Consider the following 72,089-nt stretch of genomic DNA (forward strand, 5'->3'; position numbering starts at 1 on the left):
CTTTTGTAGCAACATGGTATAAGGATCCTATCAGGATGGTTGGTTTGAGGAGGTGTTGAACAGCAGGCTTGTATTTGTTCCTATGTGGGGTCCTAAGGACCGCTTCTTGAACATGTAACCGAGTGAATCTGCACAACCACGGGGCCTATATGGGTATAGCCTGGCCAACTAATTAGCCACCCCTCTAACTCTGTGGGCATCGTTGGATGGTTGAGTGGCACAAGAGGGGGCTTCTGCAGTGATGTAATCGTCTGTTAGCGGTGAAACCTTAGTGGGTGCTTGCAAGTTGACGGGAGCTTTGTAAAGGCCTTGTAGTGTGACCTTGAATCCACACCCCAGAAGTGTGAAGCAACAAGGGAATTACCGCTCGTGGGAAAAGCTGTGCAAACTTTGCAGAGTATCAAACTGATCGGTCAGCCGTGCTCACGGACAAGAGGGGACTTGGACTTCTTTTGGATTAGACGGGATCAGGGTTTGGTATGGTTTGTTGGGTAGCCGGGTAATGGAATTATCTGGTGACTCTTGGTAGTTGAATGAAATCCGATGAGTCAATCTTTTTTGTTATGGTGGTTTCCTCACACCTAGTAAAAAGAATACCTGTTGTTGGAGTCATTAGGTTAAAGTTTGCTTAGTGTAGTTAACCATGTATAACATTTCCTTACCTTAAGCCCCATAGCATGTTTTCCCCTGACTTGCATAGTACATTTTTGTACTCACACCCATTGCCCCTTCTCTTGCATTCTATCGCTGTTCAGAAGTCGTCAATGAAGCTGCAACCTTTGATGAAGATGACTTCTACCCGGATTTGCTGTTCTAGGCTAGGGTGCCCCCGGTTGACACCTGTGGAAGATGGAAGCCCTGCTAGCGCTGAAGGTCTCTTGTTCCACTGTGCTTTCTTTTAGACCCTTGGGTCCTTTTGTAATAAGTTAATAACATTATTGTAATTTTAACACTGTGATGTTACACTGATGATGTAAACGCATGTATGAAACTTGATCCTGGCATGCATGTATTGTGCCCGGTTTTGTTCCTTTAAAACTGAGTGTTACATATGGTTAGGTGTCTTTCATGGGTAGAGTTGGTTAGCCTTGCTGTCGGGATGTTGGGAAGTGTCTTATATTTGACTAATGAATATATGCAGTAATGATGGTTAGTGTGTTTAGTATAGAAACATGGAACCTTAGACCTTGAGGAAAGAGGTGTTTGTGAGGATGATCATACTTATGTTTTTGGTTTAGTCTTTGCTCAAGTAGCCTATGTAAGGACCGATTCATGGAGCGACAACTCAAGAAGTATCGTACCAACCACGAGCCCTTATGGGAGGGCCTGGCTTATTAATTTGTGGATTCCAGATTGTGTGTACCAAATAGTGGGAGTGGATGTGTGGGGATAGCTTTGAGCCAGAACCATTTGGTTAGTGGTAGTGGACGTTTGGGGAAGGGATCAAGGATCCCCAAAACCATCTGCTGCAAGAGGGGACGTCATGAGAGACTTGGATCATCACTTGATTACTTTGTTGTGGATATGATTGTGGTTGTGGTATGGTGGTACCATTGGTATGAGATGGTTATAGTTTGCAAGGTGGTTAACCTTAGGTGTTACTTAATGGTTGGGTTAATTGAGTTACACTCACTTAATAATTGCTCAAAGTTTTTAAGTTACATTGTATTCTCTACTTGCATTTATACAAATAAACGCTTGAGTTAGCCTGTCATTGTTATAAGGCTGCATATATCATTATTCTCCTGCACGCTTGTTGAGTACGGTATGTGCTCACCCTTACTATTTTCCCTATGCCATGCGACATGCATGGTACTTCTTGGTGAGTGAAGGTGTTGAAGATTATCAAGACAAGGTTCTGACGTCCTAGGTATGTGTTTCCCAGTTGGTTGCTTGCGGTGTTGTTAGGCACCAATGCTGCTATTCTGGTATAGATTAATGCATAGAAGACAATATATATCATTCGATGTAAGAGTTAAATGTTTATTTTATAAAATTATTGCTATTGCTGCTTCACTTATGATGTCCTTCGTGTTAATCATCCTGAGCACACATAAGCCGCATTTGGTTTTGTCCGTTAAAACCGGGTGTGACAGGAACTCCCCAGTGCATTGAAAGCAATTTGTTGTTATAATGGCACCAATGTCAAGAACTATCTCATTGATGCTTTTTGCCTTGAACATGGCATTGAGCATCAATTTTTTTGTCCCACACATTCCTCGGTAGAATGGTTTGGTTGATAGGAAGAATTGGACTTTGGTGAAGATGGCTAAGATGATGCTCAATAAGCATAGGACACCTAGAAAGTTTTGGGCTGAGGCCATTAGCACTGCTTGCTATATCTTAAATTGGATTTTCTTGCGCTCGATCTTGAATTTTACTTCTTATGAGCTGCGCGTTGGGAGGAAGCCAAATGTTTCTCACTTGAGAGTTTTTAGCTACCGGTGCTTCATCATAAAGCGTGGCAATATTAACAAGTTTGAGTTATACTCTTCCGATGGAATTTTCTTGGGGTACTCTCTTCATGGTCATTCTTAGAGGGTTTATAATCTTGACTTTTGACAAATAAACCTAGTGTGCTATTTTTGCCTTCGAGTGTGTAGGTGACAAAGAGATTGGCAAAATCATCTTTGTAGATGATGAGGATGATCCACTACTTCCTTCCATCACACCTGCTCCTGAGCTGGATTTTGCTTCTTCTACACTAGTAGAGGGTCCTGCAGCCTCTACTTTCACTTCAGTTGCTTTCGAGCCTGCACCAGCTACATTTAAAGGGGAGGTGGTCTCACAACGTGAGGTCCCTTGGCACATTCAGCGGATACATCCCCCTCAACAGATGATCAACGACCTTAGTGAGAGGGTTACAAGATCCAAATATACTCATCATGCTCATTTCACTGATTCTGCATTCATTGCTTCTTTTGAGCCTCATGATGTTGGACACACTCATTCTGATTCAAATTGGGTCAATGCTATGCATGAAGAACTAGATTACTTTAAGAGAAGCGAAGTTTGGGTCCTTATAGAGCTACCCTAAATGTTCACACCATATGCACCAAATGGGTTTTCAAAAACAAATAGGGGGTAGGATGAGTTTGTAGTGAGAAACAAGGCTAGACTTATGGCTCAAGGTTTCACTCAAATAGAGGGGATAGACTTTGGGGAGATCTTTGCACTGGTAGCTAGACTAGAAGCCATTAGGATCCTTCTTGTATTTTTGGTGTTCCAAGGTTTCAAGCTATACCAAATGGATGTCAAAAATGCATTCCTAAATGGGTTCATAGTGGAAGAAGTCTATGTCAAGTAACCCCCCGGGTTTGAGCACCTCAAACACCCACATAGAGTATACAAGCTTCAAAAAGCTTTGTATGGGCTTAAGCAAGCACCTAGGGCTTGGTATGATATGCTTAAGTCCTTGTTAGATCATGGGTTTGTGATGGGGTCGGTGGATAAAACTTTGTTTACCTTTAGGTATGGCAATGATTTCCTACTTGTTTAAATATACATGAATGATATCATTTTTTGTGGCTCTTCTCATACTCTTGTGGCCAAGTTTGTAGAAACTATAAGCAGGGAATTTGAGATGTAGATGATGGACGAGCTCAACTTCTTCCTTGGACTGTAAATCAAGCAACGCAAGCAAGGTACATTCATCCACCAGATGAAGTACACCAAGGACTTGCTGAAGAAGTTTGACATGAGCGATGCGAAGCCCCTGGTGACACCAATGACTACCTCGATCATGCTTGATCTGTATGAAGATGATGAGGAGGTAGACCAGCATGAGTACATAATCATGATTGGCTCCCTCCTGTACTTAACGGTGATAAGACCCGACATCCACTTGTACTTTCAAGCTTCACCAAGGACATCTTACCACCAAGCAGTGAAGCGCAAACTCAGGTACCTCAAGCACACCCTTGAGTATAGTGTTTTTTTTGCATCTTCTTCTTCTTCTCTCTCTCTCTCTCTCTCTCTCTCTCTCTCTCTCTCTCTCTCTTCATGGTTTTTCGGATTTGGTTACTAGTTGTAGGATTGACAGGAAGAGTACCTCATGTACCTATCATTTAGTGGGTACTTCTCTTGTGTATTGGTCTTCTCACAAATAGTCTAGTGTTACCCAGTCAGTAGCTGAAGTTCAATATGTTGATACCGCTAGCTATTGTTCTCAGATTTTATGTATGGTTGCTACCTTGAGGGATTTTGGGTTAGACTTCAAGAATGTGCCACTTTTGTGTGACAACACCAGTACTATCAGCTTAGACAATAACCCAGTCCAACACTCTAGAACGAAACACATAGATATGAGATTCCACTTATTGCGAGATCATAATGAGAAGGGAGATATTGACTTGAGATACATAGATACCTAACACCAGCTTGCTGACATCTTTACCAAGCCTTTAGATGCAACAAGATTTGCTTATTTGTGGGGAGAGCTTGGAGTTTGTCATCCCTATGGCATTGTGTGAGGGGGAGCTGCAGCTGTAGATACTCTATCTTACTTTTGTTGCATTTGCATTGTATCTCATCTTGTAATATAAACATAGTAGTTGAGCTTTGACTTGTATGTCTTTTATTATTTTCAGTTGCTAGACTTGAATTTGGACTGAGTTGAATAGTTGTGCGGAGCAATCCTTTAAACTTAGGCTCCTCTTGATGCTTTGACGACAAAAATCATTTCAAGCAAGCTAGCTTTCCTAAAGACGAAACTTGGCAATTTTATGAATCATTTAGACTATAAAATGCTACATTCTTGATGACCATGTTCGTAATTGCTTTGGCTTAGTCAATGCTTGTGTTAAGGCTAGTTTGATAGATATCTTATTCTAGGCTTCTTGGTTCAAGATAGTGGATTGGGGAACATTGCACTATATTTTATGTCTTTGTCAAATGTTTAGCTCATGATAGAACTTTGGGGGAACATGTGTTCCTTGTGTCGTGAAGACACTACTTGACTTGATCTAAGTGAAACTTTGATAACTTGTGTAATTTGAATACTTTTGAGAAATTAAGTCTCTTGTGCTAAAATATGATCCAATATGGTTGTCTGGATGCTTCATGTGGTTTGCCAAAGAAGCAAGCTCATGGTTGCTAAAGTCAACTTGAGGATAACATGAATCACAAAGAAATGTGCCTAAATGATTAATTATGTTTTAATGACTTGATCTAACTAAGTCTTGGATTCATATGTGAGCATTTGCAAAGCCTATTATCGTGAATACTTGCTTGCCTAGTTTAAGATTGAAGTTTGCTACTCTTAATGCTTGTATTGCTTCGGCACAAGTGGATGCTTATGTGGTAGTTACTTTTAATATGGTTCAGCTATGTGAACTTAAATGTGCCAACAATTCTTTAGGATTAGCTTGTAAAGCTTCATGCTCTTATGTCACTGTCTCTTTTTGAGCATTTATGCGATTGTGCGCTTCACATTCTATTCTCCATAGCCCTTTGATATTTCTAGCTTGTGCAAATGCTTTATAGTATATTTGAGAAAGCTTATTAGGTTTGCATATCCATGCTCTTCATGGTGTTTTGTCCTTGATATTTGCATTGCCAAAGGGGGAGAAACATATGCACTAAGCCACAAAGAAGATTCTTGCATGATGAAAGGAGAAAATATGAAAAATATGCATTCATCAAGGGGGAGTTTTTGCATATTTGGCTTGTCAATCCTTATTATGCCAAGTGACATTTTTTGCTTGAGTTTTTGGTCACTTGGATAAGCCTCTCTTGTTGGAAGTTTTCAAACCAAAATATTTGTGCTTTAAGGGTTGTCAATGCACTTATCAAGGGGGGAGATTGAGAAACCAAGTTGAAATGTGCCTTGATTTATATGTGATGAGTGATTGACAAGTGTGTTGATTTGGTTTGATGATTTTTGTATTGCATGAGCATGTATATGTACTACAGTTATGATCATGACAAATCAAAGTTGCAGAGGAAATGGAGTTGGCATGTTGGTTTCTCAGTCTAGGAAAATTGTACATGTCGGATGATCCGGCACTGAGGAAAATGAATACGTTGGTTGGCTAGGCATTTAGATGGTGTACACGCCAAAGCATTTCAACCCAGAAGAAAAAGTTGAAGTACATGCCGGATAGTCCGGCGATGGGCACTGTGAATGCCAGAGCAATTTCTTGCAGAGAGGTTGCAAATCAGCTCTGGTGGACTTACATGCACTGGATGGTCCGACGATGGAAGATGTGAACGCCGAAGAATACATTGGACCATTTCTTGTAGAGAGAATGCAAAATGGTTTTCTTGCGCAAATGAACACGTCGTATGGTCCACCGATGAGAAATTGTATACACCAGACTATTTCCTCCAGAGACGATTCCATACGGTCGGTCTAGCGAGTTGAGCATGCCGGATGGTTTGATGCTCAGGAGGTGTGGACACCGGATCATCCGGCGTTCATGATTTTTCTTTGATGTGTTTTAAGCTGAGGATTTCGATTTGGAACTAACTAGCGATGGTTTTGGAGATATGTGTTTGCTTGTCTTGTCTTGTGCAGGTGATGGATATAACTTGGCGGCCGATAGTAGGATGATCAGGGCCAAGCGGGTTCTTGGTGCCAGATGATCGAGGAGGCCATGCGGATCTAGGGTGATTCTAGCCATGCACATGGAGGTCAAGCAAAGCATGGAAGGAAGGATGAAGATGGTGTGTTGACAAAGTCAAGCGAAAGGGATGCCAGTGCAAGTGACAAGGCAGCCTGGAGGGATCAGGAGTGGGAGAGACTTACTGACGGTCAAGATCGCAAGACAGAGTACACATGTCAACATCAGGATGCTTGCTTAGGGTCAGAGCAAGCGACAGCGAGTCACGCTTTGAGAAGCGTGCAAGGCGGTTTTGCAGTTTGGCCTTAAAACTATGGAAGGATGGAGTGCACGTGGTATCATCATGAAAGCTAGCTTGGAGGGGAAGCTAAGGTATGAAGGCACCACGGCCATCCGATGGATGGAGAAAAATATAGACAAAACTGCCCTCGATGGTAGGAAGGTATGCATTGTTAGGGAAGGACAGTTTAGGGACATAATTGTTAAGAGTTAAGCAAGCTCCCTTGGCCTATAAATAGAAGGGTATGGCTGGGGGTTGGGAGCAAGCCCTAGAGAGTTTTTGGAGAGTTTTGAGAGACTTCCACTTGTGTTATGTGGAGAGAGAGAGGAGTGCTTAGCCTATGTTTAGGTGAGAGCTTTTGTGAGAAAAATACTTTTTAATCAGTCAAAAGAGGGCATTCCTCTAAACTTAATGAAGAGAGTGTTTTTTCATATGCTTGAGTTCATCTTCTTCTAGTCTCCTGCTTTTGGCTCCTATGTTTTGGTGCAAGTTTTTGGTGTTTTCTTGTTGATTTTTGTTTTCCTTGAGACTTGCTCCTTTTCGATCATGTAAGAGGTGTTCTCCCTATTGTTAGAGGGTTAATGTTCTCATATGAATTGGTCTTGAACCATCCCAACCCTCTAGATCTATCAACTTGAAGAATCTCTTTTCCTGGTGGCTAGTTCTCTTGTGTTTAGAAGCTTTTCTTCTAGTTGATTGCTTTCTTGCACTATGAATCTTGATATGGCTTTAAATGGAACCTAGAGTTCTCATCCATCGAAGAGGAGCGTTAGTTTTGGAAGTCTTGCAATATGTTTTTGTCTCTCCTGCTTCCGCATGTGTTTTTGAGATGCATTGGGTTAAATAATAGGAGAAGGTCATTAATTTCGTAAGAAATTTGTTTAGGGACCTATTCACCCCCTCTATTCGTTGTTGTCAGTCCTACATCGCGCATACCTCATAGACCACTGACTTGTACTCCCTGTTTGAGGAGTACGTCATGGCTCCCCCAAAGATATGGTGAACCATGTGCTCGGCCTACTGGAACCCTAGAGCCGATTGGTCGGGGTTGGTATGGTGGATAATGCCTTGGTCGATAATGCCTTGCACGACCCTGCATTCGGTCAAGTCATGGGTGTCTGTATGGTGGATCAGGCAGTAGCCTCTGCCCTTCCTTATGTCATTGCGGTTGGCTAGTTTGGTCGACAGCCATGATATCAGGCGGTCCGGCCTTACGCTTATTTTTCTTTTTCTCCTTCTGGATGACTCCTTTGGAAGAAGCGTGCTGGTAAGATGTTGGCTTGCTCTCACCACTCGCCGGGCACACTCTTCATGTATCCGGGTGGCCCTCTAAGCCTAGATTACATAGCGGACGCCGCGGTAGCGTAGCAAGTCACGCAAGTCAATAGGCGTACTGCCCTGGCATGGTGGGGGTCACCGTGTACTCCCAGCTACTGAGGGAGCATGTGTTTCGTCCTGCTGCGGAGCCCATCGTGAACCCAATCAACCACCATCTCGATGGTTTCTTGCAGACTACAGGGCGGCCGCTACCACGGTATGGCGCTGGGTGGTCTCTACCAAGAGGGAGAGATCGCACACCCACGGTGCCACCGGCAAATGCTCCAATACTTCCACCGGTGGGTGGCTACGAAGTACCCATGTAGTCTCCTAGTTCTGCGTGGGGATCATGGCCTCGTAGTCGAGCTACTGGCCATAGATTGGTGAGACATCATGATGGGGAGCCCTCGGCACTAGCATTCCACGTGCCACACAATGACCTTGAAGAGGATTCCTCCATGGTCTCCTCTTCTCGCGGGCACCCCTTCGGGCGACGATGCTGCTGTTGGAACAAAGTAGGACCTCCCTCTTGGCCTACGGCCTGGGGCTCACCTCTGGTTCCTGCAACACGAGCATCGATGTTGCCCCTTGCTGCATGGGCCATCATGCAAACATCCCACTCAAGCTTGGACTCCATGGACTCCGGATCCCATGCTTGAAGTACGCCAAGCTCATTTAGGTCGTATCCCAGATGAAGACCATGCGACAGCCAAGGTCCTCGAAATAGGACTACATAGTAGTCAGGGATCCAGTCACGGGTAGCTTAACCATAGTATGAATACTTGCAGAAACATGAAAAAACATGCCCCTACCTGGCGCACTAATTGTCAGGGGATGATCCTTGACAACAATCCTAGGTTTACTGGACGACGGGCATGTTGATCCGCGTTTCCTATATGTGTGTATCAACCTAGACTCAAGAACACCAAGATTTATCCAGGTTCAAGCCTGTCGTGGGATAATAGCCCTACGTCCTATGTATTGTCCTATGAATTGGATGACCTTGCTACAGAATGTCCTCTACAAGCAAAGTCTTGACCCCTTTATATACCAGGGGGAAAGATGCACAAAAAAATAGACCGTGCCAAACCCTGTGGCAAACCTACCCCTGACGGTGCCAACTACCCCTAGCCCATCATGACGTCGGTTAGGCATGCCTGCTCTACTCTAGTCATCCTGCGCATCCTATACCATCACCGAACGGTGTCACGCTCACCTGTTAGACAATCACGTGGCATTAAATGCTACGGAACAGGTCACTACAACTCCACACCGCCCCACGACCATGCCTCGTTGAAAGCAAGTGCCTGGGGAAGGGAAAAACACTCGAGTAGGTAGCATTAAATTAGACTTGACTAGGCAGGTGAGTACCTACTCTGTGACTAGAGCCTCGCTCATGACCAAGGGCTAGTTGTGCGAGCTTTGCCTTGGTCGCATGATGCGGTTGTGGTCTTAATAATACCTGTTGCTAGCTAACACTTGGTGGTGCGGGACCCGCCATGTGGGGCACCTCCTTACCTATTACACCGACACTCATTGCCTTGGTCTTCCACAAAAACTTTGGGTTAGAGCGGATGTTTCAATTCCTGTGAAATCGGTCGGTCGGTTTAGGAAACTTTTCTCAGTGTTAATTGTTCATATTTGTTATGTTCCAAACAACAACACCGGGAAACTTTCGAACGGAACCGATTCCTTTGGAATTCCTTTGATCCAAACATAATCTAATAGAGGAACTAGGAGTAATAATTAGTTTAGATCGGGAATAGAAAGTTTGTGCAAGGATTTAGGAATTGGATTGGATTAGGGGCTATGTATATAAAGATTAGTGCTGCCATAATGGTTTCGAGGAGGTCAAATTTGATGAGGCTAGAAATCTCTGGTCTAGTAGGGTTTTTCTCCAGTGAGGAAAGATGAAGGCATGGAAGAAGATAGGGGTAAAACCGTCCAAAGTGGAAAAGGATAAAAAGGCTCCTGTTTTGAGCTTTGAGCTACTCCGTATATTTTATGTGTCCAATGTTCAAAGTGGCTTCTTTTGAGTGTCAAAATAGCAATTTTCTCAAAAAAAATGATGTATAGTGCTTTGCGGCTACCGAGCCGTCCAGCCCTATCTCCATGGTAGTCCACCACCACCACTACCTCCATGCTCTTCTGCCTCTCGGACCTAGTCACCCAGTCTCTGTCTCCTTCCTCGTTACAATGGCTGCCTACCACGGGCCCCCACCCTTTGCCTCCCGCCGCCTCCTCCTCCACCTCTCCCGAAGAAATGTGCCGACTGCGAGGCCGTGACGGGTATCAGGGAGGAGGACGACACTATGGTAGGAGATGGGACCAAGCCTGAGGAGCAGCAGGTGGACGGGGACAGGGAATACGTGTCGAGTGTGGGCGGATGGGGACCCAATGCTCTTCACCCTGACTGTCGTTGCCGTCATGGTGGGGCAACGTCTATCTCCATGGCAATTGTTTGTTTCCGTTTGATTCCATTGGGGTTAATGCTTGGCCTGCAATCTTGAGCTAATGGAATGCTCTGCCTTATGTTGTACGGTGCAGACGTCAATAGCATTCACGGGTAGGGATGAAAGTGGTTCGAAAATGATCGGAAAAGGCCTAAACCACTTTCAGTTTCATATTTTCACTCACAAATGAAGTCGATAACGATAATGCCGCAAATGAATATGACATCGATAATATGAGAAAATCAGAAACAGTTTTACCGGGACATAAACATGCTAGTATTGATTAGAAATCGATAATTCAAACCCGAAAGAACAATCTGATGCATTGTTGCAGCAAATACTTGAGCTTCATTACACGAAATGAAGAAAAAAAATGGATAGGCTCAATTGTTGGTACTAACTTTAGAGGTAACCTAGATGTGTAATTCATGACATATGGATTCTATACCATTTAACGGATAGAATGTACTTTTTTTCTTCAAACTATTGTGCAATCATATTTCAGAAATTCAAGCACCATCTTGCTGTCAGAAAACTTTTGAAAGGTGGAAGAGTTATTCAGTATGGTTGTTTCCTATACCATTTAACGGATATAATGTACTTTTTTTCTTCAAACTATTGTGTAATCATATTTCAGAAATTCAAGCACCATCTTGCTGTCAGAAAACTTTTGAAACGTGGAACAATTATTCAGTATGGTTGTTTCCAGGTAAGATGGTATTTTCAAAATACCTGGCGATTTGTAGCAAATATACATATGTATCAGCTTTATCTGTAATCCATATTGAGCATTCTGTTAGCTTATTGTACGTGTACATCACTACTGTTTTACCCGTGTACATGCGAGAAAAGATAGATACAAATATGAGTAACGAATGATGGTGCAAACTGCAAACATATAGATACCGCCATACAGGAAGGTTGGAAAGTAATTGAAAGCTTTTGAAGACCAGACACATCACTCCTTATCTTTAGTAAAATTGGGAAGGAAGCATTACACACAGAGAGCAGAACATGCACGTAGCAATGGAGCTGGCTAACACATCCAGTTCATGCCGTGAATAATGATCTTATAAAACAGAAACTGGAGTTAAAGCATCAAGAATCTTAATAGCACACAGCCACACACCATAAGTCCAGGAACATATCATTAGATCCGTGTCATACAAACGATTAAGTCCAAACATCTAACTTAATAGCACACACCAGAAGTCCATATTCTTAGCGTAATAGCACACAACCATTAAGTCCAAACAAGGATAAGTTCATCACTTGGCAAGTCTACAACTGCCTACAGCTGAACCTTGAGCTCATGATCATCACTTGCAAGTCTTCCATCTATAATACAAGATGTTATCACTCATCAGTACATGAAAAATAAGCTGAGCCTATGATTTATCTTAGATTGCAGATGTCACCTTTGTGCAAAAAGTCGAGTAATCGGCCAAAGAATGTTTACACAAAAGAGATAAATCCTTTTGTTAACAGTGATGACGAGTGCACTGAACCTGATGGTGACCTACTCGCTCATTTGATTAAAGATGTTTCTGAGGTTGATTGGGAAGAGGCAGAGCTAGCCATAAAATTTTGTGACCTTTTGGCTACTTCTAAAAAATCTAAACAATCCTCTAAGAAAAAAGGGCGAAAGACCCAGAAAAATGACAAAAAATTCAACAAAATTGTTTCCCAATGAAAGGCATCTTCTGGAATAGCAGAGGTCTCTCAGACTTGGCTAAAATTCGGTATGTTGCAGAAGCTATTGGGGAATATAATTTGGACTTTGTGGCCTTATTAGAAACTGGGAAGCATGATATGTCAAAAAAGAATCAGGCCCGCCTTTCAGGCGGTGCAAATTTTATTTGGCATTGTCTCCCTCCTCGCGGCAGGTCCAGAGAAATTCTTCTCGGGATTAATTCCTCCTCGTTAGATTTGTCAATGATTGCGGAAGGGGAATTTTTTGTTAAATTCCATCTAAGCAACAAGGTAGACAAATTCAAATGGATTCTCATGGTAGTCTATAATGACCGTTGGCCTTTTCTATTCAACGTTGTTATTGATAGCTTTAATCTCAAAGAAATTGAGTTAACAGGTCGTCATTTCACCTGGGCAAACTCCCTACCTAATCCGACTTTTGAAAGGTTAGATAGAGTTCTTATGACTACGTAATGGGAGTCTAAGTATCCGTTGGTCTATGCGCACGCTCTGGATAGAGCTGTTTCGGACCATACACCTCTGTTACTTGGCACTGGAACAACGGCCTTCCCATCGAACCGGAGGTAGTTCAAATTAGAACTTGGCTGGTTTACTAGGGATGATTTCCATGACTGTGTGGTCGAGATCTGGAATAAGCCGGTAAAAGGTCGGAACCACACCCAACGATGGAATAACAAGATGAGTGCCTTGTGCAGACACCTTCGGGGTTGGGCGGCCCATTCTAATGGGACTTACAAGCAAGAAAAGTCCAACCTTCAATCCATCGTTAATGATTTGGACATTGCTGCCGAGGTATGTGGTCTTTCAGACTTTGAGAGAGAGTAGTTAGCTCAATCTAGAGATCGGCTAGCCAGACTTCTTCGTGAAGAAGAAATCAGATGGTACCAACGTGCAAAAGTGTCGGACGTCCTGCTAGGTGATAATAATACTAAGTACTTCAAAATAGTTGCCAATGGCAAACATAGGAAGAAACGAATCTTCTGCCTAGAGCAAGATGAAGGCAAAATTGAAGGACAGACGGCCCTAATGGGCTATATTACCAATTATTATAAAAACTTGTTTGGGCCGTCTGAAGTCAACTCTTTCTCGCTAGATGAGTCCAGGAATGAGGACATTCCTCAGGTCTCTCAGGCTGAGAATGATTTCCTTACGACTCCTTTTTCGGAGAAGGAAGTCCGGTGATGAGGACATCACTACCTCGGATACATACAATGATCCTCCATTGAACTTTCAAGGTCCAATCTCAAGAGCTCGCGCACGACAATTAAATTTAGAGGTGAGCTCGTTCCTAAGCAACTCTTTATATAATTTTGAGAATAGATTACTACCTAATGATTATGTGTTGGTTAGGAATCATGGAGAGGACAAGGAGACACATAGAGGAAGGCTTGGAGGCGTGGAGGAGCAGCTAGGACGTCCAACAACAGCAGGAGGTCCAGTCCAACTCGAGTCCGAATCAGCCTCGGCCTCCAGGACCAGCGAGCAATAAAACGGACGCCCAGGACGCATCCGGACTCCGTTTTCGACGATTCACATATGGTTGGAAAGATAATTTCATAAGGAAACCAATGGCGTTGGTTTGAGGTCCAAATTCCTTCTGAGTCAACGGGAAACGTCGAAACAAGTCAGCGTCCAGAATCTGTCCCGGTCCTGCGTCACCGTTTTTGGTCCGTTGGGCCATGTATCGTGTTGGAGTCCATTAGGGACGCGTCTAGGGGTCCTTGGCCGACCCTAATCCTTTATATACAGTAGCCGCTGACCTAATTAGGGTTGGGTTTTGCTTAGATTATTCTGTCAAGAACAGTTTCGCCGTTTCGTCGGTTTGTGAGACCCCAACTCGTGAGATTAATCATTCATCTGCAATTTGGTTGCATTCTTCCTTGTTCTTGCTTGTGTTCTTCGATTCGCAGGCAAGGATTTTAGCCTTCTTGGCGAGGTCAACCGTGCAACGCCGGTTGATAACCAGAGAGACGTGGTGCTGCGATTGCGGGGTTTCGGATCGTGTTGTTCGGAAGCCGGATCGACTTGTGTCTCGTTTCCACCAAATCGAGAGTTACCAGAACCTTTCGGAAGATCGGGAACCCTTGTTCATATTAAGTGGTATCAGAGCCAGGTTCACTTAATATGAACAAGGGTTCCCGATCTTCCGTTGCAATGTATGCCCGCTGACTTGGGCAATCCTTCTGCACATGACCGAATCCATGGCAGCGACGGCATTGAATGCCAGAGGTGCGTCCCGTTGATGCAACAGAGGAAGCACTCTTGGAAGGTCCCTGCAAAATAGAATTTTTACCTGAGCCCGAAGGTCGTGTAGTGACAGGATTTGGTGCCGTAGCTGCTTGTTGCTTGCTCGCTGGTGAGGGAGCCCTGTAAGTGGATGGTTTGGACAGCCCAAATGATGGTCCTGTGCGCGGCGTGTATGTGGTGCTGGCCTTGTACTTGCCCTGCTGCTCACGCCCCTGCAACTCCTTCTCTGCAAGTATAGCAAACTGAAACAACTGGTTGACATTGTTAAATTCTTTATAATCAATAATATCCTGGATTTCACGTCTCAAACCCGAATAAAATCGACAAATAGAATCTTCGTTTCCCTCTACTATGCCACAACGCATCAAGCCCTTTTGAAGCTCACCATAATAATCCTGCACAGATTTATCTCCCTGTTCTAAGCGCATCAATTTCTTACGCAAATCTCTATGATAAGATGGGGGAACAAATCTATCACGCATAGCAACCTTAAGCTCTTCCCATGTACGAGGTGTGGCACCATCTGCAGCTAAACCAGTCCACCAAATAATAGCAAAATCTTTAAACTCACTAGTGGCTTGTCTAACTCTATGTTGTTCAGGTACTTGATGGGCACTAAATTTTTGCTCTACTGTCATCTCCCAATCAAGATATCCCTCAGCATCATAATGTCCCGAAAAAGAAGGTATAGTAAATTTAACCTTAGCATAAGGATCTTCAGGAGCTCGATTATACATACCTCGATGGTGGTGGTGATGTGGAACGCCACCCATACCTGTGGTGTTAGTGCGAAGACGACGCCGTAATCTGTTTTGCAATGTCGCCGCTGGATCAACATTAACATCGTCATCATACAACTCATCACCGGTGTTGCTTCCATTCACATCTTCGTTGTGCACAGGACGGTTTTCCAAAGCATTTACCCTGTCGGTGAGCTCGGATAACCGTTTGTCCACCCGCTCAACCGCGTTTGCGAGTTTCATCTCAATTATCGCTTCAGTGACAGCCTTGATGACTGTCTCCCTCATCTCCTTCTGAGCATTGTCTACAACCGCTTGTAGCTGCTCTTGGCTGACACACTCCTTGAAGTCCTTTGGCGTTTTATCTCCTTCAACTGACATTGTGGAAACAAACACAACAACAAACAGTGAAGGTTATCCCTAATAATCGTACTACAAAGATGGAGTGGTGCCTCTCAATCAAGATCAGCAAAGGTAGACACCTTACCAAGCTCTTACCAGGGTTCTTACCAGCAAAGCAAAGGATACCTGGAAGGCGTGCGAGCGATTGCAGGGATGCAAACCAGTGCTGTTCAGAAGAATCTGTGGGGCTTGGAAGGCACACAAAGAGAACAAATATGTATATGTGGAACACAAATCAGAAACAGATAGTAATGCTGAATTATAGTCCCAAGTACTTGTTCTCGTTGCTGGCCTAAAGTGTTGCAAGTACCAAGTATGTGTGTTAAACAAGGTGGAGAAACAAGTATGATGGATAGCAAGAGCAACAGAAACAAAGAACTAAACAGCACACGCTAACACAGCTCACTTTGCCCTTCTCTATGTGCTCCTCTAGATATTGTTCCTCTTTTGCCCCTCTCTTTTTTCTATTTTTTTGGGCTGTCGTTGTTTTTTTGGGAAAATTCGACTTTTTCTTTTTATTTTTTTGATATTTTTTTTTTTCACTTAGGAGCACACAAGAGGGAACCACAGAAAATTTGAGCTTAAACAAGTGAAAGACGTGACCTGTAGAATTTTCTGAAGTTCAGCCGTAAAATGAGAAAAATATTTGGAAATTGAAAACTCAAACTTCGGAGGCGAATTTGGAAATTCTGATTTCGCCGAACCCGGCAAAGCCGGGGACGAACGGATCCGAAACGCTGTTTCGATGCGAAAAACTCTATGACTTTTCTGAAAACGGAGTTCGTATGCGAAAGTTATGCCCGATTTGAGAAACGACTCCGAATTAGAGGACAAAACGGGAAGAAAGTGGGGAAAATATGCGACGGAGGCTAGGGTTTGATGGAAACGGTGGGGGAAAACACACGAACTGGACTCTAACACGACCTAACCAGCAACAAGACCTTGACCAGGACACAAACTCAACACGACGAACTCTGAAACTGAAATATGCAAAAGCTAAAGGCGCGGAAGGGTTGTAGGACAGGAAAAAAAAACGATATGGCAGTGGACTATGGAACGAAGGCGAAAACACTCGAAACTAAGGGTAGATATGAACCTGACGGTATACTTGAAGCTCTGAATACCACTTAATATGAACAAGGGTTCCCGATCTTCCGAAAGGTTCTGGTAACTCTCGATTTGGTGGAAACGAGACACAAGTCGATCCGGCTTCCGAACAACACGATCCGAAACCCCGCAATCGCAGCACCACGTCTCCTCTGGTTATCAACCGGCGTTGCACGGTTGACCTCGCCAAGAAGGCTAAAATCCTTGCCTGCGAATCGAAGAACACAAGCAAGAACAAGGAAGAATGCAACCAAATTGCAGATGAATGATTAATCTCACGAGTTGGGGTCTCACAAACCGACGAAACGGCGAAACTGTTCTTGACAGAATAATCTAAGCAAAACCCAACCCTAATTAGGTCGGCGGCTACTGTATATAAAGGATTAGGGTCGGCCAAGGACCCCTAGACGCGTCCCTAATGGACTCCAACACGATACATGGCCCAACGGACCAAAAACGGTGACGCAGCACCGGGACAGATTCTGGATGCTGACTTGTTTCGACGTTTCCCGTTGACTCAGAAGGAATTTGGACCTCAAACCAACGCCATTGGTTTCCTTATGAAATTATCTTTCCAACCATATGTGAATCGTCGAAAACGGAGTCCGGATGCGTCCTGGGCGTCCGTTTTATTGCTCGCTGGTCCTGGAGGCCGAGGCTGATTCGGACTCGAGTTGGACTGGACCTCCTGCTGTTGTTGGACGTCCTAGCTGCTCCTCCACGCCTCCAAGCCTTCCTCTATGTGTCTCCTTGTCCTCTCCATGATTCCTAACCAACACATAATCATTAGGTAGTAATCTATTCTCAAAATTATATAAAGAGTTGCTTAGGAACGAGCTCACCTCTAAATTTAATTGTCGTGCGCGAGCTCTTGTGATTGGACCTTGAAAGTTCAATGGAGGATCATTGTATGTATCCGAGGGAGTGATGTCCTCATCATCCGGGATGCTGTGCTCAGCATGGAACACAATAAAGCTCCCGGCCCAGATGGGTTTCCGGTAGAATTTTACCAGAGATTCTGGGATGTCATCAGGTTTGACTTGATGAATTTATTCCACGAATTATATGTGGGTGAACTGCCTTTGTTTAGCCTCAACTTCGGGGTTATAACGCTATTACCAAAAATCAATGAAGCAAATCAGATCCAACAGTACATACCTATTTGTTTGCTGAATGTCAGCTTCAAGATTTTCATAGTACAGACCTATTTATTTGCTGAATGTCAGCTTCAAGATTTTCACAAAGGTAGCCACAATCCGGATTAATTCTGTTGCAAATCGAGTAGTCAGCTCAACTCAAAATGCGTTAATGCAAGGACGAAATATCCTAGAGGGTGTCACCGTTTTACATGAAACAATACATGACTTCACAGAAAGAATTTGAGTGGAGTAGTTTTTAAGGTATATTTCGAGAAGGCTTATGACAAGGTCAAATGGCCCTTCCTGCTTCAAACTTTACGAATGAAAGGATTCTCATCCAAATGGATCACTTGGATTGAGACTTTCATTTCGGAAGGAAGTGTAGCAATTAAAGGGAATGATGACATCGGGCCTTTTTTCCAAACGAAAAAAGGTCTCCGACAGGGTGATCCCCTTTCCCCTATTTTATTCAATATTGTAGCTAATATGCTTGCTATCCTTATCAAAAGGGCCAAAGCAGATGGCCAAATTAATGGAGTGGTGCCTCACTTCATAGATGATGGTATATCTATCCTTCAATATGCCGATGATACAATTCTTTTTATGGATCATGATCTTGAAAAAGCTCGCAATATGAAGCTTCTGCTTTGTGCGTTTGAGCTTTTATCGGGTCTTAAGATCAATTTCCATAAGAGTGAGTTGTTTTGTTTTGGTGAGGCCCGCTTCATGTCCGAACAGTACACCGAACTTTTTGGTTGTGGGACTGGTAACCTCCCTATGTGATATTTAAGCATTCCTATTCACTATAGAAAATTGAGGAATGCGGATTGGAAAGGGGTCGAGGAAAGATTCAAAAAGAGACTTAGTAGTTGGAAAGGAAAGCATCTTTCAACTGGTGGGAGACTGACATTGATAAATTCAGTGCTCAGTAGTCTTCCCATGTATATGATGTCTTTCTTTTCATTACCGAGAGGGGTGCTAAAAAAACTTGACTACTTTCGATCTAGGTTCTATTGGCAAAGTGATGGTCAAAATAAAAAATACCGCCTTGCTAAATGGAACATTTTGTGCCAACCCAGAGACTAAGGAGGCCTAGGGTTCAGGATCTAGATACAAAAAATATTGCTTTACTCAGCAAATGGCTCTTTAAGTTGCTCACATCTGATGGAATGTGGCAACAGCTGATTCGCAATAAATACCTAGGGTCTAAACCCTTATCGCAGGTTTAATGGAAAGTCGGGGATTCTCATTTCTAGGCTAGTCTTATGAAGGTGAAGCGAGATTTTCTACGCTTCGGAACCTTCAACATCAAAGATGGCTCGCAGATCAGATTTTGGGAAGATCTTTGGTTGGGAAACTCACCTCTGCGAGAACAATATCCATGCCTTTACAATATTATAAGGAACAAACAGGATACTGTAGCAGAAGTACTTCAAACTTTCCCACCAAATATTTCTTTTAGAAGAGACCTAATAGGGCAAAAATTAGTAGCGTGGGATGCTGTGCTTTCTCAAATCGCTAATATCGTGCTTACTCATGGGCAAGATGAGTTCCGCTGGAACTTAACCCCGAGTGGGATATTCTCTGTGAAATCTCATTATCTTGCCTTAGTGCATAGTGATGTTCCCAATATTAACAAACAACTGTGGAAACTTAAGGTGCCTCTCAAAGTTAGAATCTTCCTTTGGTACTTACGACAAGGTGTTGTTCTCACAAAAGATAATTTGGCTAAGCGGAATTGGCAAGGTTGTACGAGATGCTGTTTTTGTTACCATGAAGAGACAATTAAACATCTTTTTTTCGACTGCCGTCTCGCCCGTGCCGTTTGGTCTATTATACAATCAGCTTCAGGACTCTTCCAACTTCGTTGCATATCACATATCTTTGGTACCTGGTTATATGGTATTAGGAAGGACTTGAAACCGAAAGTCCTGCTAGGGGCGGCGGCTGTATGCTGGTCGCTTTGGTTATGCAAGAATGACATGGTTTTTGATAAAAGATGTATTTCATCTCCTTTGCAGGTTATCTACCTTTGTACCCACGGGCTCCGTACCTGGGCTATTTTGCAGAAGCCAGACTCTCGGGTTACGGTTACGGTGGCTTGTCAGCAACTAGAGAGGGTGGTCAAGGATTGTTTTATCCAGGTGTATGGGTGGCGGCCTAGATGGTCAATCGGGGAATCATAGCATTTCCTGTCTTCGCTGGTTTTAATGTCTTTTGTCTTTTCTTTTTTGGCTGTGTGCATCTTTTGCAGAGGCCGGAAGGTTTCTCAGATCTATTGTATCACCTAGATGTAATTCTCTGAGATCAATAAAATCTTCCGTTATCAAAAAAAATGATCAACATATCACATATGCACATGTATTAATTAAATAAAATTGATACCCCAATTATTAGATTATTCTGGATAGACTCAAGAACCTCAAAATCATTGACCATTGAAGAAACATTCCTATAATATGAAAATCAAAAGGCATATACTTTAGTTAAAAGGTGATAACTTTTTGAACATTTAAAACTGACAACAATTTTAGCTTTCACCTTCTTGCTGCAGCTATCCAATCTTTGGTGCAGATCAACGCTTGCACCATCTCAGGATCAAGGCAACTTCAAAATGGATCAATAACATGGCCACCAGCACCAAAAGCTGATTCCGAAGCTACAATTGACACTTGCATGGCCAGCACATCACGTGCAAGTTTGTAGGGAATAGAATATTCATCCTTCCGGCCTTTCCACCACGATGAAATATCAAATGTATGCTGATTGGCTTTAGAAACCTTTAATGGTGCAGCTGCTAAGTATTTCTTCAAGTCATTTTCTTCTTCATCAAATAGTCATTTTCTTCTTCATCAGATTCAGGGTCATGTGATTCAAATAGGTAGTTGTCAAGTTCATTATCTACACTATCCATAAACACATCCATAGTTGTGGAAGGCCCATGTTCTTTACTCTTTGAAGATTAAGGAGTAGAAGCAACATAGCATTGATATGTCTTCATTGAAACAACATTAAATTTGTCTAGTTTAGCTTGATAGGAACCTCATAGAGCATCATCAAGTAAAATTCAATAACTTTTCTCTTGTACATAGGATCAGGAAAATTGGCAACAGCTAATGCAACGTTGGATTTCTTCCAATACTCATCAAACTTAGCACTCATTGGTTTTGCCATGTCACAAATAATTGGATCAATATGATTGCACCAGTTCACAAGCAAAAGTTAATCTCACAAAAACCTCTAAAAAATAAGTTTGCTGTTGGATATAAAGTACTAGAAAAATATCTCAGTGAGATCAAATAACCTTTTTAAGAACGAAATCAGTGTTTGTTCCTTGTTCGATTCGGCAGAGGAAGGGAAAATTTTCTCATACCTTCAGCATTCATAAGACTTGAGCCTCTCAAAAGCAGACTTATAATATAGTCCGTCCCTCAACATCATGTAGATTGAATTCCACCTTGTAGAAACATCAAGAGATAGGCCCGATTTTGTGTCTAACTCACATTCAGGAGCACACTTTAGGAATTCCTCCCACCATAATGGAGAGCCCTTTACAACTACTACAAAGGCCCTGACATTATCAGTTGCAGATGCAATCACACACATACCATCTCTAGCAACCAAATTAAGGATGTGGTTAGCACATCTAACATGGAAGAAAATACCATCACAGAATAAAAGACTATGCTTCTGGAGTTCTAAAATGACATCCTTAATGGCAACATCATTTGTAGTTGCATTGTCCAAAGTCATAGAAAAAATTTTCTTCTCTACATACCATTTCAAGAGACACAAATTGAGGTTATCAAACAACTTCTCATTGGTATGCCATCCTTTCATATGGAAGAAATTGGCAATTCTCTTCTGAATTTTCCAATCTTCATCAAAACAATGAAGAGTGACACACATATGCCCCTTGTTCTGGTTAGACGTCCACATATCCATAGTTGCACTAAAGCGACATTGAATGCTCTTAAAATATGCATACATCTTATCCCATTGTTGCAAATAGATGTCCATTATATCTTTCCTAATGGTGACACGGGACTTCAGAGGAAAGTTAGGATGCATGCATTTAACCCACTCAATAAAGTACTCATGCTCGACTATATTAAAAGAATACTCATGCATGATTATTGCATTGTATAATTTCTTCAAGGAAGCCTCTTGATCATACCTATCAGGCTGAACAAAAGAGACTCCTTGTTTCAAGATCAGTTCCTGCTTTCAGTTGTTGTTGGCCTTTAACAATATTGTGATAATTCTTCAGATGAGTCAAAAAACCCGTTGTTCCAAATCTGCTCTCAGCTCTACCTTTGTTAATCTTGTTCTGACACCCTTTGAAGTTGCATTTTGCCCACATCTGCTCTACCTTTTTGCCATTCTACTCCACTATCACTATGTACTTGGTGAAGTATTGCCAAACATCTAAAGTGCACACTACTACAGAACTGGGTTTATATGCCGCCTTTCACTGCCGGTTCCTCATGGGCCGGCAGTGATGGGGCATCACTACCAGTTCATAAGTCGCACGGGAAGAATTAGCCATCGTGGCTTATGAACCGATAGTGATAAGGGTCATCACTACCGGCTGATAGATTGAGCTGGCAGTGATACCTAGCACCCTCATCGCTGTCGGCTTAATCCACTGACCAGCAGTGATATATGTACATCACTGCTGGCAAATTATAGAGTCGGCAGTGATGTCCTCCTCTTCCCCACTTTCTTCTACCTCGAGCTAACGGAGCCATTTCAGAACTCTCTCCCTCACAAAATATCCTATGGCAACAAGCACTTCATCCCTTCTCCCGCATTGATTCCCCCACCACATAAGCTCAATTTTGGTCAAGAAGAAGGTCTAGATGAGCTCTCTCTAGCTATCCAAACAAAATCCCTTCTTTCCAGTCCATTGGCTCATTTTCCTTTTCTTCATTTTTAAGGGCAAGTGAACTCTGGATTTTTCCCCAACAGCAAGCAAGCTTTTAGCATGAGCCTCTTGAGATCAAGTAAGTTAAAATCCCCAAGGTTAAACCTATATTTAGCATTTTAACTCAAAATGTTACCTGAAAAACCAAAGTTGATCTTATCCTTATAGAGACCTAGGCAAATCTTCAAAGTTGATCCTAATGAACCATAGGAATAAATTTAGAAGTCTACAATATAGAAACTATAGGTATGAGCATATTTATTTTTGATTTTTAATGAATTAGAAAAATTAGCCATGATATTTAGGTATGTAGCAAGATCCAGTTGTATTTTTTATATTTTATTTAATTAGCAACCTCCAATATAGAAACTTTAGTTCTGAGCATATTTATTTTTCATTTTTCAGGGCTTGAATAATAAAGAAAACTTCTAGGATGGCACCAACAAATACTCATCGGAAGCGAACGCGAAAAAAGGTGGCTCCTCCAACCCAGGCTAATTGCCGGTAGGAGATGGCGAGGTAATTTATTTGTTGTTGATCGCAAAATCTTGTAGATATTTTGAATTTAGATTTACAATAATGATATAATTATAGATGGACAGAAGATGGATGTACGATGCGAGCCGTGTGAGCGCAGAGTACAAGAATGGTGTGGAGGGCTTCCTGGTAGCAGCCGCGGCGCACAAGTCAAATACACATTCTCAATACATGTGTTGTCCATGCGTTGATTGCGAGAACAAGAAGCAGTTCTCCACCACCTGGCAGATACATTGCCACTTGATGCCAAGGGGCTTTATGCCTGGCTATACCCATTGGACCGAGTACGGTGAAGCTCAGATTGTACAGGAACGGCAATACATTGGAAGAGAAGATGAAGACATGTGCACCGATATGCCGGTTGACAAATACATCGGTATGCCACCTGCCGGAGATACGTTGGCCGATGATGATCTAAAGGAGATGTTGGTAGATGCCAACGTCAATGATCTGGAGTAGATGTTGCATGATGGGGAGGGGAACTTCACCAATGAAAGAGAGTTTCAAAAGTTCTAGCGTATGTATGGTAGAGGACTTTAAAACACCATTGTTCCCCAGCTGCGAGACGGATCAAACAAAGTTGCGTACCGTGCTTTCACTGCTCCAATTGAAGACATGCAATGGGTAGTCTAATACAATCTTCACAGAGTTGTTACTGTTCTTGAAGAAATTGCTTCCAAAAGAAAATGGGCTGCTAGAAAATACGTACCAGGCCAAGGAAGTTGTGTGCCTATTGGGGTTGGAAGTACAGAAAATACATGCATGTCCAAACAATTGCATATTGTATCGCGGACAGCATGCAGACTTGCAAGTGTGTCTCGTCTGTGGTGCAGCACGGTACAAGCGTGACGGTAATGATATCAATGGTGAGCGAAAGAAGAAAAGGCGTCCTGTGAAGGTGATGTGGTATTTTCCTATAGTCTCCCATTTGGAGCGTTTATTCGTGAACAAAAGGAATGCCGAACTGATGCAATGGCACGCCGATGAGCACAAGGATGATGGAATGCTGAGACACCCCGCTGATTCTATGTAGTGGAGAAACATCGATAGGAAATACAAGAAGCCCTTTGCAAAAGATGTGAGGAATATAAGATTTGGGTTGAGTACGGATGGGATGAATCCATTCGGCAACATGAGTAGTAGTCATAGCACTTGGCCTGTGACTCTATGTATCTACAACCTTCCTCCTTGGATGTGTATGAAGCAGAAGTACATTATGATGCCGGTGCTGATACCAGGGCTGAGGCAACCTGGCAACAATATAGATGTCTACCTGAAACCATTAATGGAAGATCTTGTAATACTGTGGAACAAAGGTGTGTAGGTATGGGATGCATACAAACGAGAGAACTTCACCCTATATGCAATGCTATTCATAACAATCCAAGATTGGCCAGCCTTTGGCAACCTATCGGGTCAGACTGTCAAAGGCTATTGTGCATGCCTACATTTCTTGGATGAAATAGAGAGCTTGTGGTTGAAAAATAGACAAAAAATGGTGTACCTAGGTCATCGTATTTTCTTCACAAGGATCACCCATACTGCAGCAACAGTGTGAGGAACCCATTCAAAAAATATTTTAATTAATCACTAGGAGGATCATTATTCATAATCACAACCTCGATGATTAACCAAAATATCATCCGATAGTCCCAGCATATGTTTTGTGCCCAAGATCGGAACACATACCTTTCCAACATGTACATCATAATGAAGCTTAAGAAAGAGCGAGTAATTAACATTATATTACAAGTTCTTAAGCATGCAACAAGTTATCATAATTTACAGCAGAAGATAGCTAGGAGGAGAATAAAACCTGCTCAACTCCTAACCAACAAAAGAACTAAGCAGCGGAAGACTAAAAGCTATACAACAAAAGGATATGGAGCCACATGCCCTTAGGCTCCATATCAAAACACTGAGTTCAGAGTAAAGTGTGCTACTCTTGCTCGCTACCCTGATCGGCAGGCACAAAGTAGCTAAACACCGCCCCCTCCTCGCCAACCTATGAACCTGCATCAACTTAATAGCAGCACCCTGAGTACGAAGGTACTCGCAAGTCTTACACAATATGGGTATATAATATCCCGACTCCAAGGATTATGCATTGAGCTGTTAGCAAGAATAGGCCACAAGGTTAAGTAAAACATATGCGGTAAGCAACCTAGACATATGTGTGAGCAACTAACTTAACCAACATATATGAAATTACCTTGCAACTACCAACTGATCAAATGAAACTGAAACCACATTAGTATCAATGTATAACAAGTACCAACTTGATCACCTCCCACATATCCGAACCACACACCACATATCCAAACCATAAAACCGAACCAACCACGAGAACTCTACGACCGAGTGCAAATGAAACAATGGCATGCTCATGACTGAGAGCGTGGCAGTTCGAACTGTTTATACACCCTGCAGGGGGATACTCCTGGACCCACACGACACGAGGACCATACGGCTTGTGCCACCGGCCAAAGTGCACACAAGGGGGTACTCGTGATAACCTTTCCCAACCAGCCGCAACCGTGTGGGGCATGCATCGCTCGGCGCGGCAATACTAGAACTACTCCCGGAGCAAACTAGTACCGTTTACAAGCCCGCCCGCTCACACCGTCGATGTCCACACCCACAAAGCCACAGCTGCGAAGGTATTTGGCTCGCCTTACCATTATATCGGCATGTGGTGAGTAAAGTAAGTGCTAAAGCCAACTATCCTGACGATCGACCTTAAACGATGCAAGCGGCCTACGGTGTCCAGAGTCCCTTCCTGAACTACCCCTGGACTTTCCTTGAGGGCAGATGACACCCCTAACACCGCCCACATCTCGTCTCAAACTCACCACTCGACCAACCAACACCAACAACCCAACACGGTAACCATTGTGAAAGTAATTTAACCTATAGCTCGCGAACGATGGGACGTTCCACCGCTCGACTTCTACCAATGACCTATGCATTGCTAAGCATCTTGCATCACTTTTAAGTTAGACCTTATCATGAATAAACCCAGGCTACAAGGATATAGATCAACAATAATTCAAGGTAGAGACAATGCGATCAACATAGGTTCTACTTATAAAAGCACGACATCGACTTCCTATACATGCAAACCTATACATAAGCATGATTTATCAGTATTTAGACTTTATTCAATTCAACTGACATGGTTCAATATGATAGATGCTTGCCTTACTGTTCAGGTGGCTGCCCAAAATTTCCTTCGCTCTCCTGGAACACCGACTCAACATTCTCTAAAAAGAATAACGTGTGTAATGCCATGAGTATGGATGAAATGCAACAATGCATTCCATAGGATGCACAAAACATGTTAAAAGTGCAAACATGCGAACTAGAATAAAATTGGGACTCAAACCAATTTGAAAAGTTGCTGAAAGTGTGGAACCTCCGGAGAAATCTCAAGAACCTCCAGACATATGCGGACTATCCGCAAAATTATGCGGAACATCCGGACATTGTGCAACTCAGGCAAACTCAGGACTATCCGAACTTTTCTCCGGATACTCCGGACATGTGCGGACCCTTCGGACTTTTGTCCAGACACTCCGGACCTGGGATAAAAATGTGTTTTTGATGATTCATCGATCGATTCAACTTGAACACTAGACACACTCTACCTAAACATGGTCATACACTATATAAGGGGTTTAGATTCAATTAATTACAAAATGTTAAAGATTGAAACTATTTCAATGACTCATTAAACCTTAGCGCGTATTTCATTAACCAACGGAATTCAAATAGTCATCTCATGGCTCATAGTATTTTTAATGTGTAGAGCATGTTAATACAAGGCTAACAAAAGTGGTTTCATAATTCTAGGACATGGCAACAACTAACCATGACCTAAACAAGCCGAAACACATTTAATTAACTCACTAATTCTCAAAAATATTTTCTGGACTTCCAATATTTTTAACAAGTAGCTCACACTCATATGAAGCTAACGCAACTGCTCTCATGTCATTTGGAGTTCAGATGAATTAATTATGAATTTTACAAGCCTCAATGCGCCTGATAAATAGTAACTGCGGACCCTACGCACTTTTATGCGGAACTTCCGCACTTTTGCAGAAGTTCGATCTCACACCCTAATTTTTAGATTTCTCAAATTTCTAAAATTTTCCAAGATTTGATTATAGGTTGAATAATTAGAATAGGAAAAAAATCCTATTTTCTAAATTCAAATTCAAATTTGAATTAAGGTTATTAATTGTTTGCATGCATTCATGATGATTATTAGGCATTTAGGCTTTAGTGGATCTTATTGGATTTTATTTGAGCTCATTTGGATTTATTTGAATGTGTTTGAGTTAAAACTGATTTCCAAAATGTTTTCTTAAGCTCAAAATATTTTGTTTTGTTTTCAAAATGTCTTCTTAGCCTTGTTGGATTTTCCTAGAATTGTTAGGCTTTATTTGGTGTTTTATTTGAGTTGTATTTGCTTCTTCCTTTTTTCTGAAATTCCTAAAACAGAATCCAAAATCTATTAGACCCAGCCCAACTCCCGAAACCTCTATGGGCCGGCCAGAGCCAGCCCATTCCGTCCCCTCTCTCTGGCCCAACCCGCCAGCTGGCCCATCTTCCCTTCTCCCCTCCCTTTCCCTTCCCACCTGGGCCAACCTCAGTTCCGGCCCGAGCTAGCCGCACCCCACCTCCCAAGCCGCTCGAGCATGCCTCGGCCTAGAGCCGCGCTTGGCCACTCCATTGGCGCCCCGCGCCGAGCGGCCTTCACCCGAGTCACCACCATGTTGGCCCTGTGTTCACATCGTCTTCCTCCCGAACTCTCCTGCTGCCATGCCCGTTTTGGAATCCGTTGCTGCCCTGGAGTCCTGGTCCATCCCGAGCCTCTTCGCCTCCTATATGTGTCACCTGCCTTTCCTCAGGTTTTCCCATCGCCTCATCTGGCCGAAACCCGAGCCAAATCGCCGAGATCTATCTCGCCGTCACAATAGTCGCCGCCGTCTCAGTGAAGCTCGCCGCCGCGCCACTCCGGTGCCCTCTAGCTTTGCTGAGCCCACCATAAGAGCCACCCTGTAACCACCGAAGCTTCTTCCGCCTTCGCTTTGGTTCCCCGGCCGCCGAAGACCCCTTCCTGACGAGCTTCTGTGCGCTGCCGCCTTCCTCACCGCCGCTGGACCTCTCCCGTGCCACGCCACCCGAGGTAAGACCTCAATCGAAATCCCCTTACCCTCCTGAAGCTTATCTGCTGCTCGCCATCGAGGATCGACGCCAGTGACATGGTCTGCGCCGATCTCCAGCAAGATCGTCGTCGTGATCCCCTCGGCTCAGCCGTGTTCATCCTCTCCGATAGCCCCTCCTTGTTTGAGCCATTAGATCCAAAACGCACGGCCCAGATTAGATCATCATTATACCCCTTCAACCACAAATCACATACCACCACCTGTCCACTTAACCCAGTCAGCAATACCTTTCCACCTCATCTTTCCACGTCAACCTACATGCTGATGTGTCATCCCTGTCACCATGCCACGTCAGCCATGCCAGCTCAGTAAACAATTCAAGCTTTTCCAGTACAAAAATAATTCCAGAAATTCCAGAAAATAGCTCTTTTGCAATTAGACCCTTAAACTTTTCTATAATTACCTAGAAGCCCCTATCTTTTTACAGATTAGTCCCTACACTTTCCAAAATTACAAATAGGTCCCTCTATTTTTACAAAAAGGTCCATGAACTTTCTGTTTTATTCAAAATAAGCCCTTTTCTTATTAGATTAAACCTAAAAATTGTTTTAGCCATATCTTCTTTGTTTTAGCTCCAATTTGAGTGATTCTTGCGCTCAAATTTTCCTAAAAAAATGATCTATCCAACCATGCGAGTTTTATGTATCAATTCTCATATCTTTATAGTAGTTTTCCCTTAGTAACAACTAGATCTCTACAACCATATCTTTTCCCAGAAGAACTTCAATCAATCTTTTCTATCTTTTCATGTGAAACCTTAACTCTAGTTCCTATATTTTCATCTTTCCTTGATAGAAGTCCAGTCAATTCCGTTCTCTTGTCCAGCCCAATCAAAGGTCCCAGTTTATCATTCTGTTTCAATTGGAGTTTATTTGGTGTTTATTCGGTGTTGTTTTAGTTTGACGATATAATTCGAGATTAGTCAACAACGCTTCGGATCTGCTCGAGGGTTTTCAAGATCAAGATTTCGACAACACCGAGCAGCATTGGGTATAAGACAGTGCCCTTGATCATAATGACCCTATGTTTTTAAAAGATTTGTTTTATAAAACTGCCTGCAATGTCTATCAATTTGATGGGTAGACACCTATGTTAGGGTTTTTACCTAGATATTCCCTTATCATTCCTTGAAGCCTAAGTGGTTTATGGTTAGGTATCTTTCATGGGTAGAATTGCTTAGCCATGCTATCAGAATGTTGGGAAGTGTCATATACATGGTTAATGGAGTTATGCAATGGTGATGATGAACTTGGTATTGTAACATGGAACCCTAAGACTTGGGCAAAGAATGGGTTTGGTGATGATGGTTCAAGTGGTGGGCTTGTGGATACGTTCCAAGAAGAGATGTTAGGTTTGGTTGGTTATTTCCCAGTTGGATGTTGGATAGTTGGAAAGTCCTTGCCCAAGTGTCACATATAAGGACCGGTTCGTGGAGCGACAACCCAAGAAGTACCGTACCAAATACGAGGCCGATATGGGTAAGGCGTAGCATATTGATTAGACACCTGGCTAGCATTCGTTGGAGTATCAGGACCTAATTGATGCACCATGCTTCATAGTGATTCCCCTGGTGGCACACCACTGGCGTGTGTTAAGTGTCTAGCTAACACGGCAACAAGGATATCACGACTCGTGACTAAAAGTTGAACAACCTCTGCAGAGTGTAAAACTAACCATTCTGTAACGACAAAACAAAGGGGAAACGTCAAATTCTGACTTAGCATAACGCGTTCACCGGATATATTGTTAGAATCCCGTAATATATGTATATAGATCACGCATGCATGAATGCAATATGAGAATGACGGTATGCTCGATCCTAGCTACCCTTTCTTTCTCGTGCACTTCTCTCTGCAACAAACATCGAAACTCACAAGCAGTTATACTTAGGGGCATAATATTGCATTTTCATACATATTAATCATAAAGAGGCATAAACAAATCTTAGTGAGTTGTTTAGGTGAAGTTGACCGCTTACTAAACAACACACTAATTATGTTTAGGCTACTTAATTAAACCAAGCTCTGATGCCACGCTGTGAGGAACCGTCCAAATGGTATTCAAATTAATCATCAGGCGGATCATTTTTCATAATCACAACCTCGACGATTAATCAGAATGTTGTCCCGGTAGTCCCAGCACGTGTTTTGTGCCCAAGATCGGAACACATGCCTTTCCAATATATACATCAAAACAAAGCTTAAGAAAGAGCAAGTAATTAACATTATATTGCAAGTCTTTAAACATGCAATTGTTTCCACAATTTATAACAAAAAGGAAACAACAACTACGTAGCGGAAGAAAACTATACAACAAAAGGATATGGAACCACATGCCCTTAGGCTCCATACCAAAACACTGAGTTCGGAGTAGAGTGTGCTACCCCTGCCCTCCACCCTGATCGGCAGGTACAAAGTAGCCGAACACCGCCTCTTCCTCGCAGACCTGCGAACCTGTATCAACTTAAGGGCAACACTCTGAGTACGAACAGCTCTAGATGAGTTAAAAAGTACAATGGCCACTGTAAGGCTCTCTGGCTTGGAAATTAATGATCTCACCCTTGACCTTAGTGACTTGAGGTAAGAATATGAAAATGCATTAGTTATTGCATGAAATAACTGAATGTCTGGGTTCCATATAGGAATTGTACCTCTTGTGAACATGGGCACATCCTTTCCAGTTTTAGCAGTTCATTCATTTTTCTTGTTGGAAGGGGGAGTTGATAAAGGACCCAGTTAACATACGATGCAGCACAATCATTCTAAATTGCTGCAGTTTTATAATTTCAGACATTCATAAATGCCAAATGACCTGAATTTCTAGTTCAAATCTTTGGACAGCAATCCTTGGTGTTTGCATATACTAATTATGACATTGATGTTGTTATGTGCAGGATTACTGTTCACGTGATACCAAATTGGTAAGGCCTCGCCTTTGTAAGTTGTAGTTGTGATGAATATGAGGCCTGGTCTTGAAGTTCCTACGGGTAGGCACCGTGATCACCATCCTGTGATCATGGCAGGGTTGAACAGAGAGAGATCAGAGCGAGAACAGAACTGTCATAAGGAAGAAGACAGAACAGATGGGCACAGGAGAGAGATAGGTAGGGGATAACTGATCGATTTCTTTATTTATCTCTCTCGGCTGATGCCAAGCAGGGGCGGAGCCAGTGTTGGCCAACCTGAGCTCTGACCCCCCTTGTCTTATGCAAGTTTTTGAGGAACATGCAGCTGGGAGCCTTTGAGCCCATGGACCCCGCCTACCTGCCACGCGACACGCCTCCCGAGCGCTACCGCCCGCTCTGTTCAGCCCCCAGCCTTTCAGCTCTGGCTCCGCCAGTGATGCCAAGCAACATATATATAGCCGGCTGCAGATATCCCAGCCAGCCTCATTCAAATCCAATTCTATCTCTATTCTTATCTCTAATTCAAATCCAACTCTATCTCTATTCTTATCTCTAATTCAAATCCAACTCTATCTCTATTCTTATGTATAATTCTAAACTATCTTATCTCTAGCCGAACTAAATATTATCTCTAATTCTAAACTATCTTATCTCTAGCCGAACTATCAAACGCACTTTGGACCCTTCTTGCTGCGCTGTCACTTTTCACACGCGTGAACAGTAATCCTGCACATAACAGATGTCCTTTTAGTTCCGTAGAATCATTGAGCTGAACTGCTGAAGTATAATTGCAGAAATGATTTTACATGCATTCCTTTTAAATGAAGTCACAGATTATGCACATTCCAATAGGATCTGAAGAATCAGGTATCATGGGGACATAGGCCAATAACCTGGTAGTGGGGCTGCTGTTTAACCTCCCCATCCACCCAAGTTTTAGTCCTAGGACGGACTTGGATGTTAATCTTCCTTAGTGAATGGCATAGTTGCTAGCCATTTTCTTTTAAAAGCATATATCATTGTGGAACGTCCATTTGCACTCATGAGATAGCAGATGGTGTCAACAAGTCAGCCAAGGTTGTTCAAGCAGTGGAAGCTAGCATCGGACAAATGCGGGACATAGCTCGGCAGCAGACAATGTGTATGTTTCCCTCCGGACACACCAGCATTTATCTTTACCGCATTCGTCGCATTTGTTGATGCCATGTGTATGCGCAGCAATGATCGAAGAGCAAGCAAACTTGCGGACTATCCTCACTGCAGGGCCAGATAAGAAGTCTCATGAATCTTCTAACTGGCAGTGACGACGACAGAAAAGACCAGATGTCTGATTGTGAAGTCTATTTCTTCTAGATGATGTATGTTTTTATTTCTTCTACACTATGTATGTTTTTCTAGGCTTCCTCTGAAGTATTTGCTAGGCATCGTGTTTGTCCTTGTAAATGAAGTCTCCCAGATACCCTCATTTGTCCTGCCAGCGTGACATTGTAAGGCATTTTCGCCAATTTGACAGTCTACTCTCTTATAAACTTGGAAGTGTCGGTTCTGAATGCAGGGCATCCTGGCAGACCGCAAGGTACATAAAACCGTTTAGATCCCAAAAATCGCTCGCCGGCAGTTACTAAAAAAATCGTGGTTATTGTGATAACCGGGCAAAATTCGGCGAGAATTCGCTCAAAATTCACTTGGTCAAATTTGAAATTCGGTGAGAATTCGAACTGAATCAACCGAATGGTTTGCTACGGTTATCGACCACATTTAGGTATTATCGAGCGGTTTTTCCATATTTTTTAAATTGTTGGTAACAGTTCGAATTCGTCGGTAACCGTTCGGTTTTAGCGATTTATAGAGCGGTTTTCTCAAATTTTATTGAAGTTAAAAAAACAAAAAATAGTTTAACCTTGTAAAATCAATAACTAATTCATCTGAGCTTCAAATTAAGTGAATTTTTTTATTGGTTTCCTTGTAACATGATCTACATGATAAAAGTATTTATACTCATTAAAAAAGTTGAATATTTTCTATGAGAAAACGTATTTTCTAAACCTAGTTAAATGCATAGTTTACTCTTTGCTAATCTAAAAATCATGAAACCAATTTTGTTAGTCTTCCTACATGATTCTATATCTTTTAAAAATACATGAACCCATGAAATAGTTATTGTTACATGCAAGATTGTGTAAATGTGTTGCAACTAGTCTAATTCATAACTAACCCATCACACCTCCAAAATTAGTGAAACCACTTTTATTAGTTTACTTATACTATGCTTTATGTACGAAAAATAAAATGTTAATTACAGTACTATTTCTTAACATATTCACTCTATACTTGTGAATTTTGTAGAAATCATGGAGAAATTAATAAAATATAAATGATGTGAAATCAATTTTAAAGATCCTCTTAAGATACTCCTATATTTGAAAAAATATGTGTTTATATGTTAACTTTTTCCTTAACATAAATTAATAAATGAACTACACGCTTCATCTTTTTTTTTCAAACTTTCTCCCTAAAAAATATGATGCAAACAACATTATTTTTGAAAAGAAAATTTCACGCAAAGTCTTAGAATTATCTCTAGTTTTTGAAAAGTTTTTTTTATTTTTTTAATTTAAATTCAAAAACCGATCAATTTCTATTATCGATACGGAACGGTAAGCTCAATCCTAGCAGACAGAGCCGGGTATCCCTCAACCGTGCTTCCAACAGGCTAAACCCCCCCCCCCCCCCCCACCCAACCCGCTACCAATAATGGAAGCAACACGCTGGACCGGGTAATATACAATTTTCCCCCTCAATCGTGCTACATAATGGACACAACACGCTGTCCCGCTCTTGAGGGTTCTGATGAAAATCTATTGCATGGTCATATCCGTTAGATCATTGATTTCACCATGGGAGGAAGCATATTTGCCTGGTCGTGAGTCTCCAGGTGTGACACATCAGGCTATCCTGCGAGCAAACCAGAACCTACATTACTATTACAGACAAGTAGTTTAGAGGGCTCAGAAATTAAGTTGGGAATTTAGGGAGCTGCTAAATGCAACACTCAAACAAGTTTAATCAGCTATAGTGCAATTTATTCTTCTCAAAATGGCTGTTGAACGCATAATTCTTTCGTTACTCCGCACATCCACGGCGCCACAACAAATCATCACTTACGAAAAAAGTTACAAATCAGTCTCGGATGCTCCATTTGACTATGAACTGTTTCTACGACAAACATCCTTGAGCAAACACCCTCAGGCATATACGTATTTTTAAGTTTGGAGTCTAGTGTTGACTTTGCACCAACGCCATACGATTCTTATCATGGATCTTTCACGATGATCATCTTCATTGCACACAGGTGCATACGATCTTGAACCATATCTTCAGTGGCCACAGGTCACCAAAGAGATGCCAACTGATAGCGTTCACTTCTTCGAGGAACCGAACCCTCCAAAACCCATCATGGCAGCAACGTCAGGGTCGATGTCCTCAGGTTCATGCTGAGTGGCCTGTTCTTTCTGAAACCAATTGACACCTAGTGATTATGAACTGTACCGATTTTCACAGCCCATAGGACAGTCAATTATAATTTTCATTTCAAAAGGAAAGCAGAAAATAGCAACATCTATTTATCTGCATAGCTGCACTTACTTTCTTCTCTTTCTTCTTTTCTTTGCGTTGCCGCTTCCTCTCTTCCTCCTCTTGCTGTTGTTTTAATATTCTCTCATCCAAGTCTGAAAACATTGAAAAAGGAAAGGTATAATTTTGCTAGTAATTTCTTCTGCTCCCTACTCCCTAAGGAGACATTCCATGGAAAGATTTCATTCTGAAGGGTATAAGGGTGGAATGACACCATATGTGATGTATTTTGTTTTTCTCACCTTGTTCACTAAAGGTGCTGGGGTCCTTCCTCTTCTTAAGTGACTCAAACCTTTTTTGAACCTGCAGCCAGAAAATCACTATGGTGAAAAAACGGCATTGGCTGAAAACGAGCACTGGCTGAAAATCACTATAGGATGACAAAGCTAACTATTCAGCTGATTGCTCACTAGTCTTATGTAATCCAATCAAAACAATTCCACAATATGACAGGCCTTTTCAGCACAGCTTCTTTGGCACAGCTTCTGCAGGCCTCACAAGCTCCACAACATGACAGGCCTCCTTGGCACAGCTTATGCATCAGCTTATGTGGAAGCCAGGCTGGGATTGAACTAGAAAGCAAAAGCTGCTTCCTACCAGCTCCTCCCGTAAACAGGATTCTGCACAAGCAGAAGCTGTGCCAAAGGGGGGCGATGTACCATGAAATCCAAGTTTGAATGTGGGTCTGCTATTAAATGAATATAAAATCTAATTTCTGTTGCAGATCCAACACACAAGCTCAGATGTCCTACCTGTTCAAGTGATGCCCTTTCAACACGCATAGACATGCCCAATGCTCTCTGATCTGTCAAATGTTCAAACCATGAAACATGAAGATGAAAATAGGAGCCTAAACTAGAGTTCTCAGACACTTACGCTTCTTGCCATTTATATGATCCAAATAGTTGGCCGAATCTTTAACAACACATTCACATACAGAACAGTAGTATCCGGCCTGTCAGGGACTAGGAAAAGTTGAGAAAAAACTTTTATGTGATGAATAAATCATGAACATAGGAGAGGTTCATTTTTGTATAAATAGTAAGGTTATAAACAGCATTGGATATTACAGTACACACAGGTAAAAGTAAACTGTGATGCAGGAAGTATCCAGCCTGTCAGGAAGCAGGAAAACTTGAGAAACTTTTATGTGATGAATTAATCATGAACACAGGAGAGGTTCATTTCTGTAGAATTAGTAAGGTTCTAAACAGCATGACATATTACAGTACAAGCAGGTAAAAGTAAACTGTAATAAATACTGATCTATTGTGGACAGATGAACCTCAGGTCTTGAATTCAAGAAAAGAGTAAGACAAACAAAAAATTCTTCTACTGAGATCTATGTTTTCCATGTAAAAAAGAACAAAGCGACTACATTCTAGCATGTTTTGTCAAGAATTAAATCCGATTACGATCCAAGTGCACTGTAAACATTAAACGGCATGTCCTATGGGATTTGTGGACATACCTGCTGACTCAATGGTGCAATTGGGGTCACTACCTGAAAAAAAAAAAAGAGATAACAAATATGATAGTTAGTTAACTTTTTATGAAAGAAGGGTGTTCATTTTCTAAAAGCAGGTTCTTCACAGTAAAGGACCAAACAGAGTCATTCATATCACATAGCATCCATATCTGCCTCTAAAGTTATGCAGTTTTCCAACTCGTTCAAAGTACCCAAAAAAACCAAATAGAAATACTGATGAAACTAGGGGCAAAAAACCAGGTAATTGATGAAATAGTTCATTCAACATGAGGAAACATAGAAAAACAAAACAAAATAAATAGAAGTATAATCTGACAAACCTGAGTCTTGCCAAGACGAGACTCAAGATCAACTTCATAGTCTCTGTGCTTCAAAGGTTGTCTTTGCACAGGAGGGCCCCTTTCTGCATCCATAATTAGAAAGAAATAAGTTTCATAGAACACAAAATAGTACAGCTACAGATTTAATTGAGCTAATAGTTGGATCACATACCCTTGCCTTTCCAGGCTTCCTCCTTGATCAGAAAGAGACAAACAAAGAGCAAAGTTAGCAATATATAGAGGGTAAGAGAAAAATGGGCATGGTTTTCTTGAGTTTTGACAAAAGAAAAGGAACACATTATGACCTTCTCCTGCCGCTCCCTCTGTCGAGCTCGCTCCAAGTACTCTTCCTTGTCAAATTTCCTCCTAGAAGTGTTATCAACACCAACCGGCTACACATCATAACAGACAAGAGATCAGCTGCAACGCACTACCTGGTGCCTATGACCATCATAAACTTTTCGATTAACCCCAAATAAGTGCAACTCACATTTCCCGACATCTTAGTCAGCTACTCAGCTCACTGCAGACAAGCTGCTACACATCAGAAACACCATAAGAAGGGATGACACAAAAATTCAGCCATCAGCCATGTAACAAAGAGAACATAAATTGGTTTTTCTCCCTTTTTTTATTTTGGTGATGCTGGGGTGGGGGTTGGAATAAACAAGACAAAATCAGCTCAGATCTGCTATTACCGGCAGGAGTGGTCGCCGGAGGACCCAGTGGCCGTGAGGAGGAGGGCCTCAACCGGCTAGCTCGAGGAGGAGGAGGAGGCGAGTTAGGGTTAGGGCTCACCTTCGGTAGGAGGGGGACGGGCGGCTGTTGGGATAAGTGAGGGAGAGGTTGCCCGCGGGGAAGTGGAGGCGCGCCCGGCGGTGAAGTCGCCGAAGGGGACGCGAAGGCGAGCTCGGGAGCGGTGAATACGCGCACTCGCCGGAGGCTCCGGTGTTCGGAAAGGAGAGATTGGGAGTACCGCTTCGGCGGTAGGATGGCTAACGGATATATTTTCCCATCCCATGGATGACGACTATGTACTGGAACTCTTAAAAATGATTCGCGTCTAACACATTACTAGTGGAGACCGGCGCGCCCTCGCGCGCCGGCTGTAGAGAGGGGCTTTGAAAAAATATAGGTAATATATGTGTACATTATATATTTTTTGAATTAAGTATTGTGAATAGCCAACAATTATATATTTCTTGATTATATGAAATCATAGATTAATGCGCTGTTAGCATAAATTGATGTTGGTAAAGGTATCTCCAATAGATTCACAAAACGAACATTTTAATAGCTATATTTTGGGTATACGATCTAAAAAGCTTGTCTAATATACATTCTAAACGACTCTTAAAAAACATTGATGCTTGAAAGGAGTTTCCCAACTTATTAGATCTTGTGAACGTCAATTAACGTTGGTGAGGGTATCTTCAATAAATTTCCAAAGCAAATCTTAATAGTTATATTTTGAGTATATGACTTCAGAAGCTCTTTCAACAGAAGTCTTAAATGGTTCGCAAAAAACATCGATGCTAAAACGAGCTTCGCAGTTCGCTGGATTTTGCATATCTCATTTGGACCTCCAGACGACGGATTGCTTGATTCTGTGCTCGGCTTAAAAACGAAGTAAAGTCATATGGCAAATAACTACATAGCACTTTGCTTTAGAGTTTATACATTATAATTCTAAATCACAGCATAGAATATTATACAACCATCTCACTTGTAACATCGATAAATGAACAGTTGTAGGCTTTGCATGGTTCAAATTACTATTGACGACTCAAATTAATATATTATCCACAGAATGACGACTCAAATTGATGCCAAACAAAATACAAACTGGCAAACATATTCTAATCTTTGGTTGGGCAATTCCTAGACTCTCAAACAGCTCAGGATGCCTAATTAGAAGCTCGATCACTTGAAAATTCAGTTGTTAAGACAGGGTGCTAAGAGTTGTACAACAAAAAAAAATGTATTGTACAATGAAGTTATTTAGGTACCTCTTTGATCTCTTTAATTTGCTGATCAAGACCACTAATCTTATCATATGTAGAATCAAGAACCTTCTCAACCTTCATAAGATTAACCAACGGATCAACTTTGCTAGGCAGGATAAAATGAAGCATATAGCTGCGTTTCGAAGAGCAACTCTTGTGGATGGCGTGAGCTCTGTAATATCGATACTTTTATCGACATCTACGATATATTTGTCTTCTGGATGCACATGAGAGATTGCAACTAACCAGTTAACCACAATAGGATGAGTGGAAACTCGGAGCTCCCATTCAAAACTTAGATGCTGATACATCTGCTATAATAATGGACTTAATGGCATACTTTGAACTACCGTATGCAAGAAAACAAAAGGTAAATGAGAGAAGTGAAAAGGCAAATAATTTTTTGACAAACTCTTAGTTTTTTGCGACTATGTATCAGCTTTAAATTATGGATATTTTTCACAGAAGTTAAAAGTAGTATGCCATGTGAAATGATGAGTGATTGGTTTCTGAAACCTAAGATAAACGTCGTAGATAAAGCATCATTTCGGTTTCTATCCCATTCCCTATTTAGTCACATGACCAAGTACTAACTGTTAGCATGATTGCATATGCACATTAGGAAATAAGACATTAAGCTCTATCCTAGTTCGCATATATTATTTTTGAATGGATCACTTTTGGATGTAAAATTTAAAAAAGGAAGACTGACAAGTTTATAAAGTGCATAAAAAAGTAAAGAAAGAAATAGGATGTATCTACAGTTAAACCTTTGACTTTCCCATAACCTTCACAACCTCACTTACATAGATCAGTTAGAGCCTAAAAGACCAGCATTTGATGGGAAGTTCAACAATAAAAATAAAAATACAAATGTCGGATACCAGAATGCTATATAGAGATAGAGAGCCTTTGCAAGGTACACTTCTTCAGTATATTTTTTTCTAATGGACTGATATAAACTATGGTCAGGTTTCTGCACAAAGACAATTGAAACACAAAATTTAATTGTGGGAACAATGGTATATTACTCTATTAGAATAAAAATCAAATAATTCCTGCGAAGACCTGTTATCCTTTGCAAATATTTGTGCTTCAATATATCCCAGTTATTAACAGCCCTCTCTTCATTTAAAGTTCAAATAATATTATTACAGTAGTTTAAAAGTAGAAAGTACCTTTATGTATCAATGAAAACAATCGAATAACTGATTACAAAGGCAATTCAAGAATATACCATAACATAACAACAGAAGACAATAATATGAAAATAATACTAAGGAGTTTAGTTGCACTGTGAAGATAAATTAGTACTGTAGCAGCAAGGGTGTTAATAAAATAGGATGGCAACCAACACAGCTTATTATTTGTATAAGAAATGACAATGTACATATCCAAAAAAAAGTGTCCTTACCATATCCCTGCTTTATAGCAACAACATTATTGAGTAGGTTGGACCGAAGATAATAAAATAGAACAAATATATCATGGTAGAGCTGAGAGGACATCAATTTATTATACAACTAAAGAGGTTTATTGATATAGTTGATTGATGCATTATACAAGTCTGCAAAAGTAGTATGGATATGTAGAACAAACAACCAAATTACACCAACGTTACAGGAGCCATAGGAATTTGTAGTGAAGAAACGACAGAGCTAATAGTTGGAGAGCTAACCGCTAAGGTCGGTATGTGCGAATAAACATGGGGAAATAGCGGTGTTAACAGCTCCTATCTTCCAGACTGAGGTAATACAAACATCAAAAAGGAGGTCCAAGCATTAAGTTCATATTTACAACGACAAAAGCAACATGTAATACCGTTGGCGTCTATACTTTAGTATGAAGTTATATTAACAACAGAAGGAAGACAGCCTCCGGCTAGCAAGCTGAAAAAGAAGTATAAAAATAATAAACAAAAGGTTAAAGCCTGAGAAATCAAAAGAAATTTGAGAGAAGTGCTAAGTAAAATGATCAAAATATAAATACCTACCATGCTAGGATTGCTAATACTACGAGGTTACTAAGGTTTGGTCGAGCCACCGTTATTGTCATCGCCAGAAATAGCCAAAGAGTTATCTCTGCAGTTAACCGACAAAAACACGAGAACATAATATTTTTGGAGATGTGTAGTGTGTTTGAAGTAAATTCGATGTTTATGAATGGCAAAACATATAGCATGAATTTTTACAATGTTTATATCCTACAATATATTATTATGAAAATCAACTTGAGGACTTTAGAAACATAGCACTGTACTTGAGGTTAGTTTGGATTGCCATCCGAATTCTGAAACTGCAGGGCAGGATTGGTATTAGTTTATAGGATATGTCATTTTAAAGGTCAACCTTACATTCGATATTAATATACAGGACATATTCTTTGAAATTAATCTACATGCCGATGATTAAATTGCTGATACATATATGAAAATTAGTAAAGATTGTTACAGCCATTCCTAATTATGTTTAGCGATAACTAAATAGTTCTCAAGGACTATTTGTAAAACACGAATCATGTTGAGGGAAGACACCACTAGAACGAATAGAATATAAAGACAGATTTGGTATACTAACCCAGCAGCAGCATTACTCATGTCATCTTCCAGTTCATGATCGAGAGAATCATCATCCTTCTATAAATCGTGTTAAGAAAAGAGAGGAATATATATAAGACACACGTATAAAGAATAGATGCATCTTACAACATATTTGATCATAAAATTCTTGAGATGTGAAGAGTACATATATATAGATAAATATTGGTGTAAGAATATAAGGGACCTGCTGATTTGGGTCTTCATTTTTAAACTGGCGCCTACTCAACTTTTCTTTCCTTGCATGGACCTTTGATTGATTACTGCATTCCACAAGGCCAAAGACTTAATTGTTGAAGCGTACATCTTGGCTTAAAATTCATATATTACGGTGGTTTAGCATTTTTTTTTTGTTGTTGTTGCAATTGTCATATTTTTTTGCATAACAATGTAAGTCATAGTGTTCCGAACTTGAACATGAGTTGTCCTAAATTTTAGTGTTATGCATCTCCACATTCTTTGCTTTATGATAAATAAAAAGATCCGAACTTTAACATGAGTTGTCCTAAGTTTTAATGTTATGCATCTCCACATTCTTTGCTTTATGATAAACAAAATAAGAAAACACAATTGACTTACGAGGAACAGTCCTTTGTCTTAGATAGCGTAAGTGCTGGAGTGTCTTTTGATGCTGGAGTATTTTTTATGTTCTAAGATATAAGAAAATCGGGTTAGGTCCGAATAAAAGTCGCTAGTAAATAAAGCACAAAAAACCATCAAAATATATTTATGAGGAAGAAAAGGAAACTTAACCTGGTGGCTCTCCTGTAATGATGCTTCAGTAGATGATGTACCCTCCAATGAAGTAGCCTTGCGCTTCCCACCAGCAAATCTAGCAGCAAGTTTCTTAACAATTGGAATTGTAGGCTGTCTGCCATAGGCACAGTTGATAGCATTCACTTGATATGATCGTTGAGCTTTGTCAAAGCATTTGCTGGTCACATTAATTGTCAGTAAATATTTTTGGGATACTAAGGATGTTATTTCGCTTGGAATGTCATTAGCTTTGTGGCACGACCGCATCAGCAGCTTGACGTCTTTATGGATAAGGCGCTGGCCGACAGCTCCAAAGAATACAAACTCTGCTTCATCTGTTCCATTAGTTCCAATCACGCATATCTTGTACCTAAGTATAACAAAAATATTAGGTAGCTGTATTAGTAACTTAGTTATTTAGGTCTGAACAAAGGAGTTGTAAGGTATTTTGTTGCACAAAGAAAGCGATTTTTACTTGAATGTAGAGCCGGTACAACCGCAATGCGAACATTTATAATCATTTCCATCTGGAAGCGCGGTTCTGCTACATCGGTTGCATGAAGGAAACCACCAGGATATGAATGGATCAATCCTCGAGATAGTGATAATACAACAGAAACCTTCAGTCTGTACGTAATAGAAGATTAATGAGTTGTCACACGAGAAATGCACAATGTAAACAGAACTGAGGAAACGATGGGAAATATGATTGTGAAGTGCACATAACCGGAAAGTCATATGGGCTAATCTCAAAGAGCTCATGGAGAGTCTTCTGCTGGGGTTCCACATTGACAGGACGAGGAATGTATTGATGTTCATCTGGTGTGACACGCTTTATAGGCTGGAAATCACCACCAAGACTATAGAGAAGGGTAAAAAATATAAAATGTGGAGTTAATGAATATGTAGATAAAAGAATCAAGAATAAGATATCATAGAGTATGAGAGTAATGAAAGAGCAATGACATAAAAAAGTAGTACCTATCAAAGAAATCATCAACCTCAGTAACCTCAGAATTAATATACCAACGACATGCTGTGTTACCGCTCAACGAATACTCGCCTGCAAAACAAATTGAACGTTTATTACCAATGGCAAGCAACGAAAGAGGACAACAGAAGGGCAACGTAACTTCATATACAACTGTCTGATGCTGTACCTCTGTAAGACTTCATAAGCATACCAACAAAGATAACAATGACTGGACCATCCTGGCTAAGCGCACACACTTCATCAGCATCAAATTCAGAGGCTCTTTGACCCCATAAAAATAACTTCATCTCATAGTTGCTACAAACAAATGGAAAAGATCATGTTTAAATATATGTATATTTCAGGTAGAGGAATATCAATTATTAAAGAAAAATTGGAGTGAAACCAAACAAGAAACAGATGGTGTGATGCACCTTTGATCTCTCAATATAATTGTCCTTCGACTTGTAGCCCTCGTTTGATTCTGAAGCTGAATGGTGGTCAGTTCAGAGATTTCTGTGATTATCCCAATAACATCTAGCAAATGGTTGGAATCAGGTAAGTATGTAGTGGTATAATTACAGATTGTAATACATATGAAATTTATCATTTCTAGAGAGTTAAATGAATGGAAAGCACGAACCGATAAAACACTTGTTTTCTCCAACAAGCATGGGTAAATCAGCAAATTTTGTTAGATTATAAGCGTATATTGGAAAATCAGTTGGGAAATCATGCTTTTCTTTGATCAAGGTGTGACAGGTGATTTCAATCATGAACTCTGATTCAACAGGCCTGTAGACAGGTTTAGATTTTATAACTCTAAACCTCTTAAGTGTGTATACTTTTCCCTCTGCAAACAAAGGTTTCTTAGATTCGATATTGTTAGGTCCAATCTCAGCATACATTGGAGTTCCCTGCAGCACAAAGACAAAACAAACAAAGGAATTTATATAGTAAAGAACAAAGGATGAAATATTTGTGGTCTCAGATACAATAAGTAAAAGTTTTGTTACCTCAGCATCAAGTAACACAAGATCAACATGACGTATTTGACCATCGTCTGTGCCTCCACGGTAATCCCACATTCTTGACACCCTTGTACAAATGACCCAATGCCTACCCCGTGGGTTTATGTCTTTCATCATAAAGGTTGACATCTTGTACTGTAAGCAAAATAAGAAAACCAAACATACACAAATAATGTAATAAGCACGATGAATATACAAATGTATATCTCCTCGTTATTAAGGAACTACGAATGCACCGGATAATATAGATCACTATAAACAAACCATGTTTTACAGTAAAAATTATAGATGTTTATGTACAAATTACACAATAAAGTTATCGCACAGATGCAAAAATCTCATTATAGACTATGTTTTTAGTTTTGGAACCACATGTGCCATCCTCATTTTCAATCAAAATGGTAAGCCCTTTTTTGGATGTTACACGGGACACAGCTACATATAATTGACCATGAGTGAAAACAGGACTCTTTAAATAAACACCGACATTATCAAGAGTTTGCCCTTGGCTTTTATTTATAGTTATAGCATAGCATACTTTAACAGGGAATTGACGACGCTGGAGGCTAAATGACATTTTATTTTTTTTGCGAAGACAAAACTATTCTAGGTATATAAACAGTGTGCCCAACATTTTTTCCAGTTATAATAACTGCTTCAATCACTAAGTCAGAAAGATTTGTGACGATAAGCCGTGTTATATTGCACAACCCTTCTGTCTGACTAAGGTTACGCAGCAACATGATAGGAACACCCTTTTTTAGCACAAGACGATGCTGCGGGAAATTGTTAAATTGAAGCGAATTAAGAAACTCGACAGGATAGAGTAGATTTACATCCCCAACTGTATATGTTGATTTACAAATTGTATCACAACTTAGGAATTCTTTTTTCTCGCCTGGAATAAGAGACAACATATGAGTTAACTTCATCAGCAATCTCATTTGTTGGTGTTAATATAGCACGCTTACACAAATATAATGCATCAGAAAAATTTGCTTGCAAGTTTGAATAAACAGAAGAAACAATACAAGCAATTTTGTCACCTTCTGTATGAAGCAAAAATTCAGAAGGTATCTCTATCCATGTCGGCTCATCCTCAGTACTACGTTTTTCAGTAGGCAACTTTGCTTCACCAATATCAAGTACCCATTTGCTAAATTTAGCAATTTCACATTGTACAATAGGATCAAGACTAGTTGACAATAGTCTCATATTAGTTGTTAATTTTAAAACCTTCACATGACGCCACAACGTTGAATTAGTAATCGAAGCATTAACTATTTCAGCTCTAGTACCACCCTCTATAACAGGAAGAATTTGTCTCAGGTCACCACCAAGCACAATAACTTTGCCACCAAACACAAGATCTTTCGCTTCTGGATTTTGCCCACCTACTATATCACGTAGAGTTCTATCTAGTGTCTCAAAACATTTCCTGTGGGTTATAAGAGCTTCATCCCAAATAACTAATGATGTTTTAAGGATCAGCCCAGCTAGCATGGTGCCTCTCTTAATATCACAAATAGTACTATCATCGATATTAAGAGGTATTTTAAATCGAGAATGAGCAGTTCTTCCACCTGGCAAAAGTAAAGCTGCTACGCCAGAAGACGCAACAGTCAAGACAATTTTTCTTTTTGCTCTTAAAAATGACACAATTGCATTCCAAAGAAAAGTTTTCCCGGTACCACCAAATCCTGAAACAAAGAAAAACCCAAGAGTTTCATCTGAGGCACAACTAACTATTTGCTGAAAAGCTTGCATCTGTTCTGAAGTCAGACGACTACACAAGAATGCAGATTCCATCTCTAATTCAGGTAAATTGTAAGACATCTCATCGTCTATAAGCCTATTTGTGAGAAATGGCGAAGCTTTTTCGCTCTTGCTGGGCAAATTATAGTCTTTTATACTGACTCCATGTTTATTAAGTAAAATAGAAATCTCATCAAGTATCATGTCTTTTAATTCAGATAAAGGAAGGACAAAGTTTGGGTTTCGCAAAGTTTGTTTCAGTTGGCGCTTCATATCATCTCCCAAATAAAACCAGACGTTTTCAAAAAGCAAAAATTCATCTTTGACATCACAAAACAGTAACATAGTAACAAAAAGTTGTCTAAGCTGAGTTGATGAACCCCACGTAACTGCCTCATTAAAAGCACTAAGCCACTCAGTGTCATCCCCTAGAAGACCTCGGGCTGCACATGCTTCTTTGAACGTACTATACACTATTCCCTCATAAGCCCTAATGTCTTCGTAGCTCTTTGCACCTTTCACAATCATTAATAACATTCTTAAAAAGTATCGTTCTCCTGCACTAGGGTGGACAAAATATAGACGTCCTATCTTAAAACCATGCTTCCTTTCATTCCATACTCTATTTGTTTCATCCCATGTAAATAAGGTAGGGTATTCACAATAAGTTAAGTTATTTCCCTGTGTGTATCTCTCGTTAGCTAAAAACCACTCGGTTAGCATAGTTCGTTTGACACGTTCACTTGCTACGACTGCAGACAAATTGTCTATCTCTCTGTAAGTGACGTAATTCTCGTTAGGTAAATGAACAGGCAATCGCTCTACAGACGGAACATGGGTATGTATATTATAGTCAAATACCCGCCAACACGCGTCTTGCTCACAAATGTATCGACAATCTAGGTACTCTTTGACCTCATTAACACTCCTAGTTGTGGCATCCATCGGTGCATCTTCACCCTTTCTAATTCGCTCAAGGTAGACTTTTGCACAATCAGGACCCTTTGTCACATACTTAAACAAATATTTTAAAACATGTGTTCTATTACAAAACTCAACATTAATGTGAGTCTGGAATTTTTTGAGAAGGGTCATATTGTAAGGCACTACCCATCGATTATCTAAATCAACATTTCCTTTCTTAACATATCTTCCATTTTGAGGACGTTTATACACAGCGAAGCCTTGGTCATCGATTTTAGTTTCTTCGGAGAATAGTTTTGGATAGCCTTTAGAGCAAATACCATTTTTCATACAAGAACAATTTGGGTTATTTGCACCACAAGGGCCATGTATCATATGCTCTGCAACAAGAGCATAGCCGAGAGGATCAACTTGTGGATCTGGAATTTCAGCACTAGTGAAAGAATCTATGAGCTCAAGTGTAGGAGTAGACACTGTGAGGCGGAGCCATATGAGCATATGCGCATGCGGCAAGCCACGCTTTTGGAACTCAATAGTATGAAGCACTGATAAACGGAAACAAACACAAGAAAATGTAAGATAAGGGAAATCGTGCAAACCTATATGAGAATGATTGAAGGTAAATAGACAAATAATTAAAAAGAATAGAAATGTAAAGAACGAAGAGACAGCACACCTGCATTAATAGGGCCAAACGACGTGCCATCCTTAATATGTCTTAGCATGTCATCTAATTTCATATGATACACCCTAACAACAAGATCAGCCCTATCGGTGTGTTTTTGACAAGGTTCGAATCTAAGAGCTTCAATAATTTCTGGCCATTTTGGATTACACGTGAAAGTTAAAAATATATCTGTAGGACTGTAGACTGGTTATCGCAACCGCATCATGGAAATTTTGAATCATGTACCGCCTACCCCCAGTATGACTCGCAGGAAGGTATGTGCGTTTACCAATAGCATCGCCATCTATACAACCACTTGTCACAGCATCAACTATTCCTTGAAATTGTTCTGCTCTAAGCTTAGATTGATTGTCAATAATCTATTGCAATCTACTCTCGTCAATACAAGCTCGGGCATCAACCTTAGCCTGCGAAGACAATCTTCCGTAACACAGATAGGGATTTGGTTGATTTCTTCTATAGTGAAAGCAGTGACGATAGTAATCTTGCATCGTCATTTTATTTCGAGTGTTTGGCCTTGTTAGATCAACACCAATATAAAGGACACCTACTTGAAAACCACGTTCGCCATATGGGAACAAGAGTGAATATTGCAAGGCCATAAGAGCAGGATGAAGTGTTGGTATTTGGTGAAGGTTGTCATCAAAACAATGGACCACAATATCACGCTTAAAAGTATCAAGCGAGAAATCCCCAACCACTAATAGAGCGAGCTCATCACACGTCGGCAAATTATATTGGACAGGATCACCTTCACGAGCGCCAACAATTCTGATACCCACATTTTCCCCGTCACACTCTTTTAATCGATCTCTTGCCATTCTAAATTTTTTCACTAAAGGATTATGCTCATCTAACATTTGTAATAAACCTTCGATAATCTCTCTATCTAATTCACCTTCTAGTCTTTCAGATGGATCTAACGCATGAATTCTATTTGTCACCTCATTATCTGTGTCATAAATATAAAGCTCAACAAACTGTGGGGCCTCACCATCTGCTGGAAGTAAAGATCCAATACGATGATGAATTTGTCCACTAATACGAAACACATATGGACTTCGACCTTTGTTTATAGCATTGTCTATTCTGGCACCCATGGAGCTAAAAGCAAACAAACAATTATATTGCCGAATCTGTCTCAGGAATTTTTTGCACCGAGAATCACCATCGAATTTTAGGAGGTCTCGAAGAAATGGGGGCGGTTGTTTAAATGGTTTAATCTGAACTTTCCCACCCTTACAACATAGATTATACACTGGGCCTTGTCCCCTAGTGGTAGAGGATCCTTGTACAGTTTCTGCAAACCAGAATAATGCATGGCAATGTTCGCACTTGAAATTAGGAAATCCAAAATACGATCTCTCACGATAAGACTCTACATAGCAAAAGCAACAAAGAAATAAACAGATTAAATCACAGGCAAAGGTGAGCAGGCAAGGACAGGTTAAGGACAATCTTATACATATACCTATACCTTTTAAGTAATCTACATACTCTTGGGTAAACCGTACATACAGATTTGTCACAACACAACCGTCGCTTGGACCTATGGGAGAAATAAGATAATTTATCACTTTAAATATTCCTAGCAGATAATCATACTGGCCGCAATGTCATAAAACCAACACCAAAACTACCTGGCAATTTCAATCGACGGTGATTATCCAACCTTCGATGCTTACGACGATTTTCCGTTGTCACATCAAAAGGCAAAGACGAGCACACGATATCTTCTATTCGGATCCCCTCCCGCAACCCCACGAAAAGGGATATAAGCAAGAGTTCAGCAAGGAAAAAATAGAAGAGACAAAAGGTACGCAATGAAATATACGATAGGAAACATACGTGGCCTAATACGTGGAACTCGAGGCATCGTGTTAAGCACTATCAACTTGAACACAATAAAAAAACTTAATAGACAACAGGAAAACAGCTGCACAAGCAAACAACATATTTAGAACAATCAAAGGAACCTAAGAATGAACAATTTGTAATAACAACAAGAAATAGCATACATAATAAGATACCACATACCATTAACATATAGTTATAGTAGTTATCGGAATGAAGTATAACAGATGAAAAGAGAACAATAAGAGGTAGGGTAGTAATATTATTAATAAACATGCAAACATGTAAAACAAAGACTACATGACGAATAATATTTCTATAAGGGCAGACAAATAAAAGTAGAAGATATATATCTAAAACCATAAACCACCAGAAGAAATCTCAGCAAGGAAATATTGGTAAGACTGATTGATGTCCTCAAGGAAGATGTCCTGAAAATGGGCAGGTTGATCAACATGCTTGACCCAACGCATAGAATTCGCTGCAACTCGAATAGCTGATTGTGCCACTCTCTTGGTAGCTATAATCAGCTACTACAAAACCATATAGACTTTGTAGAAAACTAACAGCTTGAAACGCTGCCTGCTCATAAGGAGCCATGTAAGTAATATTAGGACAACTCAAAAAAAAACATGATGAGGAGTGACCTGCGCATGCAAAGGGGGTAACTCGATCTCTACACCACCTAGGACAGCTCCATCGTTAGCAACCTCACATAAATAAGAAGCGGATATCGACTGTCACCGGCTGATCACAGCATGTAATAAAGAAATATAGGATGCACCCACTACAAACATCCTACAATAAGTATATAAAAAAACGATGCACCAACACTTCTAGAATAGAACAAAAAAAAAGGAAAAATAAATTTGAATATTAGTAACAACGAACTACACAAAAGGAATTGGACAAAATATATGAAAATATAAAAATGTACTAAATAAATAAGTAACTATGTTGATATTAAGCCTCACCTTCAAGAGAAGAAGATAAGCTGAACAGCTAAGATATCAAGATCAGTAAGGAACTAAGAAACCAGGGAATCCCAGACAGCTTATAGACAAATAAAACTAATGACAAAGCAGAAGATTACAGGCCTGCAATAGATATTAATTCAAAAATAAGAGATCGTACATACACTAGGGATAAAATCATAATGACAATCAAATAAACGGTGCCGACAATATAATAAATAAATAAGTAATCATATTCACATTAAATCTCACCTTTAAGAAAGGAAGATAAGTTGTGGAGCTAAGATATCAAGATTAGCAAAGAGCTAAGAAACAAGGAAACCAAAATACCAGGTAGCTTATACACAAATAGAAGTGATTACAAAGCAGAAGATCGCCGGCCTGCAATACATATCAATTCAAAAATAAGAAACCATATATACATTAAGGATAAAATTATAATGATGACCAAATAAACAATACAAACAAATAAATAAAGTAACCAGCAACTCATAGGTGGAAATATCAAAAGAATGGTCTCTACTATAGTAACCAAACTCTAAATTCAAGCCCATTAACCATTTATACAAAAAACAAACTCACCTAATAAACCTCAAGAACCTATCTTAACTGATTTTGCTCGCGTGCAAGCAATCAACAAGGATACATATGTCCTATAGGGCATAGCATATTATTATCTCATAGTATCAATAGGCATATAGACAGCATAAACCATTTAATAATAAATCAAGTTGTAAACCATTGACAGTGAATAATTAATAATTGATACATATTTATAGCATTTCTTTTGTTATGGAGATTCTAAAGAATTAAGCCATCCGTTGATGACATAGGCTTTTTGCAGTAAATTCCTATCAGAAACACATACAAGATATGAACAACGATCTCAAATGTAGAAGCCCATTAATGAGATGAAGATGGTCTCAAGCGCTTGAGAAAACACTGAATGCATATGGAAATGCATTTATTTTAGATGAAGCAAAACGATACCAAAACATTCACCATGATGTCATAATCAATTAATTTCAGACTCAAACGACTTTTCTTTGAATATAGGTATAAACTTACCCAAAAATTGGAACACCAGTGTTTTGAACATCCATTTAAATTCTCTTTGTTCCAAAGTGAAACAAGAGATCGGTAAAAAGTGTCGTAGTAGTAGCAATGAACTTCACGTGCAGTGTTGATGGAGAATATATATAATTCTGCGTCCATACTAACGTAAAGAGCGTATCGGAGAGAGAGAGAGAGAATGACTCTTTTCTATATCCATCTTTGTGCAAACATAACATTCTTAGCCCTTTGATCACCTACATCTAGTGATTGACATTCATTTTTGTTCTGTATCCTGCTACCTCAACCATTATTAGCCATTGATCATTGCAAACCAAAAGCCTGTTATCATTTGTATCAGGCCAGCATTTCAAACCATGATAACCAATTAATTAACTCTCTGATCAATTGTATCTAATGGCTAGCAATCATCCATACCCTGCCATAGAAAAAAAATAACAAAAATTTATAGTTTTAAAACAATACTTGCATAATAATATATAGTACCACTGATGCTTTTAACATTTTGTAGAAAAATTCTTTAAGCAACATAAATTCCATCGCCTGTTGTAGTACCACTGATGCTTTTATTATACTACTTGGATTTGGACATGCTTAATTATATTCTGGACAAAAAATACTGTCTGCTGTCATGCCGTCAATATGCGTGATCACTATATCATGTAATTGCAATTTTAAGAGAAATATTAGTTTAGGTAGCTAGGTTTATTTATACATGAGAGTGAAATGTGTTAAATTTTTTTGGAGCAGTTCTTTACCCGATAGAGCCACAACTCAAAGCGCGGGCGAAACTTCTTCAGGTAAATCGATTTGGGACCACCATGTTTTTCGTAGACATGATGCCTAAAATAACGAAGCAGATGTTTCTCAAGAGACAGAATAGATCAGCTAGCAGTGCTTCAAATATTAGTTGTGAGACAACTTATGTATGATAAACAAACTGAGATGCGTACCTGAAAGAGATGTAACCTTCTCTATTAGCAAAAGCAATTATTCGCTCAGAATTTAGCTTTGGCACCGAAAAGAGATACTTGATAATGTTGACAGCCCTCTCACCAAGCTGCAATAATAGAAGCTTATCAAACCATTGTGCTAATGCAAGCTGAAACAACATGCAGTACTCAAAAAAGTACAAATAGAAACATAGAAACTATATCCATGTACTGAAAACGTTTGCTCTTTTCAGCCAAATTGAATCATGTAAGCTCTATCAAACGGACAATGTGAGCAGCAGAAAACACTAAAAATGGATTCAAGCTAAACCAAGCAAAAATTAAAAGTAGAGGTGATGAGTTTAGTAGTTTTGAATGGAGGGAGACTTGTCTTCACAGTATTGAGTACATCTCAGATTAACGGGAAAAAAAAACATCATCACAGCCTCCAAATTATGGGAAACAGACACTGGCATGGGAGTCCACATGCAATTTTATCATATTTACAACAGCAAGGAACAGAACTAAAACAAGAAAACAAACTGAAAATGGAGGTGTTCTCAATCTTGAATTATGAATGGATTGAAACAAGTCTCAGCTTAACGAGAAAAACATAGTCAGAACTTCCAACTTTAGAAGGTAGATATGCAATTCTGGGATGCAAGGCACCAAAAGACAATGAAGAGATTGCTCCAAAAAAAATTGCCACACTATTACCTTTTTTATATCCTAATGCAATATCAATACCGCTTAGTTATTTAGTTTTAAACGGATAGATATTATCCTCATAATATGTCTCAGGTTAACAAGAAGTCCATCATTGCAGCCAAAAGGAAAAGCAAACTATTAACTGTACCATGAACATTTGTGTACACCACCAGACTAAAGAGGAATCATAACAGTAAATTTGCTTAGCAGCGGCTGGAAAAAATCTCTCCAAAAAAACCCGGTAACAATGATTAATGTAGAACTGGAGGCTGCTGAGATGTTTGGTTCATACTTAAGAGGAGGATCAGACTCCCCCCTTCCTCTCTTTCTATCGCTCTCTTGCCTATTCTCTCCTTATATTGATGCCTACACATTGCTTTCTGAAACACATGCATACACATACTCTTGGTACTGGCAATAATAGCTTCTTCTTAAGCATATATTGCTAGTATGATGAAGACGATATCATTGCCATTTGAATGCATATATACTACCATTAAATTGCCTCTTCTTAAGCATATGTATATATATGATGATGATGATATATTGCCATTTGAATGCCTAACTGTTAAGTCTATTTGCAATGTAGTACAAAAACTGCACATACATGGTTTGAAACTGATAAACCCCTTTTTTCCCCTTTTGTAATAACAGTTAGAATCAACGAGGTTGCCTTTTTAAATTGCATAAAACTGTTCTGAGGAAACGACTAGAACTGTTTTGTTTTGCCATGCACTTTTGCCCACTCCTATCTGATCATGATATTCAAAGTCTCCAAACAGTTGGAGAATAAAATCTTGAAATGCCACATAACGGCAGCCAAGAAAGATTTCTCACCGACCTCTTTATCTATGATAGACAAGTTGAGCAACAATCCCAAGTATGCAATCAAGAATTCAGGACAAGGGGAAAAAAGCATAGATATGTTAAAAGATAACACTTAGAATAAATTGCCAAGCCGACAACATAGCAGGATAAAATCTTGGTACACTAATATCTTGAGGAATCATAACAGCAAATTTGCTTAGCAGCAGCAGAAAAAATCTCTCCAAAAAAAAGGCATTAGCAGCAATGAATGTAGAACTGGAGGCTACTATGATATTTGATTCATCTATAACATTAGTGCGTTTAAATTTCGTTTTCCCTCTTTTTCAAAACGGTGGTCTTCTGTTACTCCAAAAATGTTAAAACTTTTTGTACGTATTCCATAATCCATGTGCAACCCATTTTAATTGGATTCACCAAAAAATCCTTTGTATATTTAAAACTAAAATTCTCCAAAAAAACTACTTGTATAACTTGTAATAATTGTTAGTGTCTCAAATAAATTCCAAAAATTCTAGGAAAATTCACTAATATTCTTATTATGTGATGGACTAATTTCTAAAATTATTTTCAGCCCTATCGAAGAAAAAGTGAGTTCTTTTGTAATTCTTCATTTACATGGAATGATAAAAATACATATAAATGAAGTATTACAAAGGAACTCACTTTTTCATCATATAAACTAGGGCTAGAAATAATTTTAGAAATTAGTCCATCACATAAGTAGAATATTAGTGAATTTTTCTAGATGTTTGGGAATTTATTTGAGACACTAAAAATTATTATAAGTTATAAAAGTAGTCTTTTTTTGGAGAATTTTAGTTTTAAATATAAAAAGATTTTTCGGTGAATCTAATTAAAATGGGTTTCACATGGATTATGGAACAAGTAAAAAAGTTTTAACATTTTTGGAGTAACAGAAGACCACCGTTTAAAAAAAGAGGGAAAACAAAATTCAAACGCACTGATGTTACTGTTCATGCACAGTACTGTTCATTTTTGGTGTGTCATTTTCGACACACCGTGTGCCGAATACAGTGCTACAGTGCTATTTTTGGCACACCGTGTGCCAAATATGATATTTTCGGTGTACGGTATACCGAAAGTCAATTTTCGGTAATTGAGGTGCCGAATACGAATGCTAAAATTGTAAATACGATGATATGTTGTCTATTTCGGTAAATACGGTCACGTATGTTATCTAATTTTGTATTTTGGCCATTGATAAAGTTGTTGCTTGAGCCAGTACATATTGATGAAGCTGTTGCATCTAGTGTTCTTTAATGTCATATTAATTTGCTATATCCAATGCTCTTTCATATCACGTTAATTACTGACTATTCATCTTTTGTAATGTTGTTCCTGTCGGTGCATACATAGCACAATGTTTCTCTTGGCTATATAAGCATGACGCTACCTTTATTACATCGCACATTTCATCCTGTGCTTGACTTGTATGCTTGATATAGTGCATACTTGAGGTACTAGAGTTACGTAGGTGTGAGGTTCGCATAGTCTAGCTAGACAGTGCGTTTCTCATCATAACATGATATACTATTATTGTTTATGCTAATTTCCATCGTCTAATAAAATTTAGTAAGACCAAGTGATGATATAATAAGAAGTTGCTCCTCGTGTCCATAGGATAAGCCTCTGTTGTGGCTTTGTAGGAATGATTGACTTTAATGTAAGAATAATTACCATGAGACTATAGACTTAATAAATAGTTATGGACCGAAAGGACATGCTTTATGGACATGATTTATAGTGGCCTGCAGGCAGAAGCCACTTGCATGAATGGCTTGCTGTGACCACTATATTAATTTAAAGCCTTCTTTACTACTATTTTTGCTTTTTTATTTTCCTTGACGTTCTTCGGTCATTTTCTTTTAACACCTTTTTCTTTCATCGTGTCTCTCCTTAAGGTTCCTTTTTAGAGGTAATTTTTTAGTCTTATATCCACAGGTGCAGGAATGTTGCATGGAGGATGCACCTTCCTCTAGCTGGACAAGGAAGAGGTATTGTGGCAAAGGAGTAGATGTAGTGTTAGGTGTCCTTACCTACCTTCGTGCTCTTTTGATTGCATTATATACCTTTTTTTAAGTGGGAGTATTTTCTATGAAGTACCCATGACTGCTCTATACTTATGCTAACCATGCTAAAGCATATGCTAACCATGCTAAGGCAACATATTAATTATATTAGATACCTGAAAACAAAGTATATGTATACATAGAAAAATTTACTCTGTCTGTTCTTTTTTTATTATTTTGACTTTGCAAGGGTGTTACAAAACTGCAAAGTCCATCCATATATATATGCATCTACATAAATTGTACCCGTTAGATTTATTCATCTCCACAACTATCAACAGATGAGCCTTTGGACGGGTGTTAACGGTTCTTGATGCCCTCGTGTTCTTGATAGGTACGAACAAACCTCTCAATAGTAGTCTTCATTTCTTGGATATTTGCAATTTGATTATGTTGCATGCTTGCTATGTCTCTTCTCTCTGGATTTTAGTGGTTGTTGCGGGTTTTTTATCTCTTGTCATTAGTGAACAATGCTACCATTCGTCCAATCCTGCCTAACTTGCATGTAGTGTATAACATAACATCGAGCTCATACACACAACTAAATACATGGGGCCAAATCAGAAAGAACTTAACGTAGAATGATTAGCTCGTGTTTTTCTCGCGATGACATGCGGAGACAAGGGCACTAGCTCCCAGTTGATTCTGACAAATACTGTTATAGAACGGTAGCGGACAAGATTGATGAATTCGATTGGATTGCCCACATGCATTTTTGTAGTCAAACAAATCTATGATTAAAAACTGTGTTAGTGGGCTAGTAGCTTATAGCAACAGTGATCAGGTGAAAAATTAGAAAAATGCTATTCTTTAGACATCTATTTTTTGCAGAACATCTCAAACGATAGTTGTGGTATCCAATGGCTCATAGCCATCTTCTAGCTCCCACCCGCATCCGTCTAGCTTGTCGCGCCCTCGCCTCCCGTCAGCCCCAGCCGTTTTCGGTGGCGTTCTCGTCGTTGGATCCGTGCCTGCAACCCCCACCATACTAACTCGACTGATTCATGCTCCCTCGCCCCACCCTCGCCCCACCGGCTGTTCTTTGTCGTCCCAACCCACGCCCACCTCCTATGTCGGGCTGGCCTGCCTCCCTCGAAGTCGGCGAAGAAGAACCCCATGAAATCAAACCCCTGTCAGGAACCTCACCGGCACTCACTGTGCACACAACGTGTTTGCACGGGCACCAGAAATCTCTCGAAGATGTCAGGCATATGAATTGTAGGAAGTGTGGACAAATAAATGTGCCTTGATTACATAAAAAGAAAAGTGAGAGAAGGAGCCATCAATAGGGAAATGGATAGCAGATGAAATCAGATGGACAATAAATGTATCCAGTGCTCCTTCATATCACATTAATTACTGACTATTCATCTTTTGTAATGTTGTTCCTGGCGGTGCATGCACATCATGATGCTTTCCTTGGCTATATAAGCATGACGCTACCTTCATTCAATTGCACCTTTCATCCAGTGTTTGCCTTGTATGCTTGATAGAGTGCATACTTGAGGTGCCAGAGTTATGTAGTTGTGAGGTTCGCACAGTCTAGCTAGACGGTGCGCTTCTCATCGTAGCATGATATACAATTATTGTTTATGCTAACAATATATCCACCGTCCAATAAAATTTAGTAAGACCAACTGATAATATAGTAAGAAGTTGATCCTCATATCGATAGGATAAGCCTTTGTTGTGGCTTTGTAGGAATGATTGATTTTAAGGTAAGAATAATTACCATGAGACTATGAACTTAATAAATCGTTATAGGCCGAAAGGACATGCTTTGTAGTGGCCTGCAGGGAGAAGGCATCTACGCGCATAGCTTGCTGTGACCACTATATTAATTTAAAGCCTTCTTTTCTATTTTTGCTATTTTTATTTTTCTTGGTGTTCTTCTAGCATTTCCTTTTGCCACCTTTTTCTTTCATCATGTCTCTTATTGAGGTTCCTTCTTAGAGGTAATTTTTGTAGTCTTATATCCACAGGTGTAGGAATGTCGCATGGAGGGTGCACCTTCCTCTAGCTGGATAAGGAAGAGGCAATGTGGCCAAGGAGTAGCTGCAGGGCTAGATGTCCTTACCTACCTTCATACTCTTTTGATTGCATTATATACCTTTTTCTAAGTGGGAGTATTTTCTATGGAATACCCATGGCTACTCTATATTTATGCCTAACCATGCTCAGGCAACATATTAATTATATTAGATATCTGAAAATAAAGTGTATACATACATAGAAAAATTTACTTTGTCCGTTCCTTTTTTTATTATTTTGACTTTGCATGGGTGTTACAAAACCGCAAAATCCATCTATATATATATATATATATATATATATTCATCTACAGAAATTGTACCTGATAGATTTATTCATCTCCGTAACTATCGGTATATGTTTTTTATTTGTTTATCCTTTTGACGGATATTAACAGAAGTAGAAAATGTGCAGAATGCATATGCAAATGTTGTAAATTCAGATAAATACAGAAATTGTACCTGATAGATTTATTCATCTCCGTAACTATCGGTATATGTTTTTTATTTGTTTATCCTTTGGACGGATATTAACAGAAGTAGAAAATGTGCAGAATGCATATGCAAATGTTGTAAATTCAGATAAATAATTACAAGTATAATTCACTTTCATGTAAAAGAAGTGTATATCAATTGAATAAAAAAATGGGGCCAGCAGCGTAACCATGTTTCCCTTTCATTTTCCTGCTTATATCCAACTAGACAAAATAGGTAGCGTTCCAAAAAAAGAAAGATAAAATGGGCTACATCGGCTGGCCCATCTAACCCACTTAATAATCAATTGCCCTAACCCCCTCTACCCCACAACTACGCACCCTGTCACCATCGTCTCTCCTTTCTCCTATTCCTCTTCTTCAACTCCGCGTTGTCATGGTCACCAAATCGCTCGCCTCCAGCAATCAGTATCACCTCTCACCTTCGTTGGATGCAGTTTAAGCTTGCAATGAGTTGGGCACGACTGAGAGCTGAGAGGGTGCCCCTAAGTTCACAGGAGGCACCGCACCCTCGCAGTCTGCCAACGCTTATTTGGTAATCATGGAAAAAGTAAGAAATGTTTCAAAAGTGCCGAAATTGTTTTCATTTTTTGTTCATGCACTTTTGCATTTTCATTCTCGTTTCATAATAATATCGATTTGAGTTGCTTCGTCTGACTATACCAAATTTATTGTTTTTGTTTTCATCTCTAGTTGTAAGTGGGGGAATGATGGCAGGAACGTCGGAGATCCATAAGACAGGCAAAGAAAGAAGGTGAATAGTGTACCTTTTTGTGCTCAATTTATAAGTACGCAAACCCAAAGGTTACAGTACTTATTCATTAATATGTGAGTGTTGATTCCTTATGTAAGAAATTGTGCTGGCCAGCCAAAAAATCTAGGTAACAACATATGTGTTAAGATTAGTAGATAGATATATGCCAATGTTCTGAGTAAATAAATTTGTAATTTATCTAGTGTTTTGTTTCCTTTGTAGAATACCTTTCAGCCGAGACTTCATACTACAGCCCTCCTACACACGAATGCCAGTAATGTGGTGCACAATTTACCAAGAACGTGTGAAAAGATCTTATTTAGGTGAAGGTGGTTGTATTCGTTTTCATCTTTGTTGTAGGGGGGGGGGGGTTAAGGTTAGCTTGCCGTTTCAAAAAGATCCTCCTACATTTCTGGCTCGATTGTTGAATCCAAACGGTGATGTTTATATAAATACTTCATTAAGTCTATTCGGTCATATAATTCGATGTTTGCTTTTACATCACTCGATGCTAAAATTGACACCGGTATAAACAAGGGTCCTAGGCCATATGTATTTAAAATTAATGGCTAGGTCTATCATCGAATTGGGTCTTTGCTACCAGATGAGGCTAAGCCCCCAATGTATGCACAACTCTATATTTTTGACACTGAAAATGAGGTTCAGAATCGAATATTAATTTTTGATAGAGACAGGGATTGTGATAATGATAATGGAGTTGATAAAAAAAATTGTTGAGGGCTTGGTAAGGATGTTTGACAAATCAAATGAGCTGGTAAAATTATTTAGGGCGACTAGGGACCTATTGAGATAGAGCCAATACCAGCCTTTGCGCCTTAGGCTATTGCACGATAAGTCCAAGATTGCACCTCGGTATTGTGCACTAACGGGGTTAGAGATAGCTGCTTTAATAGTAGGGGATTTTTTTGAGGAGAAGAAGAGTCCTGACATAATCATTCAAGATAAAGGTGGTGGGCTTAGAAAAATTAGCAACGTTCATATGAACTATATAGCCTTACAATACCCAATTTTGTTCCCTTATGGGGAACAAGGATTTAAGTTAGGGATTAAATGCAATCGGTCAGGAACCTTGCGGGTTGGAGTTAGAGATGAGATTACCAAGCACAAATACTATGCTTTCCGATTACAGCAACGTAGATGCGAGGAAACAATACTAATACATGGCGACCGACTATTCTAGCAATACATTGTTGATGCTTTTCCATCAGTAGATGAGAACATGCTTAGGTTCATAATAAAAAACAATAAAAACTTAAGGTCTGAGGTGTACAAGGGCATTGAAGATGCACTACACAAGGGTGATGTTGATGGAAATAACATTGGGAAAAAAATTATTTTGCCTGCTAGCTTTACAGAAAGTAAGGTACATGGTAGATAATCAGATTCAGATAAAATGGGAATCATAATAAGAAGAGCGCATTGACCAATAATATTGAGACCATACCTTTCCTTCTTTACTAAAGAACTTCGTAAGTTCATCTTCAGTTACACGAGTAGACAATCCAGTGACATAAAGGTTATTCCCTGGATTTCTGTCATCTTGGCTCCTATGCATAATAAAAAAACAAAACATCAGTACTGCAAGACTTCCCATAGATTTGGATAGAACTACATATTGCAATTAAGAACAAGCTACTACAACCAATGACATAATATTTAATAATCTATCGTGAACATGTGATATACTTGCCTAGATCGACCCCTACCCCTCGACCTTGATCTAACACGTCTCCTAGCAGGAGGTGACCTTGAAGCACTGCGTCTCTTTGGACTCCTTGTATGTGAGGACCTTTAAGCACACCTCTTTGGAGGAGGTGACCTGGAAGGGTTGCGCCTTGTTGGTGGGGGTCACTTTCAAGTGCCATTTCTATTTCCCGGAGGTGTAATAGATAGTGCAGTGTATCTAAAGAAAATTACAAACCAAAATACATAAGAAGTCCACCGTGTTTATGAAAGCATTTAAGAGTGGATAATATACTAACATCAATTCGTTGGATTGTTACATTTAAAAAGAAAATACAACAGAGGAGGAAAATGTTAGATAAAAAACCCACTAAATCATGGATGGAAATATACGCATGTAGATGACATATGTGAACTACAGTTCAATCTCATCATGGGGAAAAAATAAAGGATCATACTTAAGCCTATAAAAGCAACTATCAAAATTGTGAACAATGAGGGTGTGCAGCAGTGCATTATCAACTTGTCCAACTGTGTGCGAATAAAAAAAAGAACTGTGTAAATGAACTATAGTAGAATACATATAAAACTATCCTACAGAACTAATTGCATAATAATTATTTCTGTAAAATCTATGTAAGAATTTATTACATATTCAATTAATATGATAGATGCAACGCATTGCTCAAGTACTCACAATCTTCTTTAAAAAATACAAAAGGGAACCCAAGAATGATGATGACAATGTAAGGGGACCCAATCTTCTATTAAAAAACACAAAACGCATCTTGGAGATCACCGGTGGCAATGACAATGGCTGGCGTTTTCTTCCCTGCCGAGCATTCCATACAAGTAGTGCACACAGCAGCGATTCTGCAACTGCCACTGCCACGTGGGCATCTTGCTTAGCGATAGAAATAAGAGTTAGCCATGCTCGGTTCTAGAAATTCAGTGTCGCATGTGCTCAAAGGTAAAAAAAAAATTGGTGTTGAAACTCATAAAATTTGCCCATACTTTAGGAATCAGATATTCTTCATGCTTAGAGATGTCAAAGCAAGTGATGTACCTGAAGTTGGGGTTTCACAAAGGCAAATGGCAAAGAAGCATTGTAAGCCAGTTGAGAAAGAAAAGTACAAAGCACGAATTCAGGGCTACGAAGCATGGATTCAGGGCTACGATGCACGGATATGGTTTCACAAAAAACAGCTCATTCCGTTAACTATTCTTACCGCATGAAACACTGAATGGATACATTCTTGATAACAACAAACTATGCACTGAGTTTGGGTGAGGGGGGGGAGTAAGCTCAGTACAGGTTTGCAGAAGGCAATGAAGTACAGGTTTGCAGAATGCAATAGAGTACATGACTACAACAACATGCACTTTCTCATTTCAGATGGCACAAAACAAACTGTTGCAGCTATATTCAGATGGCAGCAGAGTACATGACTGCAAAAATGATCGATGACCACAATGTTCCAAGGGTAATAATTAACCAATGAAGTTCATTTCTCTCTCTAGTTATCCATATGTTAAAATATTACAAAGAGTACTTTTATCTTTTTGAAAGATCCAAAGAGTACTTTTATCATAGTAAAAGTTGGACATTAGGGCATGATACATACTTTGGATCGTTGTGGGTAGATGGCACTACAATCTTTCAACCGAATAATAGCATTAGTATGTGTAGAGCAAGGTCAGCTCTGAGCGGTGTTTAGTTCGACAACAAGCGAGCGATTGCACGAAAAATCTTCTCTTCCCATGCAGCAAGAAAGACGTTCTTCCCCTCTTCTACCCTTCGGCCACCAGCACCAGCAGCAACACCATCGACGATGTCGCCAGCAAGCAGATCACCAAAATAGTGGTCCATGCCAATCTCCCTATGCTCCTCGGTCATGCCTTCCTACATGCACCACCATAATGGAGCAACCCAACCCAAATGAAATTCTAACTGAACAAAATCCCAGACTCAATAATGGCCGGTGGGATCCCAGCCCGTGGTTCCCCAAATTTGGCACTGCAAGCCTCCGGCAGTGGTGTGCAGGCACGTGCGAGCGCAAGCCTGACAACAACGGTGCAGAATAACGTGGTGGCCCTTAAGAACTCTACTTCCTTGGAGCGGTGAATTCGCGAGAGAAATCTCATATCGAAGGGGACGCAAAGACCTAGGAGGAGAAGAGTCCATCACCTACGTGGCGAAGCAACAACTGCCGCCGGGGTCGGAGTCGGATGCGAGCAGGGGCGACGCCTTCGCCTCCTGTGAGGAGGAGAGGCGTGCGCGAGCCCATGGAAAGGGAAAAATCACCTCCTAGGGAATGTTTTGTTTTGCCCCAGCGATAAGAATAGCTGGAGTAGCGTGGCAGGTGGGGGCAGCGAATCTACGGTGATAGCACGAGAGTGAGGAAGCAGTGAGGCGATGCATGAGACTCCCTCTAAAAGCAATGACTCAGCTTGAGCATGAGCATCGTCGGTGGCCCGAAGCAGATCTCAACGGTAGAGCCCCAAGGGGCGGAACTGTGGCTATGGAGAGCAGTGAAGAGGGAGGCATGAAGGAGGTCAAGGTTGAGGTGAAAGTCACCGATGAGGAGGCAAGGCGGAGGATGACGTTGTGTTGTGGGCTGCGCTGTCATAGGGGCGAGGGCAGGAGGAGGGATGTAGTTTGTTGGAGGCTTGGAGCACAGGAGTCAAAGGGATAATGGTGTGCTGCAGGCTTGGACCAAGTGCGAGGCAGAACGTGGGGAGTGCAGCATGTAGAGGCAGAACATACGTGGGTGCGTGAAGTCTTCAGGAAGCATTACATGTCTTTAAGTAGTAGATATTTTTTTTTTTTACAAATTGCATGCAATATCTATTAGTCTGACGGGTAGTCACCTATGTTAGGGTTTGCCCTAGTTTTTCCTCTACATCTCTTGAAGCCTAGATGGTAGTTGACATGAGTCTTTCAGTAGAATTGCTTAGCCATGCTATCAGGATATTTGGAAGTGTCATTTATAGATTTAGTGGACATATGCAATGGTGCTGTAGGACTTGGGCAGAGAGTTGGTTCGATAATGGTGGTTCATGTGGTGGGCTTGTGGATATGTTCCAAGCAAAGATGTTAGGTTTTGTTGGTTACTTTTCCTGTTGGATAGTCTTTGCCCAAATATCACATATAAGGACCGATTTGTAGAGCGACAACCCAAGAATTACCGTATCAACCACAAGGCCGATATGGGCAAGGCTTAGTATATTGATTAGAAACCTGGCTAGCATTCATTGGAGTACCAGGACCTAATTGATGGACCATGCTTCGTAGTGATCTCTTGGTGCACACCTAAGAAGTGTGTAAGGTGCTGACGGGTACCGACAAAAGAGCTGATCATGACTCATGGGAAAAGCTGGACAACCTCTGAAAAGTGTAAAATCTGATATATCAGCCATGCTCACGGTCATGAAAGACTTGGATCCTCACATGATTAGTTGGTTGTGGTTATGGTATAGGGTGGTTATGGTTTGCAAGGTGATGAGCTTTGTATGCTAGTTGTTGGGTCGTTTGGGTTACATTCACATAACAATTGTTTAATGCTTTTCAATTACATTACTATTTCTTTACTCACATTTAAGCAAATATACTATGTGCTAGCCTATTCTTGTTGAAAGCCTACATGTTAATACTTTCCACACTTACCGAGTACCCCATGTGCTCACCCTTGCTATCTCCCACAATACATATGTTGCTCAGTGGAAGGCTTTGAAGATTTCCAAGACGATGACCTGGTGTTCTAGGAGCGTGTTTTCCGGTCAGTGCCTGTGGAGTGCTTGGTCGCCGATGCTTTCATCCCACAGCCGTTGTTTAGTTGTTGTCATTTAGCTAATAGAGTTGTTTAAGTGAAGTCTTTAATGTAAGAGTTGAACGATTGTAATTTAAAGTTTTGATACTGTTATTTTACCTATAATGTCCTTATGTGTGATGAACTTCCTAGGCACACATAAGCCACACTTAGTTTTGTCTGTTAAAACCTGGTGTGACATCACAGCGTGAAGCCAGTACGTTCCCCACCTGCAGCTGAGTGCCGCCACTCTGCGCCATTCGCCGACCACTTAACTCTAGTCGGGCCCGTACTCAAGCTCTACTCAGTTGAGCTTGCCCGCACGCGCTGTTGTTTCAAGTGCACCTGGCTGACCAAGCAGCAACGTCATTCGCCACTGGCGATATCACGTCGTCGTGCGCACTCACACGGATTGGTAAGGCTCGGGTCAGGCCGAGATGACCACGGTCAGTGGAATCGTAGCTCCACATTTGATCTATGTGACTAGGTCTAGCTCGGTGCAAAATGTCCAAACAATTTTTTGTTTAATCAGTTAAATTGGGAAAATGAGATATGACTATTGATGTGCTATTAAATGGGTTGAGCATTCAAAAATTCATGATAAATTGTATATTGCTCCAAAAATTGTCAAACCACTTTTGTTAGCATTTTATGTTCATATTCTACTGTATAAATCTTTGATGCTCATGTAAATTGCTATGTAATTTCTGTATAGATTTAATTATGTTCAATTTTGATTAAACCACCATTAATTAATTGTTGATCCAAAAATAGTGAAACTGGTTCAATCTTGACAAATAGACTACTTTCTAGGAAAAATAGTGGTCCGTAGGTTAGAGCAGTTTGGCCCAGTGTTTTAGCACATGTTTTGTCTCACATTGTCAACTTCTAAAAATTGTAAAGAAATTAATAAAAATGATTTAGGGTTAAGAACACTTCTAAAAATCTTCATTGGTATAACCCTACACAGTAAAAATAATGGTTACCACGTTAAGACTTTCCTAAATATAAGTTGCTTTAGTGTACCTCTTTTTTTAAGTGAATTGGTAATTAGGACAACACCTGGTTTAATTGTTTATACCATGAGCTTATGATCTCTTCTTTGCATAAATCTTGTTCTATCATGTTCATTACTTAGTGAACTTCATTCATGTGCATTTTCATAACATTTGGATCATATTTCATTGCATATCACTTATGCTCATTTCATTGCATGCGCTCTTTCTTTATAGAACAAAGAGCCAGAGGGCAACGTGGGCGTGGTCGAGGGTGATCCGGAGGGTGTTGCTGTGGATCGTGAAGTCAAAAACTAAGGCAAGCATCTATGCATATTTCACCCCCTACTTTGGATTATATGTTATCTTAATTTGATAAATTATTGCTATATGTATGTCATGCATGATAGCTAGTCAATGTCGGGTTTTGAGTGTAGATCCTATTTGTTGCATTATCCTACCTTGACATTGTTTATCTCTTGATCCATTGTAACTTGGGGTGATATCATGTAATAATTTAAACTTGAAATTGAATGTGTTATGTTTAGCAAAGGCATAGGTCACTGGTAGAAGTAAAGCGGTGGCACATCCATCATTCACGAGCTTTAGGGTTTATTTGTGTCTCACTAAATTTAATCTTGAAGGGTTAATGAGTTATGAGAATGAGATGAGATGAGATTTGAGCGAGTAATAGGGATGGTTCGAGAATGAAGTCTCAGATATCATAGGCCCTCCTAGATCGATTAAGCACCGACCATTGTTTGTCGTTGGCTTAAGAACTTTTTGTACTACCACATATCCAAATAGGGAAAGAATGAACTGATTATCTCATTGCATACCAACGTTTGGCACATGACTCCATGGTGTGTGCGTGTGTAAAAGGGATATGTGTGTTTTTGTTTGTGATGAGATAGAGGAAAGGAGAACCTAGTCTGTGCCCTACGGGGGCTAGGTACTCGGTGCTATGGAGATGGGCCAACCAGGCGGGAATGGGTGAGAAAAAGGTTGTCATGGGGGCCAAGAGGACATATTCATGTTTTGTGGGTAAAGTTATACTCCCCTGCTAGGTATAAGTTTAATTCAAATTACTGCGCTCTCGGATATGAGAAAGCTTAATGTCCATCCGCATCAATCAAAGAGTCCCTGATGTTTGGGTGTATGTGGTTATTAGTGGTATGTTGGGAGTTGGTTCTTGAGTATGTCTATATTGAGAACAACTTGTTCACTTTTTGGCTATGTTTATGTTGTAATAAGGGAATAGTTTGTGTTATTGATTATGTTAGATGCTCACTCCATGTGTCTTTGAAATGCTTTTTGCTTAAATTCAACTTAACCTTGTGGCTTTTCCTTGCTACTCATACTAAATTGCATAATCCTTGGAGTCGGGTTATTATATGTACCCATAATGAGTAAGACTTGTGAGTACCTTCGTACTCATGATGCTATCGTTGAAGTTTTGAAGGTGATGATGATTTAGTTTGTGGCTACTTCGTGCTTGTTGATGACAATGATGAGCAAGAGTAGTAATGTACTACTTGTGGTGTTTCAGTGGCGCCTTAGGGCAAATGGCGCCACTTCTTTTGATGTTTTTTGTTGATATTTCTTCTGTGCAGTAAAGATCATGTGCTAGGTTATGAACTTGATATATTTTGATTAGTCTAGCACTTAATTGTTGTATGTTGAGAGCCCGAACTTGTTATTTGGCTCTCTTTCCTTTAATTTCAGCATGTATTACTTTAAATTGTAGAACTTGTAATAATTTTAAAGACATGTAATGTACTAGTTGAGTGCTCGTGCATTGCAACGGAAACAAAATTGGCATAAGATGACATCAAGCATATGCATAGATATTGCTTACATCAATGGATCTAAGGAGTGATTCGTTGTGCTGCCACATGGCAGATTTGCTGCTCATTTATAACTATTTTTATTTCTAGTCCTTCCAGGGGATGAAGGATGGCTTTGCCATGCATGTGTGTGCAAATTAGACTGTAAAGTTGAATGCCCGTGTGTTGCAACGAGAGCCAAAAATTTGCACATGATAACATCCTCTAAAACCAGCCATCATCATTGTAGTATCTTTCAAGCAATAACATTGTTAACATTGTTCAAGTACTGCAAACACTAAAGGTACTATTCTGAACACTAAGCAACACATGACGTACAATCAAGTTTACATCCTTATTCAAGCATCCATTCAACACTCAGAAAAAACATAAGGAAAGGAGATTCAGACTAAGCATTTGCGTCGAACGTAACAATGTATAGACTCAAAATTTGTCACATAACATAAACAAAAATAAAAAAATACAAACAATTTGGGAAATGGTTGTTGCACCTTCCTCGTTGAACCAATTCCAACATAAGAAATGCATTGATCAACTAAGCTACCAACATGATGCAATGTTGGACCATGTTTATACTTTGAGCTTCTGCAATACGCAAGAATCAAGCTCGTGCCCACTGGAAAAAAAGATAAAACATGGTTCCTAATAAGCAGCGCGCACTGGACCTCATCAGCAATAGGTTTTTTGTCATCATCCACATGAAACCTTTTGTGTATTCTAAATATCTCCTCACCTCGAGCTACTTCATGGTTGTTACTATTTCCCTTACCCTTACCCTCGACATCATAACAATTAGGTACCACCTACCATTGAGCCTGTGCAAATGAAAAAAAAATATTATATATCACATCAAAGATAAGCGAAGTATAGCGAGCAGCCACAAATCTATAGATAAGCATTAAAATACCTCATCTATGGTGTTAGGACCTCTTTGTAGATGATGTTCTTTGCGCAGATCCCACTCTACTTTGAGCGCTTCTCCTTTTTCTTACCTTCATTCAGGGCAGTGAGGAGCTTGATATTTCTTCTGGCAGTGGCTCTAGATAATGCAGTGTATAGCTGGCCACAAGAGAACACTGGCTGAGGAAGGTACACACCGACATTCGAGATGTTCTGTCCCTGTTCCTTGTTGATTCTCATGGCAAAGCTAAGTCTTATAGGAAACTACTTCCGCTTAAACCGGAAAGGGAACATCTCATCATCAGAGGGACATAGGGGGATACGAGACAGGAAAATCCTCTTCCCAGCATGTTGCCCGTGCACAATCTCTTTTTCAATAGCATATCTTTGGAACCCCTGGATCACAAGCCTTGTCCCATTGCAAAGTCCATTAGCGGGGTCATCTTCAATATGACAGAACAGTTAACCTTGAGATTCAACACATGCGGAGGCAACCCGTTTGGGGTAAGAGAGTTAAGGAATTCTGAGGGGTAGTAGTTGTGGGGGTCATCTTCAGAGCGATCAAAGCTATGGTACACCATCTTGTCCCCCCGAAAATGACCAATCATCTTCATGTTAATCATATCCACGCACTCATTTCGTGTGGACAGGATGGCTCTCGACGTGATATAGTTTGGGTCAGCCAGGTTAGTGCCAAGCATCAAAAAAATGCTATCTATAAGTTTATCGAGGTATGCATCCTCTTCTATATACGGCACACATATATCATTAGGAAGTCGTATGTTGCCATCACCATCAGCCTCCTCGGTGCCATTACCGATGCACAGTAGGTATTCCGCAAACCATGGGTCACTCTGAGTCCTCATGTTATGCATGACCCTTAGGTGTCGCATGTGCTCCCATAGGTAGGACCTGCACATCATCGAATCAACTATCTGAGACCTTGACCCCTTTCGGACAACAGGGAGGACCTGTCGAAAGTCACCACCAAACACAATTGTCTTCCTGCCGAACGGGACATTTGGCCAGCCCATTATGTCGTGCATGCTATTGTCCAAGGCATCCACCGATTGCCTCTTCGTCATGGAGGCTTAATCCCACATAATCAGTGACACCGCTAGCAGAAGCTTAGCCATCCCACTCTGCTTTGTGAAACTACAAAAACCCCCATCATCAATGGTCAGAGGTATCTTGAATCGTGAGTGTGTGGTTCTACCTCCGGGCATTATAGAAGTAGCAACACAAGATGTAGACATCGCCACGATGATCTTTCCCTGGCCATGCACCATAGAAAGCATTGCTTTGTGAAGAAAAGTCTTTTCTATACCTCCTGGGCCATCAACGAACAATAGGCCTACTTCGCCGCTATCAACCGTGGTGAGGATCTCATCGTAGGTGACCCTCTGCTCAATGTTAAGGGAGTTAGACAAGGCTGTGTGCTCATGGTCCACACTGATCATAGACTCCTTGAATATTTCTCTCGGCACACCATTTGCCATGTCAAGTGTCTCATCGATAATGACAAGAGGGAATGATCTTATATCCTTTCCCATCGACTACAGCATGTTCCTAACATCTATTAAAACCTTCTGCTCGACCAAATGTGTGCATTGATCGGTGCGGTAGTAGTCATCGACATTGCCTCAAGGAGTCTATTGTAGAGGCCACGCATGTCGCTGGGCTCACAAAATACCAATATTATTGCAAAGAGCCTTCACAGAGACAATGGCATCTGGAACACTCGGCATCCATGAGGCACTCGTCCAGCGTACTATCTGCCTCAATTAGACTCCTTCTCTCCATGGCATCAAAGAATAACGGTAGGATCTTGCCATCAATTGTCCTCAGATCCTCATAGGATGTGACACCTGTCACGTGGTTCAAGAGAACTCAGAGGTAGTAGCGTTCCCCCTCAGCTGGATGGGTCATCACAATTCTACCAACTTGTCCACCACATTTCCTTGGTTGCCAAAACTTTCTATTTTTCCCTGTTTGCCAAGTGAACCACTTGGGATGTCACGGTAGAGGATGCCTCTTGCTTGCTCGTGTACTTGGTTTGCCTTGAAGTACTCTATCAGCGCTGACTTCTCGACATCATCACGATCGAACACCTCCTATATGTCCTGCTCTCCTTGGTACGAAACCATGTGCATGTTCGGGAAATGAAGTTGTAGTTGCATCACAGGTGGAGAGTTCTTGCTCACGTCAAAGCCGTATATCCTCCACAAGGCTTCCGGGGGGTAGCCCACCTCGCCTCCCTATACTGCTTGATCCCAGATACGGACGCACGATCGTGTCCCTTGCATATGTACTTCAATAGGTACTTGATAGCTTTCATGGTCAAGCAGATCTCAACAATGATGTGGTAGTTGAACAACCGCAAGAGGTAAGGGTTGTAAGGGACGACTGAAAGTGCATCTAGGCCCCCTAAGTGGGTTTTGGCTAATTGATGACAAAATGATTAAGGAACTAATGAGTTTATTGAAGCTATGAACAGGTTTTAGTTCCATTGGTGAAGTTATACGACGTTGGCGTCCCTCAAAAAGAAAAGAGAAGCGGTTTGTAGTACTCAATAGAATTTAATTTGATTTTATCTATGAAATTGAGTTTAGGAAAGCCGTTCTATCAAGAGGGATGCAATTGATAGTTTTGATGGTGTCTCAGTGCTCAAAGTGACCTCTTAGAACCAAATGTTGGGAGACACATTCACCCACGGACACCGGGAAATAGGCTAAAGTGTTCTAAGTCCGGAGTATCCGGTGTACACCGGAGACTCCGGTACCTAGTGTTTTCGGTTGGAGTCTCCGAGTGAGACTCCACCAGAGAGTCTCGGTTTTGATTTAATTTTAAAATATCTGGAGTCTCCGATGTTCATCGGATACTCCAGTGCCTGATGTTTTTGGCCGGAGTCTCCGAGTGAGTCTCCGAGTGAGACTCCGCTAGAGAGTCTTGGTTCAAATTAGTTTTAAAATTATCGGAGTCTCCGGGATTCACCGGATACTCTGGTATCTGGAGAGGCCGGAGACTCTGGAAAGTCTCCGGGTCTATTCTGTGTGGCGTCTAAGTGCCACACGAAGTCTCCGGTGTACACCGGATACTCCGGGTCAATTCAACAGAATTGTAACGGCTAGTTTTGACACTGTTTTGAGCCCAGTTTTGAAATGCTGTCCGGAATCTCTAGTGTTCACCGGATACTCCGGGTTAGGTCAACCAGAACAGTAATGGCTAGTTTTTGAGGGATAGCTATAAATACTCCCCCACCTCTTTGCATTGAATGCTTGCTGTTGCTACTAAGCTACTCCTTGATAAAGCCTCCCAAAGCATTCAAGAGCGCCTCCAAACCTCTCTAGTGCTTAGATTG

General features: G+C 40.4%; 2 protein-coding genes and 1 long non-coding RNA gene across 23 annotated transcripts; all 3 read right to left on the reverse strand.

Annotated features, from left to right (window-relative positions):
- Positions 1–31,415: 31,415 nt before the first annotated feature.
- On the reverse strand, positions 31,416–31,973 carry LOC133905383 (uncharacterized). Its single transcript, XR_009907605.1, has 2 exons — positions 31,775–31,973; positions 31,416–31,666 (listed from the first exon to the last, which is right to left on the reverse strand). It is a non-coding gene; the product is annotated as an uncharacterized LOC133905383 (long non-coding RNA).
- Positions 31,974–34,622: 2,649 nt separating this feature from the next.
- Positions 34,623–40,351, reverse strand: LOC133904850 (uncharacterized). 5 transcript variants are annotated; one of them, XM_062346460.1, is made up of 11 exons: positions 39,016–40,351; positions 37,497–37,540; positions 37,312–37,398; positions 37,179–37,200; positions 37,007–37,089; positions 36,669–36,701; positions 36,074–36,152; positions 35,950–36,002; positions 35,440–35,500; positions 35,210–35,292; positions 34,623–35,076 (listed from the first exon to the last, which is right to left on the reverse strand). In XM_062346460.1, exons 2-11 carry the CDS (start codon positions 37,506–37,508, stop codon positions 34,984–34,986), a joined length of 606 nt encoding a protein of 201 aa, XP_062202444.1. In that variant the 5' UTR covers positions 37,509–37,540; positions 39,016–40,351; the 3' UTR covers positions 34,623–34,983. The 5 variants fall into 5 exon arrangements, with proteins under 5 accessions (XP_062202444.1, XP_062202446.1, XP_062202445.1 ...); XM_062346462.1 differs by lacking the exon at positions 39,016–40,351 and adding an exon at positions 37,805–38,970 and having other exon boundaries at positions 34,623–35,107; XM_062346461.1 differs by lacking the exon at positions 39,016–40,351 and adding an exon at positions 37,805–38,962 and having other exon boundaries at positions 37,497–37,529.
- Positions 40,352–40,500: 149 nt separating this feature from the next.
- LOC133904848 (replication factor A protein 1-like) lies at positions 40,501–53,151 on the reverse strand. 17 transcript variants are annotated; one of them, XM_062346451.1, is made up of 18 exons: positions 52,591–53,151; positions 52,396–52,480; positions 50,816–50,944; positions 50,564–50,686; positions 49,376–50,020; positions 44,354–49,284; positions 43,981–44,254; positions 43,772–43,874; positions 43,525–43,655; positions 43,346–43,427; positions 43,092–43,224; positions 42,840–42,991; positions 42,362–42,734; positions 42,188–42,258; positions 41,796–41,871; positions 41,589–41,647; positions 41,006–41,093; positions 40,501–40,901 (listed from the first exon to the last, which is right to left on the reverse strand). In XM_062346451.1, exons 6-17 carry the CDS (start codon positions 44,495–44,497, stop codon positions 41,036–41,038), a joined length of 1,656 nt encoding a protein of 551 aa, XP_062202435.1. In that variant the 5' UTR covers positions 44,498–49,284; positions 49,376–50,020; positions 50,564–50,686; positions 50,816–50,944; positions 52,396–52,480; positions 52,591–53,151; the 3' UTR covers positions 40,501–40,901; positions 41,006–41,035. The 17 variants fall into 17 exon arrangements, 15 of the variants coding, with proteins under 15 accessions (XP_062202435.1, XP_062202437.1, XP_062202436.1 ...); XM_062346453.1 differs by having other exon boundaries at positions 41,002–41,093; XM_062346452.1 differs by lacking the exon at positions 49,376–50,020 and having other exon boundaries at positions 44,354–44,503.
- Positions 53,152–72,089: the final 18,938 nt, after the last annotated feature.

The sequence above is a fragment of the Phragmites australis genome, chromosome 22 (genome assembly GCF_958298935.1).
Source record: "Phragmites australis chromosome 22, lpPhrAust1.1, whole genome shotgun sequence".
Taxonomy (NCBI): Eukaryota; Viridiplantae; Streptophyta; class Magnoliopsida; order Poales; family Poaceae; genus Phragmites; species Phragmites australis.

Excerpts from the sequence above, each read along its gene's own strand:
- LOC133904850 (XM_062346460.1), bottom strand. Across the intron at positions 36,702-37,006 it reads CTCGTCTTGGCAAGACTCAG|GTAGTGACCCCAATTGCACC; the intron begins GTTTGTCAGATT and ends TTTTTTTTTCAG. Across the intron at positions 36,003-36,073 it reads TCATATAAATGGCAAGAAGC|ATCAGAGAGCATTGGGCATG; the intron begins GTAAGTGTCTGA and ends AACATTTGACAG.
- LOC133904848 (XM_062346450.1), bottom strand. The coding sequence starts at position 47,545 with ATGCTCATATGGCTCCGCCTCACAGTGTCTACTCCTACACTTGAGCTC.